This window comes from Adiantum capillus-veneris, chromosome 27, assembly GCF_014529385.1.
Source record: "Adiantum capillus-veneris isolate H3 chromosome 27, ASM1452938v2, whole genome shotgun sequence".
NCBI lineage: Eukaryota > Viridiplantae > Streptophyta > Polypodiopsida > Polypodiales > Pteridaceae > Adiantum > Adiantum capillus-veneris.
The window spans coordinates 29,797,450-29,869,538 of NC_140957.1; positions in this window are offsets into that span (position 1 = coordinate 29,797,450).

Sequence of the window (72,089 nt, forward strand, 5' to 3'; positions counted from 1 at the left end):
TCCTTTGTGGTGAGTTTGGTGAATCTCCTCCTCTTGGATTTCAACCAAAGAAGCTCTAGGAGGATCTTGGTGGTTGTTCTTTTGGGGACAAGCGCGGTACGCATGCCCTTGTTCGCCGCACTTGAAACACCGGTTATCTTTACGATAACGCTCAAGCTCTTCAGGAGAGAGTTTATTCTTTCCTTTGTAAACTCCCTTCTCTTTAGCTTTGTTGGAATTGCCCTTAGGAGATTTTTGGACATTGTCCTTCCCCTTAGGCTCATTGGAACCTTTGTTTTCCGGGGGCTTATTATTTCTTTTACCCCCTGTTTGGAAATTGATTCGCGAGGCCACCATAGTATGGTGTATTACCGCCGATATGGTACGTGGCCTTTGGGAGTTGACATACTCCGCCATTTCTTCGGTTAAGCCCGCACAAAATTGTTGCTTTTGCTCTCCAAAATCCAACTTTTTGAAGACAGTGGCTTTGAGTTGTAGGTCCCAAAACTTGTCTACATATTTGTGGATGGATTCATTGGGAGAGAGCTTTAAGCTTCGCCATTCGGTGAGTACTTTGTCTTTGGCATCGGTGGCCAAAAACTGCTTCATAATGGAAGCTCTTAAAGCCTTCCATGTTTGTGGAGCTTCACCGTTGGCTCGTAGGCTAGACCACCATTGTCTGGCGGACTTTTGAAAGTGCATAGCTACATGGCGTAGCTTAGAGGACTCCGTGAAGCCCTCATCTCCAAACGCCGCATCGAATTGCTGGATAAAGGCCAAAACTTTGTCTGTAGCACCGAAGGTGCCATCATAGGTAAGGAAAGAGATGCTCTTCCCTCCCTCTTTGAATTTCTTCAGCTTGGACGACCTCTTCCATGCGGCATAGGATTTCCTATGGCCTCTTCTTTTTGATGGTTCAAAAGTTGCACCATCACTTTCTTCAGAAGATGAAGAATTTGAAGAAGGTGGAGAAGAGGGTGACCTCTTTCTCGCCTTTTTCTTGTCTTGATCTTTGTCGTCTTCACCATAGCTTTCATAAGAGGAAGAGGATAAAGAAGATGGAGAAGAGGGTGTCCTCTTTCTCACCTTTTTCTTCTCTTGCTTTTTATCATCCCTCTTTGAATTATGGCGTGGAGAAGAGTGTGATGGTCTTCTCCGCTTTGGTGGTGATGGAGAGCGTTTAGCCCGCCGTCTTCGTGGAGCCATCTCCACCGAGGTGGCGGGAGACTCGCTTCTTTCTCGTTCCTTCGGTGGAGGCTCTTGAGTTCTCCTTTGGGAAGGAGATGCATCATCAAGAAGTAAGTTCTTGATCCCTTCATATGGATTCTCTTCTTCTTCCCGAATCGGAGAGAGACCTCTTTTGGTAGTCTCACAAGGAGGCTTCCTAGGTGTTCTCTCGTCATGCTGATGAGCTTGGAGAATCCCGTGAGCACGGAGCTGCCGTTGCACTTCACTTTGGAGAGATGGATTGCCCATGGCTTGTTGAAGCCTAGAAACAAGATAATTAACAAGCATTGAAGCATCATTAGTAGCTTGCTCATGAGCAAAATCAAAGTTATCAACATTAATTTCACTCTCTTTAATATTGTCAGCCATTCTAACAACTTTTAGGTGTAAACTTTTTAGGTGTACTTTGGCACTTCAAGCCCTAGTTGCTACTCCTCTTTACCCCTTTAGAAAAAGCACTCAAGCTACTGTACCCGCGGCTCGAATACCATTAATTGCAAGGAATAGAAGAGAGGGTCTTTCGACACCAAAACAGCACCGGCTCCTGTCAAGCTTCTAATAGCTCAATAGTGGTTAAGCCGTAGGCAAGCCCCGTAGGACTCCACTATTAAGACCATAGCTCTCGACGGTGATGCCCTGTTAACTGCACAAAGGCAGGTGCACTGCAAGGCTGAAAAATCCCTATTCTACTTACTCACAGGCAATTAATAATACCAACCATTTGTAGCTAGCTTGAGGACCTCCCTTCTTGAGCAAGAAAAGAGAAACCTTGAGCTCTGATACCAATGTAACATTTAATGGCCTAAAATCTTATGTGTAGCGGAAATTAGCATGAACATAGTGAGCATTTCATTAGAGTTGATTCCTAATGAGAATTACAAGAGTGCTTGGGTGGAGAGAGCAACAAAAAGCATAACACCTAGTTAGATAGCATCGACAATACTTTCAAAAGAGAGAGCAATTAAGCTATTGACAACAGTTGAGGACCGGATTTACATGGAGCCGGTCCCCCCTCCAAAAGGCTTTGTATTATGGTTTCTCCCATCAAGAGAGACATTGTACAATACAATTCTTTGTGTTCCTTCAAGACGAGCTAGTGCAATGAAGATGGAAGCTTCATACACCAAGCAAAACACTTAATCAAACACAACTTGAATTGTCCCCGTTCTCAGACCCAAGACCTCACACACCTTCGAAGATGGTGAGAGCTAGCAGGGTATGAGAGTAGATTGAGAGGAAAAAGAAGTATCTTACGAGAAAGAAGTACATGTCCTCACATAATCACTCATATTAGCATAGCTTAGCTTAGTAATTAGCTTGGTAGAGAAGATGAGCATGCATTGAAGCTTGGCTCTTGGTTGGATTTGCATCCACATGCCAAGAGAGTGTTGATGTAGGCTTCTATCTCACAAGCTTGGAGTAGGTGATGAGCTCTCCATTAAATCTTGGGAGGAGATAGAGTATTTTCCCTTCACCATGGTCAAGTGTGAGAGTGTGTGTGTCAATGCCAAGCAAAAATCAGCCCCCTCTCTCTCTTGGGCGAGCCCTAGCTGCTAAGTTAGTCTGGCTTTTGCCTCATTGGACCTCCCCAGGTCAAGCCAATAGGGATTAAGCAGCATAAGTGATAGCCTTCTGACATGTGTCCCCCTTTCCCCTTTTGTGAGAGCTTTAGATAATTAAATAATTAAACTAAACTCTCATTGGACCCCTTTGCCTCCTGGCCAATAGGAATCAGGCAAGCCATGGGGCTCCTGAATGCTCATTGGACCCCTTGGGAGACTGCCCAATAGTCTTCTAGGACACTTAATTCTTATTGGTTTCTTTTATTAAATGTTTTTAAATTAATTAAACTAGATTTACTCTAGCCTAATTCTCATTGGTCCACTTCAAGGGTCTTCCAATAGGAATTGGGCATACCTTGTGGACATCTGGCCTAGGGAGCTGACATGTGTCCCTCATTCCCTTTGTGTAAAGGGAGCCTGTGTGTGTGTGTGTGGCTTTCTCTCTCATCCCCTAGCTTTGGGGCTCGCCCCCTCCCATGTAGGGATGTAGAAAGACTTTTTGGGCACACACTAAGCATCCAATTTTCCCTAAGGTTGACCTTTGGACACAACCTTTGAATTTTGGAACCTTAGCATTTTGGAAGTCTTAATGGGCTGACCCGTTGTTTCACATGGTTCTTTTGCAGATGGCCCCCCCTTTGGATCCCTATTTTCCCTCCTTTGGATCCCTACTGTGGCCGGTCTGCTAACTTAACCAATATTCTAGCTTTTTCTCCCTTGGCACTTCCCCACATTAAATGATCAGTTTAATATGAGAAAATCATTTAGGAGAATTAGATATTGATTATTATGACAGTTGTGCCTTTGCAACCATCTTGGTGTAACCGGCTCATATACAACATAGCATGTAGAGTCCATTTAGAACTCACTTGAGTATGCTAAATGAGTTATCACAACTAAGATGTACCAGAAAGAGTACCTCTTTACACTTTCCACATGAAAGTAACTTGCTGACGTTGTCAGGAGTTTTTTGGAGCAAGGGATTGCGCATATGTACATACACATGCATGGTGCATCAAATAAAGAATTGCCCATTTTCCAGAGCCAGGTGGTTACGTAGGCCCCACATGTGTACAGGTAGGACAGCATGTACATAGTGCATCGATTTTCACTATCACCAGTACCAGTATGTTTTTTCTACAATAATGAGGAGTTTATAGCGTGTAAAACTTGTCGAGGAAGCTATCCGCGGGCAAATGACATGATGTAAGCAGGTGCGTCAGATGGCATCCAGTGGCGTCAGGAGGGTGAATGGGGTCAATATTTGCACGCGGATGAGGACGGACACAACGTGGGTGTTTTCTTGCGAGAGTTATGCAAAAAGTTCATCATTAGGACCACTTTTTGGGGCCACTTCACGTGGTTGCGAAATGCATTATTGAAAAGAAATGAGTGCCAGGTGTGCGGATGATGCAAAAAGGTGACAACTATGCACTGCGAGGTCAGTTTTTGGCATGCTCGGGGTCCGTTTGAGGTCATCTAAAAGTCCAAGGGTGCCCAACTAATAAAGCTAAGTGTGGGAACTGAAAAAACAGAGAGAAGACCAGAAAAAACATGGAGAAGAGAGGAGGAACAGCCGCAGGTGTGTTTTTGGGGTTTTTGGAGCCTGTTTTGGTCGTAAACTGCTCATCCGATGTCGGATTTGAGCACTTTGACATTGTAGACTGGGGTTTTGGGCCGTTCTGGACACGATGGCGCTGTCCATTTTGCCAAATTTCTCACTCTTTTTCTGCTGTTTTGGCTGTGTAAGTTTCTCCTATGAGCGAAGCTTCTGCTCCAATTTGTGATTGTATCTGGTATCTTTTACCCATGTTGTGTGAGCTATTTGCTCCATTGGTGTTGGCCCAAGCTCAATTGTATCTAAACATCAGAAATTCTCCTCTTTTGAGCTGAGTTTTTTGGGTGTGTGTGTGTGTGTCTGTGTGGAGTGGGCAAGTGGATAGTCTCTCTCCTCTCACTCCAGAGGTGTGTTCCCTGTCTCGGCCAGGTGTGTTGTGTAAGCCGAGTGGTGCCCCATAGTGTGTGTGTGTATATCCTTCCAAGAGTGTGTGTCGGGTCGTTATAGAGGCGTTGTGTGTGTTTTCATCCCGCTCACATTCTGCTGGCGCCCCCACGGAGGATCTTCTTCGAGTACCTTCTGCTTCGAGCTTCAAGCTTCGAGATTCGGGATTACAGGTTACAGGTTACAGGGAGAGGTACAGGTACAGGTGATTCACACAGGTACAAGTAGCTGGAGTACAGGGATATACTAGCAGTGATGTCACTTGCAGTTGTTGTGGGTATGCATCACTTGGCGCCTATTTGAGCGCATTGTCTACTGGATTGTACGTTACTTGTGGAAACTGCCATTGTACGCATTTGTGGAGCCATACTTGGTTGTATTTGGCAGTCCCTGCCATTTCTGAGACTTGGTCTGGAAGATAGTCATTTCTGAGACTTGACTATACGCGATTTGCATTAGCCTTCGTGTGAGGGTCGATAGCGTGAGGTTTTTATTGAGCTGGGGGATTCTCAAGTGTGGAGATCCTTTCGGTGATACAGGTAGCTGGAGCACCCTTTTTGTGACCTCGCCATAGGCTATGTACTAGTGAGTCCTACTTGATGCTCGGGTTCTATTGTTGACAGTTTATGCATACATATACAATCTATATTTTGGGTTCCTACTGGTCTATTTCTGGGGAAACTCTGCCAAAATTTTTCCAAGTTATGATGGCTGGTTTTTTGGTCTTTTGAGTCATTTATGCTGTTATGCTGCTGAAATTTTGGCAAAATCAGAGGTTAAGTCAGGTGTGCCTTCTTGGGAGCTTCATGGTTGGCTTTAATGGATGATCAAAATGGCCCTCAATTCACTCCATTTCATTTAACTCAAAGAATCCAGATAAATGTTCATGTGTCCAGGAAGATTTTTTTCCAACAGCGCATAGTCTTTATGTTCGGGCCAAGAAGATTAAGAGAGATCCTGGAATGTCCTTTGCCTGTTGTAATTCCGATGATCAACTATGAAAACTCATTTGATGTGCATGTGTTTGTCCTTATCTAAAGTTGAGCTCCATTGAATTTTCTGGAAATTGAGTCAGTAAAAGTTTTGGGTTCTTGCACGTGTGTTCAAAGGGGTTCTCAAAGCATTGTGACTTGGGTAGCCATGGCTTTCTCTTATCCGGAGTTTCATGGAAGAAGTGATGAAGATGTGGAAGATTTTTTGGAAAATATGGAGGTTGCCTGCATTAGCAACCAGATTCATGACTCTGCGCAGATGTTACGCCTTCTCCAAATTTGTTTGAAGAGTGATGCACGAGTTTGGTCTAAATCATCTGAAGAGGAGTTGCGTGTGGCTGATCCACCTGTAAGGTTGAGTTGGGACAATCTACGACATGGGTTGGAAGTGGAGTTTGTGAAGATAGAAGATCCTGACAAAGTGTGGCAAGAAGTACAGGCTTTGGTGCAAAAGGAAGGTGAGCCAGTAGATGCGTACATACGTAAGTTCTCATTGGCATGGGAGCGGATGTGCAAGGCCTTAGCACCACAGGTACCCCCGCCTGACATGATGAAGAAGGACAGGTTCTTGGCTGGTCTTTGGGAGAATATACGTTGGAGAGTGGAGCTAAAGAAGCCTAGGACATATGAAGATGCACTAGAGGTAGCAAGGAGCAAAGAGTGGAAGCTGAGGAAAATGAGCCAGTTAGGGGTGGAGTCTTTTCCAATGAGGTCTGAATTTCAGACTATAGAGTCATACAAGGTCGCATGTCAGGGGTTCATCATGAACCAGTGGTTCCTGTTACTACTCAGGTTATGCCAGCAGTGGTCACTACAGCAGTGCAAGATGATGGGCTAAGGCAAGACATGAGACAAATGGTAGATTTGATGAAGAATCTCAGCCTAAACATGCTAGGTCAAGTGGGAAATAATCGAGGTCGAGGGAGGTTTGCAAATCATCCAGGAGGTGAAGAAAGGCCTAGGAATGGTGTTGGACAAAGCAATGGTAGGTTTTGGAGGCAGACACCCATATGTTATAATTGTGGAGAGTTGGGTCACATCAACCCGCAATGTGATAAGCCACCAAGGATGGGGGGAGACATGTATCCATTGCCAAGACAAGTGCTAACTAGGTCAAATGATTATGGCATCGAAATTAAGGGAGACGAAGGAACCAGTGGACTGACCCAGGAGGAAAAGGGAAAGACAAAAGTGCTAAGTGTAGTCACCTTGGAGAAGGCATCAAAGCTAGAGGATACATTAGTGATGCCTATTGGGAAGAGGACCACAGAGGATAAGGAAGGAAGAAGTGCCCCAGGTCCTAGTAAGAAGAAAGGAAAGAGCCATGAAGGTGAGGATGTCAAGGCCAAGAGGAAAAGGAAAGCTCGTCGAAAGTTTCATGTTTCAGATTTTCCACTAGGGGATGGGCAAATAAGCTATGACTTGAAGGAGGATCTGACGAGTAGGAAGGCAGATGTTACTTTTGGGCAGCTTATAGAGATGGTGCCTAAGCTAAAGCGACAGTGGAAGAGGATGGTTAACCCAATGGAGAAAGAGCCAGAGAGAGATTCAGTAAAGGTGTTGGCAATGGATGAGCTACCAGACATTTGTCCAATAGTAGATGTGTGGCATAAAAGGAAAAATTTGGGACAAGGTTATGTGGATGGCGGAGCCCAAATATGCGTCATAACACACTCATGCGTTGAGAAGATGGGTTTCACAGTGGCTAGGGTGTCAGGTTTCCGGATTAGATTGGCAAACCATCGAAAAGTAAAATGCTTGGGTGTTGTAAAGAGCTTAGAAGTGGAGGCATATGATGCAAAGGCAGTGGTTGATTTTCATGTGATGCCAGCAGGGTTGGGAGCATATCCTATTATACTGGGCAGACCATGGTTACATGCAGTGGGAGCTGTTCAAGATTGGCAACATGGTACGATTAGCCTCTATGGAAAGACAGGTACCAAGAAGCTTTATAATATGGACACAAGGAAACGATTAGAGGAGCTTTATGAAGATGAGGATGAGTCTAGTGATGAAGACTCTTCCACGGTGACAGATGAGGACAGTGATAGCACTACCAGCAGTGATGAGGATGCTGATGTTGCATTTCTTTTGATGGACAAAGAAATCCAGGAGTTTGGTTTAGTTGCATTTGCGAATGAGGTTGAAGATGAAAGTGAAGGGCCTTATGAAGTGATTGAAGTGCTGATGCAAACCAAAGTTGAGTTGTCAAAGAAGGAGGAATTGTTGACACAAATGATCAGTGGAGACCTCTCAGCTATGGAGAAGGATATATATTTGCACATGCTGGCTAGTTTTCTTGATTTGTTCATTACTTCATATGAAGAGATCAGAGGGTTCAAGGGCGAAGAGATGCATATAGAGCTGAAAGAAGGTGCTAAGCCAGTGCGGCAAAGGCTAAGAAGGATGGGTCAAGAGCAAATGGAAGCCTTGCGGGTAGAGGTGGACAAGTTATTGAAGGCAGGGTTCATAGTTACAGTAGAGACCACAGAATGGGTGAGTCCAGTTGTAGTCAGTCCAAAGAAGGATGGAAAGTCGAGAATTTGTGTAGATTTTAAAACCTTAAACGCAGCCACTAAGAAGAACCCATATCCTCTTCCATTCATCGATCAAATCTTGGATTCAGTGGCAGGTTATGAGAGGTACAGTGTGTGTGATGGTTTTTCAGGCTATTTTCAATTGAAGATTGCTCTTAAAGACCGCACAAAGACCACTTTTATTACGCCATGGGGCTGCTATTGCTACACAGTATTGCCATTTGGGTTGTCAAATGGACCTTCCTTCTATCAAGAGAGAGCAAATTGGGTGTTGGAACCATTCATTGGTAGTTTTGTTAAAGCTTTTATGGATGACTTCTGTGTTTATAGCATTAGGGTTGAACACCATGAGAAGCTGCAGATGGTATTGGCTCGATATGATGAATGTGGAGGACAACTAAATCCAAAGAAATGTCATCTAGCATAGCCAAGGGTGAAGTTATTGGGCCATATGGTGTCAGAAAATGGCATTGAGGCTGATCCAGATAAGGTTAAGTCTATTATTCTTCTTCCATCACCTACGAGTACGAAGCAATTGATAACTTTTATACACAAAGTGAAGTACATGGCACGGTTTATTCCATTGTCTTCGCAGCTTCTTTATCCATTACAACAAGCGGCAAAGCATGATCCATTGCAATGGGATGACAAGTGTGAAGAAGTGTTTCAAGAGGTGAAAGAGGTGTTAGGGGGGTTGTCAGCCATGCAGGCTCCTGATTGGGAGAAAGTGTTTTATGTAAATTTATCAGTGGGGGATGATGCCACTGGAGCCATGCTATTGCAAAAGGGGAAGGGCAGCCATTATATGAGGCCAGTGTATTGTGCAAGCCGAGTGAAGTTGGTAGCGGAGAGAAAGTTATCGAAAGTAGAGCTAGTGATGGCCAGTGTAATATTTGCTTGTCGACGATTTCCTCATTACTTGCTACCACGGCCTTTTGTTTTCTTGACGAGTTATGCATTTTTGCCACAGTTAATTGATGGTACTAACATGTCAAATGTGGTGAAGAAATGGGTAATTGAGCTGCAAGAGTTTGAGTTCTCTTTTCTAGTGGAAGATAGTACAAGGGCTACCCTAGCTGATTTGTTGACCTACAAGGAGAATCCCCTTATTGTTAAGGAAGAGGTGGTGAGAAAGGTAGTTGAAGAAGTTCCACAGATCAACAATGCACATGTGTTGTTCTTTGATGGTTCATACAGAAAGAGCCATGATGCAGCTTCAGGGGGTATGGCACTTTATGATCTAGAGGGGAAGCTAGTATGCAAGAGAGGGTTCAAATTGGATGCTCATAGTAACAATGAGGCTGAATATGCTACTCTGGAAGTCGGATTACACATTTGTTTGAAGCATGGGGTTCGAAGGTTGATCATAAAAGGTGATGCCTTGTTAGTGGTGAAGCAAGTGCTGGGTGTGTGGAAGAGCAAGAACACCTCATTGAAGGAAATGTGCTTCAGAATTAAAGGCCTGTTAAAAAAGTTCGAAGCATGGATCATCAGACACATTGAACGTGCTCTAAATGGAGAGGCACATGAAGCAGCTCAAGGTATGATTGGGGAGCTATTTGTGTTGAGGACCACCTTACCTCTTTATCATGGCCAGGAAAGTTTGGCTCAAGAAGAGGAGTTTTTGCTAACAGGAATCATTCCAAAGGAGATTCAGAAGTCTAAGAAGTATGGCTTTGTGCGTAGAGCATACAGGTACAAATTGATTGGTGATGTCTTATACATGAAAGGGGCTGATCTCGTGTTGAGACGTGTACCTTGGCGAGAGGAGCTTTATAGAGTGTTGGAAGAGAATCATGAAGGCGTATGTGATGGCCATTTTGCTCTAAAGATCACCTTGCATAAGATTTTGCAAGAGGGGTATGTATGGCCTAGTTTGCAAAAGGATGTTCACCATTGGTGTAGATCTTGCAATAGGTGTCAAGCATTTGCGAAGAGAGTGTTGAAGCCAGAGCTACGAAAAACCATTATGGCGTTTGATGTGTTTGAAAAGTGGGGGATTGATGCAATAGGCCCGTTACCTATCACAAGCAGGGGAAAAAGCTATATCTTGATGGCAGTGGACTATCTCTCTAGATGGGCAGAGGCTATAGCAGTAAAACAGATCACTGCAAAGGATGTGGCAAAATTAGTGTATGATGAAATATGTTGCAAGTTTGGGGTGCCATTAGAGCTACTTTCAGATAAGGGGCCAGGATTTAGAGCTAAACTGCTAGACTTCTTATGCACAAAGATGAAGATTAGGCACCAGCATACCACTCCTTATTACCCGCAGTGTAATGGCTTAAATGAAAGATTCAATGGTGAGTTGGTACAAATTCTTTCTAAAGTGACAGATCACCAAGGAAAGAATTGGGATTTGGAATTGCCTAGTGCATTATGGGCTTACCGTACTTTGGTGAAGACAGGTACAGGGTTTACTCCATTTCATTTGGTGTATGGAAAGGAAGCACTATTGCCTGTGGAGGTAGATTTGTTTGCGGTCAAGATGTTAGAGAAGTTTCTTGGGCCGCCTAGTGATGCATTCAAAGAGAGGCTCTTGCAGTTACAAGAGGTCTTGCTGGATAGGATGAGCGCATTGGAGCATTATGGGCAGATGCAGGATAAGGCTTTGGCAAAGATAAATGAAAAGGTCAAAAGTAAGGGTATCAAGAAACATGACTTGGTTTTGCGCTACAACAGTAAGCTAGACAACACCTTCCAAAAGAAGTTTCAAATTAAGTGGGAAGGCCCTTTCAAGGTAGTGGAGTGTTTTCCAAATGGCACATATCAGCTGGCTAACCTAGATGGTGTTCTACATAAGTCAAGGGTAAATGGATTGCGTCTTAAATTGTATCATGCTAGATTGATGATGGTGGAGAAAGATGAGCTGTCTGTGGATAAAGCAGTGTTGGTGAGGGATGAGGAGACCTGTGATGCGGCGAGTCTCATATCTCTCTTTGCTGCTGCTGATCATGAATGATCTAGCAGGCTAGGGGAGGGGCAAATTATTTCAGGAGTTTTTTGGAGCAAGGGATTGCGCACATGTACATACACATGCATGGTGCATCAAATAAAGAATTGCCCATTTTCCAGAGCCAGGTGGTTACGTGGGCCCCACATGTGTACAGGTAGGACAGCATGTACATAGTGCATCGATTTTCACTATCACTAGTACCAGTATGTTTTTTCTACAATAATGAGGAGTTTATAGCGCGTAAAAATTCTCGAGGAAGCTATCTACGGGCCGACGACATGAGGTAAGCAGGTGCGTCAGATGGCATCTAGTGGCGTCAGGAGGGCGAACGGCGTCAATATTTGCACGCGGATGAGGACGGACACAACGTGGGTGTTTTCTTGTGAGAGTTATGCAAAAAGTTCATCATTAGGACCACTTTTTGGGTCCACTTCACGTGGTTGCGAGATGCATTATTGAAAAGAAATGAGTGCCAGGTGTGCGGATGATGCAAAAAGGTGACAACTATGCACTGCGAGGTCAGTTTTTGGCATGTTCGGGGTCCGTTTGAGGTCATCTAATAGGCCAAGGGTGCCCAACTAATAAAAATAAGTGTGGGAACTGAAAAAAACAGAGAGAAGACCAGAAAAAACGTGGAGAAGAGAGGAGGAACAGCCGCAGGTGTGTTTTTGGGGTTTTTGGAGCCTGTTTTGGCCGTAAACTGCTCATCCGATGTCGGATTTGAGCACTTTGACATTGTAGAGTGGGGTTTTGGGCCGTTCCGGACGCGATGGCGCTGTTCATTTTGCCAAATTCCTCACTCTTTTTCTGGTTTTTTGGCTGTGTAAGTTTCTCCTATGAGCGTAGCTTCTGCTCCAATTTGTGATTGTATCTGGTATCTTTTACCCATATTGTGTGAGCTATTTGCCCCATTGGTGTTGGCCCAAGCTCAATTGTATCTAAACATCAGAAATTCTTCTCTTTTGAGCTGTGTTTTTTGGGTGTGTGTGTGTGTGTGTGTGTGTGTGTGGAGTGGGCAAGTGGATAGTCTCTCTCCTCTCACTCCAGAGGTGTGTTCCCTGTCTCGGCGAGGTGTGGTGTAAGCCGAGTGGTGCCCCATAGTGTGTGTGTGTGTGTGTGTGTGTATATCCTTCCAAGAGTGTGTGTTGGGTCATTATAGAGGCGCTGTGTGTGTTTTCATCCCGCTCACAACGTAACTCATCAGCCAAGTTTAAGTCCTTCACTTGTTAACTTCTCGTATCAGAAAACAACCCCACCAAAACTAGTGTTCTAGGTTGAGAACCTGAATTATACATGATGAGACTAAACCTAGTTGCAAACTTGCTTTAAATTACGATAAGAAAACTCCAACTAGAACAATAAAGGCTGACTAATTAGATTGTTTGGTGGTAACGTACGCACTTATCATATTCATTAGCACCAACTAAGTACTCATGGAGTAATGGTGCTCATAGTAGACAGATAATCTTACCAATTTACAATTTCATAACAAAGAAAGTTGACCTTGTCGAGCATGTTAGGAAATAGGATGTAGCTAAATAGATATTTGAGTAGCTTAATTAATGGAGAAAGACAAATTTTTACACACGAGAGATTATAGAGTGTAGAGAGAGAGAGAGAGAGAGAGAGAGTACACACAATATACGCGGTTCACCCAATGTGGGCTACATCCACGGGAAAGCAGCCACTCATTGGATTTAGCACTTGAAACAAAAAGTAGGTTACAAAGGAATTATACCCTTAATAGATCTCCCACCTTGCTTCACTCTCACTACCTCACACCCACCTTGTTGCATCAACTTCACACTCTAAAATCCATGTAGCAAAGGCCTCTTTTAATAGTCCAAAAGGGCTGCTCTCTCTCATAAGAGGCAGCCATGTGTAGCCACCCTTGTGTAGACAAGTTCGAGTTGAATTTTCCCATGCACCCATGTGTGTTTGCCCTTGATAAGACAAGTCCGATTTGAATTTGGCCACCGGCCATTGACTTCTGGACACCGGCTATGGGCCATTTACTACCGGCCATCGGCCAATCGGTCGGCCGTTTTTCGACCACTTTCATGTTATGGTTGTCCGTCCATAACAATCTGGCAAAAAGGAATATTCCAGTGAAGCCCTTTGCTCAAGACTAGCCATGAAAATTTTGGTTTCCGGCGAGTGATTTTTTTCTCCACGCACAATGGCTTCTTCTCATAATGGGGGCCTTACAAATGTGCATTTTAACACAAAAAATTACAAGGGATAAGTCAGGCTCCATACTTAACAATCTCCCACTTGGAGACTGATCTCCAAACCAAACCTGTGACTGCTTTCCATCTTGGCTTCTTATCCTTGAATGCCAATTGAAGATGAGAAAAAGCTCAACTTTTCCTTGTTGACCACCTTTCTAAACATGTTTGCAGGATTTTGACTTGTATGCACATTTCCTAGATTTAGCTGTCCCTCTTCCAAAAGTGTGCATATGAAGTGATATCTTATCTCAATGTGCTTTGTCCTTGAATGAAAGGCTTAGTTCTTGCAAGATGGATAGCACTTTGGCTATCACTGTACAAGACACAATTGTCTTATTTGAATCCAAGCTCTTCTAAGAATCTGTGAAGCCACATAATTTCTTTGCTTGTATCTATCATTGCTACATACTCTACTTCCATGGTAGAAAGTGAGACCACTTTTTGCAACTTTGAATCCCAGCTTACTCCTATGCCTCCAACCATGAAGACATAGCAAGTAGTGCTCCTTTGAGTATCTTTGTCACCTGCCATATCTGCATCAGCATACCCTTGAAGAAAAATATCAGTTCCTCCAAGATACAAAGCATTTGTTGTTGTCCCTTTTAGATACCTAACTATCCACTTCATAGCTTGCCAGTGCTCTTTACCCGGGTTGTCCATGAACCTACTTACAACTCCCACTACATGTGCAATATCTGGCCTTGTCCAAACCATAGCATACATAAGAGAACCTATTGCTGTAGCATATGGAACTTTAGACATATAGGCTATCTCCTCTTGTGTCTCTGGGCACATATCTTTGGTTAGTTTAAAGTGACCAGCCTAAGGTGTAGAAACCATTTTAGCATTTTGCAGTGCAAACCTTTCTAGTGCCTTCTTGATGTAATCCTCTTGAGATAGCTTTATTGTCTTCTTCGTTCTATCCCTTGATATCTTCATACCAAGTATCCTCTTTGCAGCACCTAAATATTTCATTGAAAAAGATTTAGACAGCTACTCTGTTAGGTCTTTGATGTCTTGCATGTTAGCACTTTCAATCAATATGTATTCAACATACAACATTAGGATGATGAACTTACCCTCTCCCAAATTATTTGTGTAAACATACTGATATGAGTTGCATCTTCTGAATCTGTGATCCAACATCCATCAATCGAACTTCAAGTACCATTGTCTTGATGCTTGCTTTAAACCAAACAAACTCTTCTTTAATCTGCAAATCATTTCCTCCTTACCCCTTTGGTTGAAGCATGTAAAATTCCTCCTCTAGTCACCGTGAGGGAATGCCATATTTACATCCATTTTCTCGAGATTTAAATCATGAGCAACCACAAGGCTTAAGACAAGCCTAATTGAGTTCAGTTTTACAATAGGAGAAAATATTTCATTGAAGTCAATACCTTTCTTTTGAGAAACCCCTTTTAACACCACAAGCCTTAGAGACTTGTACCTTTTCTTCCTGCTTTCTTCTTCCTTTAGCTAACACACCCATTTTTTATGAAGTTCCAGCTTACCTTTGGGCAGCTCAACCAACTCCCATGTCTGGTTGCAATGTAATGAGTCCATATCCACTTGCATGCTCTTTATCCATTCTTCTTTGGATTTGTGTTGCATAGCTTCCTCATATGATTCTGGCTCTCCAGAATCTGAAATCAAGAGATGGTTGAAGGAAGGGTGTTGTCACCATTTGCACTCCTTGATTCTTCACCATCCTCAAGCTCCATGTACTCATCACCTGTTTCTTTTGTTTGTTTTCTTTCCAAGTAATCTTTGTACATATTTTGTTCATTGAAAATTACATCCCTACTTCTAAATATTTTACCATCTTCATGATTTCATAGGCGATACCCAAAGTCACCTTCTGCATAGCCAATGAAGAAACACTTTTTGGACTTTGCATCTAGATTTGACCTTGGCTTCTATCTATGTGCATGGAATCCTCACACACAAACACTTTGAGGAATGAATAATTCACCAGTTTACCTGTCCATTCCTCCTCTGGAACTCCCTCATCCAATTCCATTGAGGGTGACCGGTTGATTAAGTACACAGACGTACTTACTGCTTCCGCCCAAAGCTCAAGTGGTAAGCCTGCATGTAGCCGGATGCTTCATGATTGCTCCATGATTGTTCTATTCATCCTTTTGGAAATTCCATTTTGTTGAGGTGTCCTTGGGGTTTTCCTTTGCCTCCGAACTCCATTGCTAGCACAAAAGCTTTCAAAAGCTTGGCTACAATACTCGCGTCCATTGTCGGATTTGAGGTATTTAACTTTGGTACCTACTTCATTCTCCACAAAGGCTTTCCACCTTGGAAATATGGAAAATACAAAGGCTTTCCACCTCCAAATGCCATTGCTAGCACAAAAGCTTGGCTACAATACTCGCCTCCATTGTCGAATATGAGGCATTTAATTTTGGTACCTGCTTCATTATCCACAAAGGATTTCCACCTTTGAAATATGGAAAACACATTGTATTTATTCTTGATCACATAAACCCATGTTTTTCTAGTTGCATCATCTATGAATGCTACATAGTACAATGAGCCACCAAGGGATGGTATACTTGCAGGACCCCAAACATCAGAATGAACCAACTTAAGTTTTTTAATTTTTCTTTCATTTCTTGATTTTTGAAATTTACGCTCTTTTGTTTACCATAAACACAATCTTCACAGAACTCTAAGTCCACTTCTTTCAAACCTGATAGAAGCTTCTTTGATTGAAGGATTTGCATTCCTTTGGAACTCATATGCCCAAGCTGATAGTGCCACACCGCACTATCAACTTCCATAGCCGTTGCATAAGTTGAAGGTTGCGTGCTAACTGTACACAAGTAAAGTGTAGCAACATTTTCTCCTTTTTCGCAACCACAAAAGATCCCTTTGAGATCTTCCAACACTTGTTTTTGAATGCAATGATGTGACCTTCATCGTCCAAATGTCTTGTAGAGATCAAATTTTTGCAAAGAGAAGGAACATGCCTAACATCTTTAAGCTTCCATTCATTTTCGTTAGTAGTTTTGACACAAACTGTACCTTTGCTGACAATTTCACAATCTTCATCATCTCCCAAGTATACATACCCAAAATTACCTTTGGTGTAATCTGAGAAATTTTGCTTGTGCGGTGTCGAATGGAATGAAGCCCCGAAATCTACTATCCAGAAATTAGACACATTATCTAATGAGAGAATTAGAGCATCTTGCTCTACTTTACCTGCCACATTGGCCTCCAATGTTGGCTTGTTTTCTTGAGACTCCGACTCCTTCTTGATGTGGCCCTTCTTGTTGCAGTTCCAACATTCAAGAACTGACTTTGTGCGTGACTTGCTCCAGCTTGAGCGATCACGACCTTTTGGTTTTTGAATCTCTCCTTAGGCCTTCCTCTTGTTTCCATTGACAATGTAGCACTTGATGATTCTCCTGTGGTTCTCCTTTGCATTTTCTTGCTTAGGAGAACACCCACAACATCATGAAACTTAAGAGTATTTGTGCCAGAGATAGAATTACTTACAACCATCACAATTTTGTCCCAACTATCCGATAGAGATGATAGTATAAGGAGAGCTCGTACTTTGTCATCAAAATTGGTTTTCACCGATCGAATTTGACTTATGTTGGTTTTAAAGTCATTTAGGTGTTCTTCAACTAAACCATTCTCTGCCATCTTTAGATTGAACAAGCGCTTCCTGAGAAATACCTTATTGGATGCCGATGGTTTCTTGTAGAGGCCATCAAGTGACTTCATTAAGTCCTCCATGGTTTTCATCTCTGAAACATTGAAGGCCATTAGGAAGAGGATGTGGTCTAGGAGGGCCTCTTTATTTGCCATGAGATTATGAGGTGATTATCTTTTTGACAAATAGATGTATGCCATGTGTGCAAGAATGGTGTGTGTGTAAGAGAGGTGTAAGAGTGGTCAAAGGACGCACTTTTTCCCCACAAAAAGGGGGGAGACAACTTTATGATTTCGGCCTTCCATAACTCCTACATACGATCTTCGATGAGCAGAGATTATAGATCTAGAATCTACACGCCAAGCTCTTTCCATAGATATGCTACATGATATACTTTTATCCCTAGATTTTAAATTTCACTTTGGGGGGGAAATTTGAATTCAAATAAACTAGCCATTTTGTCTGTTTGAATTCAAAATCTATCCTTTGATTGCTTTCTTAATGCTAAAGGTTTGAATTGCTTAAACTGCCAAATAAAGAGGCCCTCCTAGACTCCATTCTCTTCATAATGCCACCATTGATGCCAAGCTTAGACGGATTGTTCCTAATACCTTTCGGTCAAGGACAATCCATGCTTCATCTACCATTGTTGTGGGCTTCTTTGCAAGACCACTTAGTGGCAAATAAAGGTCCTTCTGGTAGAGATAGTCTTCGATCTGCATCTTCCAGTGTTTGTAGTTCTTGCTGTTGAACTTCTCCATCTTGAACTTCCTTTCCTCCGCCATTACTCCCACACAATTCAAGGAATCCTTTCCTTGAGATACTTTAGCTATGAGAAAACCTTGCTCTTATATGAGTTGTTAGGAATAGACGTAGCTAAATAGATATTTGAGTAGCTTACTTAATGGAGAAAGACAAATTTTCACACACGAGAGATTATAGAGTAGAGAGAGAGAGAGAGTACACACAACATACATGGTCCACCCAATGTGGGCCACATGCACGGGAAAGCAGCCACTCAATGGCTTTAACACTTCAAACAAAAAATAGGTTACAAAGGGATTATACCCTTAATAGAGCTCCCACCTTGCTTCACTCTCACCGCCTCACACCCACCTTGTTGCATCAACTTCACACTATAAAATGTGTGTAGAAAAGGCCTCCTTTTATAGGCCAAAAGGGCTAGCCTCTCTCATGAGAGGCAGCTGTGTGTAGCCGCCCTTGTGAAGACAAGTCCGAGTTGAATTTTTCCATGCGCCCATGTGTGGTTGCCCTTGAGAAGACAAGTTCGATTTGAATTCGGTCACCGGCCATTGAATTTGAACACCGGCCATTGACTTTTGGACAGCGGCCCACCGGTCATTGACTACTGACCATTGGCCAACCGGCCAACTAATTGGCCATTTTCCAACCACTTTTCGGCTACCATCATTCGGCCATAACATTTTGGCAAAAAGGAATATTCCAGTGAAGCCCTTTGCTCGAGATTGGCCGTGAAAATTTTAGTTCTCAGCAAGTGATTTTTTTCTCCATGCACGATGGCGTCTCCTCATAACGGGGGCTTTACATGTGTGTTTTTTTAACACAAAAAATTACAAGGGGTAAATGAGGCTCCATACTTAACAGAGAATTCACAAAGAATCAACTTGTCAAATTGTAGATAATGGCCGGCTTTGCCTAGGTCCTTGAGCCTCCTTCATCAAGGGTATTAACATGCCATGCCGATCTCCATGATATTCTCAAGCACTATCGTGCCTTGACCTTTACCAGGCATCATGTATGCAACAGGCCTTACCTGAACACTGTGACATTTTTCCTTGAAAAACATCCCTTGGAACAAGCTTCCCCTCCACCATAAGTCATGGCCTCAAAGCTTACTTTTACTAATGAAAAGAATTCTACAAAATATACTCAAAAACAAGTTATCTTTAAATAAATCTACATACCAGTGACCTTGTCCACCCACTAAGGTGGTTAAAAGCTTGCATGAATATGTCACGCTTGCTCGTGAATTATTTATGGTTGCTCGTAGCTACACCAGACCTGAGAATACCTTTGTGTTTACCTTGCTTTCTTTCAATGCTTGAGGACTACCGCTATGGATAGACTCACCCGTCAATAAAAATATCATGCTTCTCTTACTCTACATCTTGTGAAATTGATAAGACATAGGCCGTCAAAATCTCCCATTCCTATTGCTTGAAGTCGTGCCGATTTGGCCACTAAAGCTCAAGCCTTGCTCAACTTTCTTGCCCCTATCACTATGATCTGCAAAAAACTTGGCACTATTCGTGTGTCGATCATCCATATCATTGTTGCAACACGAATGCAGTTTGCCAATACCGAGGCTTGATTCCCCTTCATGGATTTTGTGTTGCCTTGTCCTCAACATATGTTAACAACGACCCCGCCTTGCAGACATATGCATGCCATACTATTGTGATCTCTGCAATCATTGTTGCCACCATCCACGGACTGCTTTTGCTTGCATGGCATGTCCACCCTGGGCCTTATCCCTTATCGAGAGTGGGTGCCCAAAAATAGGGCACCCTAAATGAAACTTGATCTTCAAAAGTGTGAACTTCAAGACCTTGGCCATGGCGGCTTCTGTAGACAGCGCACTCAGGGAGAAAAATTCTCTCCTCATCTTCTACCGACTCCGAGTGTCCTCGGTAAGGAAACAAAAATTGTAGAGTACCACAAGGCACACTTCTTTGGTTCTGCTTACTGTCCCAATTGTGCAGGTGACCTGCGTCTTCTCTCGCATGCAAGGGGGGTTTCCCTAGTAGCCTTTTTTTCCCTGTCAAACCCGCCAAGGAACCGCTCCCGCATCCCTTATTCTCTGTCCATCTTGCCACAGGACTCCTGATGAATGGGAGAGAGAGAGAGAGAGAGGGAGAGATAGATAGATATGAAAAACTCCATGGACGATGCCGTCCACACCGCTTCTCCCCTCCTCCATGACTCCTCCTCCATGCTCCTCTCCCCTAAGCTTTGATACCAATATAAGACCTAGGAGAATAAGATGCTGGATCCACCACCCTAACACCCTATGTATAGGTCGACGCCTAGTCCTAGCCATAATTTGGATCCCCAGTCTTCACTGGTCCTAGCCATAATTTGGATCCCCAATCTTCACTGGTCTAGTCCAAGCCTTTGGCTCAGGTTCTGACCCTCTAGGTCAATCCCTGCTCCTTAGGATCCTTGTCCTGACATTCTGGGCGACATCGTTGATATCTAGTAGCTCTAAGACCAACTGGGAGATAGTTTGCATGTCTAAAGAAGTTTAGATGAAGCCACTGTGATTGCCAAAATGCAATGAGCTGGACGTGTTCAGACAACTACAGGTCCTGACCCTCTAGGTCAATCCTTGATCCTTAGGATCCTTGTCCTGACATTCTGGGCGACATCGCTGATATCTAGTAGCTCTAAGACCAAATGGGAGATAGTTTGCATGTCTAAAGAAGTTTAGCTGAAGCCACTGTGATTGCCAAAATGGAATGAGCTGGACGTGTTCAGACAACTATTCCATGTTGGTGGCTAGAGTTAGCTCCTATCAGACTTCGAACTTCAAACTAGACTTCAGAGTACCAAAAAGACAGAATTGGAACTAGAAATGAAAAGACACTGGAAAAGATAATTAGAACTAGAATTGTATTAGTCAAAATCAAAATAATGTACAACTAGAGTTAGCAATAAAAAGAGCTTCCAGCTTAATGACATTACAAAGTAAAACAACAATTGGATCAAGATACAAACATAAGGTTTAGGGTTAGGGACTCAGGAATCAGATCTAGACTATATGCCCCAAATATATGTGACTCCTCAAGTGAATTAATGGGTCCTATTCATAGTCTTTGGATTGGTGTTTGATTGAATATGTGTTGTGTCAATTATTGTAGTATCTGTCTGTGAATTACAGGTTCTAGAAGCCTCTAGTATAGTCATCCTCCAGCCACCTACTAAGGGTTGTTCGTTCCTTCTACACATAAGGTTTTGGAATATGAAACCCACTCAAATCTATGTACGTATGGACTAAAGTAACCTAGGAATAAGTAGAATCTAGAAGCTCTTGGCCCTCACTACCAGCTTTACATTCTTGAAATCATAATCAAAATTACATTTTTGGTCATGATGAGATTTTTATATCAAAAATGAAGGACATTACAAAGGTGGGCTAAAAAATGTTCAAACTTTTGTTGCCAAGCTAACATGTTGATAACATTACCCCCTCCTAGCCTGGGTTGTCCCACGACACAACTTAAGATGGCTAAGTAGTGCTTTGGCTTATGAGCTGCATGTTGTTTCTTAAGCTCTTTAGGGCTTTGTAGTACTTTATCATGAGCTTTTTATCACCTTTAGCAAGGAAATGAAGGTCCATAGGCATGTTGTTAGCGGATTGACCAAATGATCCCCCACTTGGTCGGATATGTAGCCGGACACCACATCTGTACTCTATTATTTTTTGAGCCAGTGTAGTGATACTCTATGTAAATCCGGATTCTAGAGTAGCAGGTTGATTCTTTGATTTGCAATTTTGTCATGATATTTGTAAATCTCCATGTGAGCCGACCACTAGACATTTAGAAAACCCTAGGTATAGAGGTCAATAATTTTAATGTGAAAGGGAGGCTTATCTTTGGAAGGAGAAGTAGCTCTACAAAATGTAGTACGCTCAAGCTACTAAGCTACTCAAACTTGTAATCAAGTTTTCTAATGATTGGGTAATCCGTTTTCAATTTTGAACCATGCATTGTATTCCTCTTTCCATGCTCTTTATTTTAAGTGTAAGCATTGTTAGTTTTGTGCAGGATCGTAACTACGCGTTAGTGAGCCTAATCTTCATATTTGAGTGCTTAAATCACTATATTTTGATATTTTGACCATAAGAGAGTGTTCCTAAACCATAGGCGACCATTTTGGTACGTTTTGTTGGAGTTTTTAGGACCTTTTTCATGATGGATTGTGATTTTGGTACCTTGTCAGATTGTGACCAGTAGACTTGGCAGAATAGTGTCCCTAGGTGTCCTAGACCTCCTCCTAAAGTTCTCTTCATAGTAGGATTGAGGAACGAGACTCTCAAAAAGTACCTATATTTGAAAGGATGCATGACATTTGATCAATTCACTAGAGAACCTCTATATCTAGTTGACAATTGCAAGGCCTACAGAGAGGTGACGTATGGCATAGAAAATGCGAGTAGTAGTGACTCATCTCCAAAGAGTGAATCCACAACAAAGTGAAATTTTCAAACTCCTACAAAACTGAGCATTGATCAAGTGGTAAATGAGGTGATTATAATAATAAACAAAGTCTACATACAGAATGAAAATGTACAACAACCACAATTGAGGAAATGTGATATTTGTGGTGGGGATCATCCCACTCCATGGTTTAGCACTCAATCAAAACTGCAACACATGCTAGGGTAGCAACCGCCTCAATAGGGGTCCAAATGATTTTCTCATATTAAACTGATCATTTAATATGGGAAGATAAAAGGGGAACAAGAGTTAGGATATAGATATGTGCTTCTAGGTCATATCTCAGCAGGGGGTCAAAAGAAGAGATGGTTGCATCTCAATAGCAGTCCAAAAGGAGATGGTCTATGTGCAATAAATTCTTCTAGAATTATCTCAACAGTGGGCCAAGAGGAGGGATGGTTACATCTCAATAGGGGTCCAAAAGGAGATAGTCTATCAAAGAGCAACATGTAGCTAATGGAGCTTAAAAGACCTTAGGGTTAGCTTCATTAAAAGACGTCAAAGGTTAGTGTTAAAAGTCCTTAGACCTAGGACCTTAGGCAAGCTAGGGCTGAGCTTGAGGTTGAAACCCGACCCAAGCTTGAGGTGCTTGTCGTGCTTGCTGACTAAGGTGCTTGAGGTGCTTGTTGTGCTTGCTAACTAAGGTGCTTGAGGTGCTTGTCGTGCTTGTCGTGCTTGATGACTAAGGTGCTTGAGGTGCTTTTTGTGCTTGCTAACTAAGGTGCTTGAGGTGCTTGTCATGCTTGATGAGTAAGGTGCTTGAGAAGCTTCCCATGCATGGGGGGGTAAGGTGATTGAGGGGCTTGAGTCAAAAAGAGACCCTACAAAGGAGGGGCAAAGACCCAAAGTTAGGGGAATCTTTGACTTAGCCTCCCACTCACCCAAAGGGCACCCCTTTCTCAAGGGGCACATGGACACATGCCAGGCTCTCCCTATCCTTAACCACATGTCGTGCTTGAATCCTATTGGTTGGGCTAAAGAGGGATCCAATAATCTTTTAGTTTAATTCAACAAATATCTAGATATTATCAAGCCCTCTCTCTCAAAGGGGTAAGGAGGATACTTGTCCAAAGCCTACCCTTGTTGCTTGATATGCTTTATGCATGTGATTGACTAGGCTTAGAGAAGTCTAATCATAATTAAGCTTGAGCTACAAGGGGGGGTCAACCAAGGCAAGTTGGGGGTGTGCTTGGGGGTATACACCCTCTCACAAACTCATTTTTCACACATTCTTACTTGGTGAAAGTGCAAGAACTCCATCTCCTTCTCCAAGCTTGTTGAGAAGTTGAGAGCCTACACTACCACTCTTCGCTATGGAATGCAAATCCAACCAAGAGCCATGCTTCAATGCTTAAGCTTGTCATCTTATCCATCTTCATTACTATACTAGTATGCTATGCTAAGCAAGAAGAGTGATGATAAGTGTGGGACGGGTGTCTAACCTCACTCGTATCTTATTGCAGACATAGCAAGAACCATGAACATAATTGTCAATTCATGGGACAAAGCTGACTCGACTAGTGCATAGAGGCTCCAAGAGATTGTCAATGTCTTGGAAAACAACTGACAACTGGCTTCTAACTCAAGCTACACTCAAATGATCGAAATCACCAAAAGCTAATCGCTAATCGGCAAAAAAATCATAACCATTACAACGTCAAATGACATCCAAATGTTACGAAACTTCTAGGAAATTTTTATAAGAACTAAGCAACATGCTTATGGTCCCAAAATTCACTTTAGGTCAAGTGCAAAAATCACGATTATTAACAGTAGTGAGTTTTTGACCTAGTCTTTTTCGACCCAGAATGCATGTAAATGCTTAGCAATGATGCCCCAATACCCTGCCTATTCTTATTTTATGATTTCTAGCTTAAATTCCTATCTATGATGAAATTAGGCCTTGCATCAGTGACGCCAAAGCTACGAATTACCATGAAATGCTTACGTCAACGCGTAGAGCTCTTACTTGCGGTTGCAACGCAACAGACGGCACTACAGTGTGACAATCGGGAAGGGAGTAGGAAGCACGAGAAGGAGAGAAGTGAGCTCCATTAGCTCACGCAGTGTGACAATCGGGAAGGGAGTAGGAAGCGCGAGAAGGAGAGAAGTGAGCTCCATTAGCTCACGCTGTGTTTATTTTATCCAAAAATCTAAAAATAACTTACAAAAATTGGCCTTTATACCTTAGCAAGGTTTCTGTGGTAAAAAACTAACAACCTGGGAGCTCTAGCTAAAGATAAGTTGATACAGTCTAGAAGCTTATAGCCCCGGCTCATTGATTACACTATCCACCTGGAAAATAGGAGTTACAACGTTCCCGCTTTATCAAAGAATAAGTGTTTTTGAAATAAAAGATCTCAAAAAATGTTATTTGAGTTAGCTTACGGCTAACATTCCCCCCCTCTCCGACTGTGTCGTCCCTTGACACAGCTTCATGGACTGAAGAAGTCTTTGGGTTGACGGCTGGCGAGGTGTTCTTTAAGCGCATGTAGGGATTTTTCATATCTGATTCGTCTTTCTTTGTCTAGGACTTGCAAAAGCTACACGGTGACTTTGTTTTTAAGTTTGATGGTTGAATAGCCAACAAACCTTGATGTGAGGTTCCTGATCACTGGCTCAAATATCTTCGTCTGCCATGTGAAGAATCCTGTATAGGATGCCTCTTCAAATGCCAACATATTGCTTGATGGCATGAAACATGCATCTAGTGTAGAAGCCATAGGGGACTTCTTCTGAGGGTTGTCCACTTAAATCATAGCATAGACCTTGTTGCCTTCTAGGAAAGATATCCATGGTGCTCGTGCTTGCTCAGGCTCATGAAAATTTTGAATGCATGTAAGCAGCATTCTACAGAATTTGATAAAGCATTATACATGAGAGGTCAGGGAGGCTCTTGAAGAAGTTCATGGCACCCGTTAGGGTTTTCACCATGTATTCTTCCGTTGCGGTTCCCTGCTCTGGAATTGGTAGTCTTGGGTAATCTAGCCATGTTGGCCTCTTCTTCTTCAATTCATCGTGTGCATGTCATGTCATTACCCTTGGTACAAGACAGAATGTAGGGTCCTTCTGTATGGTTGCAGGTGCTCTTGTGAATAGAATGAGGTATCTAGAGTTCTTATTTCTCCATTTGGGGTGGATATCATCTGAGCCTTTCTCCTGCATATCCTTGTAAAGTCTTTCTTTAACTTGGAGTAGCTCCACCTTTATCAATGGGTAGGGCAACGACCACTAAACAAGTTAATTGCTCCATTTGGAGATACATCGTCAATGATAAATGATTCGTTTCCCTTTTTCTTGAACTTGGAAATGTGTTGCTTAAGGGAATAGACTAAAACTAGGTACCCTTTTTTGAAGATTTTTGTGACAAGATGTGAATCAAAAAAAAAAAAAAATCCCATTTTTGTGCATAGATGTGAGCTACAGTTGTTAGCCTTTGCTCATCAAGCTTTTATAAATCTTCAAGCCTTTCTGACAGTTCATGTCCGGTCCACTCAAGATCCTTAACTACCCTTAGTGTCGGCAATAGAAATTCTATCGACAGTATGGCATCAAGACCTTAAACAAGGTTGAAGGGTGTAGCATTTAAAGTTGTCTTGAATGAAACTCTATAAGCCCATAGGGCGGAATGTAGATTCATTTCCCAATTAGTTCGTCCTGAACTAACCACTTTAGTGGCAATTCTGAGCTAATAATTTTATTAATATACTCAGCATGTCCATTTGCTTGTGGATGATAGGGAGCCGATTTGTTATGGATGACCATTAATTCATTCAGCAGATACTTAATTACCTCATTGAGTAAATGAGTTCCCTTATCACTGAAAATTTCTATTGGCAACCCATATCTTGTGAATACATTTTCGTACAAGAATGCGGTTGTGGTTCTAGCATCATTCTTTTGGGTTGCCTTAGCCTTTGCCCACTTGGTCAAATAGTTTGTAGCCACAATGATATATTGAGATTGAGTTCTATAATCAGGGGGTTGTATTGGCCCAAAAAAATCTATGCCCCACTTTGCAAAAGCTCTAGCCCCCATTATCGATCTTAAAGGCATGCTATCTACACGGGTTGACATTTTTGCTCATTGACATGCATCACACCTTCAAACATAATCTTTGGCATCTGCAAAAAGTGTTGGCCACCATATGCCTACCATTAAGATTTCTCTAGCGGTGAATCCGCTTGACAAGTGACCTCCAACTAATCCAGCATGTGCTTGTTCTAGAATGAGTATATATTCATCTTCATTTGCACAAAGACGCAAATGTTGATCCTTTCCTCTTTGATGCAACTGGTTTCCAATAAGAGCATAGTCTCTTGCTTCAGTTTCAATTGCTCTTTGCCAGTGTTTACTCATATCCTCCGAAAATGTTATGCTTGATAAGTAAGCTCGGGGGGTTCACTATGTGTAAAACTACCATATCACGTGCGTTCAAGATATGTTTGTAAAACCCCTTATCTGTGAATTTTGTTAAGAACATAATGTACCCTTTTCTTTTAAATCTGTACGTTTTTTTCAAATTTGAAAAAATAATTCCCTTCTGTATGTAAGTTTCAAGAACTTTAAATACCCTTCTGCTGAACTCACATGATAGGTTACATTTTTATTAGGTGACCTCCCCGGGTAAGTAAGTGACTAGATAGTTACTCCATTTAGGAATAAGTGAAACTTGAAATAATGTCACATGAGGTATGGGTGCTTGTTTTTGGCATTGAAGACAACTTTTTGCAAATGAGTAAACATCATTTCTCATGATTGGCCAGAATACTCCAATTCTCAAGATCCGTTGCATAGTTTGGCCTTCCGCAAAGTGATGTCCGACTATGGGAATATGCGCTTGACTTAGGTATTGGGTTTTCTCCTCAGGATTAATGCACAAAAGAAATATTCCATCCCGATTTCTTTTGTATAACCTTCCAGCTAGTAATTGGTACATAGCCAATTGCCCAGCTAATCCGGTTGTAATAGGAAGTGGTATTTGAGAATCCACTTGAGCTATGGCCATCAATGAAACCATACCAACGGGGTTTCATTTCCATGGAGAGCAGATATGCATCTAGTAGATCATCATCTACCCCTTTTGGTGGTTCTCCTAAAATAATTCTCAAAAATGATTTGCTCTTTGGTGTGTGGTGCCCTTTTTTACAACTACAGTGAAATCAAATTCCAAAAGAATGATGAACCATCTCACTATTCTTCTTGTATTGCATGGCTTGTTGACCAAGTACAACAAATCTTGGTGGTCCACAAAGAACACAAATTTGTTGGCTAATAGGTAATGTCTATACTTTTTTTCGGCATAGATCATCCCTAATCCTTCCCTTTTAGTGGTTGTATAATTTTTTGCCACATTCAATTGTCTAGCATATGGAGTAGGAGAATCAATCTGGTGCTTTTAATATTGGGGCTGAAGTGAGAGCTTGCTTAAGCTTCATGAAGGATTCTTCACATTCATCTCAATCCATACAAAGAGTGTAATCAAGCTATACATGGGTTTTGCGATTATAGCATACATGTAAATGAATTGTATGTATATTCACAATGTCCCATGAAAGCTTGAACTCCTTTGACTGTTGTTGGTATAGGCAATTCAGCAATAACATGAATTTTATCCATATCTGTTGCTATGCCATTTTTAAACACTATATGTCCAAGAATTTTTCCTTGTCTATCCATAAATGTGCACTTTTCAAGATTTAAGCAAATCTTATAGAATCTACATTTTTCAAATACCTTTTTGAGGTGTTCAAAATGATTAGCCCGCCGGATTGATGAATATACACATAAATCATCCATATATACTTCCAAGAAATCTTGAAGATATTCTTTAAAATCATGGCTCATCAATCTTTGGAAGGTGGCAGGAGCATTACTTAACCCAAAAGGCATAACCCTATAGGCAAAAATACCCCATTCAGTTGCAAAAGCAGTTTTATGTTGATCTTTAGATCAACCAAAAGTAGATTGTACCCCAAAAGTCCATCTAAAAATTGGTAAGCTTATTTTTCTATAGCTCGTTTTAAAACATGCTTGGTGATTGGAAGAGGATAGTTGTCTCTAATGGTGGCTGCATTCACTTTTTTGAGATTGACACACACTCTTAATTTTCTATTTTTCTTGGGTACCACCACAATTAGAGACAACCAATCTGTGTGTTCAATTTCATAACTGAATTTAGCTTCTTTGAGCTTTTCTATCTCTTCTTTGATCTTTCTGGCAACTGTTTTGTTATAAGTATATGGACGTTGTCTACTTGGTTTCGCATCATCTCTCACAGGTATGGTATGTTGATAGATTTTTGGATCAACCCCGATCTTTATAAGACCAAGCAAAGATATCTCGGTAGTCTTTCAATAAGCTTAGCAAAATCTCTTCTTATTCTTCAGTCAAGTCGTTTTCACTGTAAGCAGGTCTAGGCTCTTCTCCTGTTTCGGCTACATCTATCTTCTTTGCATTTTTAGGTCCGTCTAGGACTCACCCTGTTTTCTTAGTTCCCTTATAGGTTGTTCGATTATGATCTTTTGGTCTTGGAGAGTATATTAGGCTTGTAATGAGATGGAACATACATCTTTATTTTCTTCTTCTTTCGTTTCCATTTTAGTGGTATACATCTCCTTTAGAGCTTTCTTTAACTCTTGATATTTCTTCTTTCGCTCAACTTGGGTCATGGATGAATCATCACCCTGGTTTTTAGGTTTTGATTGAGTTTCCTTTCTCGTTTTCCTTGATTTTTTTTATGTTCCTTGTTTGTTTTCTGAAAGATATCTACCCATGATTTTGTCTTTGACACAATCATGTGCATCTATCTCCATCAAAAACTGTGTTTTGCTAGAAACTGATGGCATAGGTCTAGATTTCAAGTTTTTGGTGTCTCTTTTTCTTCTATACCATTTCTGTCTTCTCGGTTTTTGGTTTTAAAAGTCAAAAAACTTTTCCTTACCTCCTTTCATGACTAATTTAGCTCTCACATGTCCTTTTTCCAACCCCGAATCATCAGATGTAGCTGAATGTTCTTCTAACTCGTCTGTTGCATCATAGATAGAGGTCTAAAAAGACATGTTGAGCTTTCATTAAGTCCTTGGGTTCTTGAGTTTCATCTTCAATGTGAATGGTTGAATCATTTCTATGGAAATTATGTCATAGCCATCCTCATTACAAAATTGAGTAGGCATAGACGTATTCACACATACATCCATTGTTGCCAAAATTTGAGTCCACTCAAATGGCTCAAACAAATGCTCCTAAAAGGGTTCAGGTATATAGGCTTCATCAGTGCAATCCCTTTCTAAGATACATTCTTCTCGTTTTAAGCTCCCATTTTTTGAGGCTCCACACATCCAAATAGGTGTATCTTTGTTTAACCAAGATGGAAGCTTTGATTCAGCCAAAGAAACTGAGTCAAATTCTTGTATGGGCATTTTCATGACATCTCTATAAGTGTGATCTTTTAGATTAACCCTTTTGATTGATCCCACTTGCTTCAAGTACATGTAATTGTTTCCCCAATCCTGGATGAGTTGTACTTGTCGCATGAACGGTCTTCCCAAGATGATTTCATAATTGAATTTCTTTCCAAAAGTCCACTATTGCAAAAGTGTGTTGATAATCAATTCCATTGGAACTAACTATCACTTTTTCAAGCAGTCCTAAGGGTCTTTTGATGTGTCCATCAGCTAATTGCAATTTCATTTGTGTTTGTCTAATGGCCGGATTTTCCCATGATTCCCATACTGCTTTCGTGGCTATGGCAATACCTGCCCCACTATCCAGTATTGCCATGGTTTTTACATCATTGTATCTCACTAGAAGGGTTGTGTTTCCTTCTTCCCCTTCATACTATTCTTTGACTTTGTTCATTGGGACGGATCTAATCTCTTTGTTATCCAATTTGTGTTTCAATTTTCCCAAAGTTTTTGCGATTAGCCCTATTATCCCCACCTTGTCTAGAGTTTTTTGTAAGTCATTCCATAAATATGGTCTGATTTTTAACAATTCTCCCAAGGTAAGAGTACATTGGATGGGTGTAGACATGATTGAAAGGATGTTGTCTACCTCTAGGGTTTGTTCCACTCTCTTTATCTAAGTGGTTTTACACACTATGGATTCGTCTTCGTTGTCTCCTAAGTAAGAGGGTAGTGTTTTCAAAGTCATTGGTTTAGACATTCCTGAAGCTTCAAAGCCGCAATCCCCATACAAGGATTGTACATCCATGTTCATATCAGGAGGTAGATTGTCTAACCAAACTTCCTCTAAAGGAGTCGACTTCAAAGTTATGCTCCCATCATTAATTTCTGTCACTTTTTTCCATAAATGTCTCGGCGAGTCTTCTTCCGCAAATGGAATTCCATCTAAAGCATCTTCACTGTCAGGCACTATGAGTTTTGGCTCTTTAGTTTCAAGGTGGGCTTCTACCACCACTTTGGATCTCTCTTTATTGGTTCCTTCCACAAGCTCCTCAAGTTTAGCTATACTCTCAAGCTTTGGTTTTTGTTTTCCCAACATCTCTTGAGAAATTCTTACCCAATTTTGGTAAGCTTCAAGCTTAGCTGCTTCTATATCTGTGGAAAAGGGTAGTTTTTCCATGTGTTTTCCATGTTTTTGCCTGCTTTAAGTCCCGCTTGGTAAGCTTCCAAGGTTGCATTGATTGGCTCAAAAATTTTGCCTACCAAAATTGATCCTCTAGATTTCATTGTGGTTTCTTTGATTTCACTCGCAGTTTCTTTCAACTCTTTTCTGGAATAGTTTCTTGGCTTTTTCTCAATTTCATTATTTTGTTTCTATTTTCTCATCTCATACCTTTGACTTCTTCTTTTTCTAATGATTCGAGGAGCAACAATTTGGGGAATAATGCTAAAGACAAACTTTCAAGTAGCTATGATATAAAGTCTCCCTTATTTACGATAAAGGTGTTGAAGAAATCTAATGAGGTTTGTGAGTATGAAAATAGGAAAGGTGAGACACATAGCTACGCCATCAAAAATGGTGCCAAAGTGCAAAAACAAAGGAAGCAAAGAAACCACGAAAATATGTCATCATTGATAATGACAAAAGATCAATTGTCTCCTACGAAGATCAAATTTAGCATATGCAAAGAAACAGGACTTAAAACCACATGTTAAGCTGTGATAGATCCAAAAGAAACAAAGAATCTAATGTCTTATGACACATGGATAATGATGGGAAAGCCGCCAATCATCGAGCTAGAGGAGATAGTGTACACAAGTTCAAAAATGCGGATTCCTAACTTTGGCATGGCAGACATCGTACTCAAGTTGAGTACTGAGGAGTATAAGGATACTTTCCAAATAATTGACTCCCATCACATCAAAGAATTTGTGGTCCTTGCAAAAATCTAGGAGGAATACCTTCTTTCGACCCTAAGTAAAAGCTTCAACAACAACATCAAAAGCCTCAAAACAACCTCAAGCACATGTAAACAAGAAGCAACCAACACTTGTGAAGAAAGGTAAAGCTAAGGTAAATACTAAAATATATCAACCTTGCAAGACGATTTTACCTTCAATGAGCCTCTACCCAACTTCCAATGATGCCTATATATCAAGAGCCACACCATTGACAATGCAATGGAGACCAAAGAAAAAAGTTTCCCTACAAGAGGTTCTTCACACTTGTGATAACTTTAGCAACAAAAATATACAGGCATATTTTTTCCCCGACGTCACTAAACGTGTCACAAACAGAACGTCTCTATCTGTGTCGCTACATGCATCTCTATATGCATTGCTCTATAGAGACACATATAGAAACATACATAGAAACTCTGTAGTTCCTTATTTAGAAATGCATATAGAGACGTTGCACGTCCAAAATAATGACATATATAGCGACGCCAGAGAGTAAAAGTTTCTGGTGGCAGGGCATACATTGCTCTACCAACCCATCAACCATATTGAACATAAAGTTTCCAAAAGTAAGATGCAAAATTGACAAAAAGTATATCAACAAAAGTGAATTGACAAAAGTAATACACTGACAGAATCATATACATCATAGACAAAATGACTTGATTGTTAAGCTTCGACCAAAATGTACTAGTTACAACACAATTGTCATTATTGGAAAAACACATCATTGGCCAATAGTTACAAAATTGACGTACACACGTCATCTACTAATAAATGCTATGAAAAGAAAAAACTAGTGCTATCTAGCTACAACTAGTTTGACTTTGACTAATCTGACATCTCATCGTGTCCTAGCAGCATATCTGTCGGATTCCTTTAAAAAAAACAATAAGATTTTCTCTAAGTATAAACATATACCTACAAAACAATCTAATTTTTAGCTTATTATTAAAATACAACAAATGTAAGAGAGTAAAGTTAAATACTCCAAGCCGGAGCAAGAACTCAGAATCTCCATAAGGGAGCTTAAGCCCTTTCTGCCTGCATACTCGTGCTCGTATGGTGTGGGATCACATCCAGTCATCGACCACTATTCAAAGCATGCAAAGAAAAGATTATGTTAGAATTTAAAATTACAAATATCCATAACTACCAAACCTAAAGGGCAATGCAAAAACACTAACAAAGTTGGCCTCAAATGACGCCCATCCACCTCGCTCCCCAAGTGGTGCGAGCTGCCTACTTCTACTCATGCTCTGGATGCCTCCTTTTGTTGCTTCCACTTGTCGAGATTCTCGTGCATTGCTTGCTTTGCATTCTTCTAATCTTCTTTGGCCAGCCAATCTGGCCTTCTCCACCCATGCTTTATTGCTTTCTGCACTTCATAGCGCTTGTGCTTGCAATAATCGCGTATCCTCACCTCATCAAGTCTTCATTGAAGCGCTCATCCCGATTTAACATGGAAAACTCGTCATGTAACATGTTGATGACTCTATCTCTTAATTCATTTGACACTTCACTCTAGGTGTTTAGTATGTAGTGTTGAAACAACTGAGAGCAAAGGCCATGCATGTGCAAGATCACCTTTTTACCGTTTTCATTCAAGATGATGCTACCATTGATGTCGATCGAGTACGGCAAGCCCTCTTGCCTATGACGTGTGAACCTAGGTGTCACTGCAGGCGTCTCAGCACGGGTCTCAAGTGGCATCTTGGTTGGGGTTATGGGCTGCATGTGTCTCCACTGAAGTTTGGGCCCCGAAACGAGGAGTGTCGTGTGGGTTGAGTCCCCAAGGAGTAGCTAGTGGTATGTAGCCAAGGACAACCGATAGCCACGGAAAATAGAGAGTAGAGGACAATGCCGTGGTTGGTGTGGGGTCAGGCAAAGAAGGGGGAGGTAGAGCCTTGATAACTACAAGGAGAAGCATCAATGGAGCCTCCTCCACAGAAACCGTTGCCACCACTAGAGCATCGGTGCTTAGAAAAGTGTGTAGATTGTCTAGTCGACACAAAACTCTCGGAGTACACTGATTGCTCCAAAGCAGACGGAGACTTTGAAGGAGTGTAAGGACGCAACTGTGGTCTAGAGTGATGGTGGTTCTTGTACTACCTCCTCTGCTCGGGGTCCAAGTAAGAAAGAAATTGATCATTATCCATACCTGCATTAAATGCAAGAACAAATCTTAATGGTGAATGGAGGAGAAAATCCAAAAAAATTATAATTTGATTCACAATTTAACTTGCACAAGTTTAGCATAGAGACAAGAATGGGCAAAACTATATGTGAATACAACATATATGACAAAAGGGAACAAAATTGCTCAGATACAATGTCTATGGATTTAAGAGTTCTCTCTCTCATCCTCGTATAATTCAGCATAACTCCCTATGTCTATATAGAGCTCTCCGTCTAGGCAAATGTCCTTTGTTTCATTTTGTAAGTCCTCCGTATGCATTCCATAGAGAGTAGCAGTGCCAGGCTCGTTTGGCACCACATCAAAGGCTTCTATATCAACATCCTCTCCGATCTCCTCCAAAAATGCCAAGGTGATTGGAAAATTGTGGCTCTCATACATCTGTGCACTCCGAGGGGCTACCTCTATGACATACCACCAGTTTGGTGCAGAATTTGTAGAATGGAATACCGCCTGTAAGAGCCACATAACTTAATTACTTGAGTACTTCCATAACACTAGTTCTCTTAAGTTAGATGTTAAATATTTACAGACTTACTTGTTCACAATGCTCGGGTAGTACGAAAGTGTCTCGAAGGCCGGTCCACTTTTTGGTTGAGTCCACCTCAATGAAACCTGACTCTCCTCTGCAGACAATAGCGTTGCGACCCTCCATGTTTATGAACCATTGCATGTCAAACAAGTCCACAAAAAAATCCTCTATAGTCTATCCTTAAAATTTCTTGTAGTGTACCGAAGTAAGTGAGTTTCACCACTATAGGATTTGCATCAGAGGACTGTTGTCAACTAGATTGTTCGAATTTTGCCATGATTCCACAATCTTGTGTAAAATGCTTTTTGTCAATCCATTCCACCCTAAAATATTGACCTTTACACCATGTTTCCGTGTATGACTTATACTAGAACCAACAACAATTATGAGTGGCCATCCTAACATCTAGAAAAGCACGAGTCAAACATTGCAAACATACCTTGGGGTTGCAACCCCATGAGTACTCCCACTCCTCCTTTGTCACATGTTCCTTGTGCTGTTTTGGGCTTTTCAACTGGTTGTGCAACCATCTTAATCTCATGAATGTTGGTAGACTCTCAAGGCCCGCTAGATAATGCATCGATGGTCATCTTCCCCGTCTCTACTCGATTTGTGTCGTTCGTTGCTCTTGCTTTGCATCCTCGTACTATGAATCCACTTTTGAATCCCTACTAGACTGTGAAGCATGCAAAATTGATTGATCTTAGTCTCTAGATCGTCCGTCATTTTCTTTTCAACACCAAGATTGCACATCACAATCCCAGATATGCGCTCATCATCTATGGTGCACCAAAGCGTATCTCGGGCATGATCAACTCTAGAGAGCCACTCTCCAATGTAGACAAGGGACTCTAAAACCAGCCAACTCTCTGCCATGCTACCCTCTGGGCGTGCCTTTTAAGGCACATATCCCTTGAGTGTTTTCATGAAACGTTATAAAAAGAACATCCATCTAGAATGCACTGTGCTTGCTATTTCCACCTCATCAACTATGTGAACAAGAAGATGCACTTGAATGGTTAGCATGGTAGTAGAAAAGTGTTTCTCAACATGTAAACAACCTCCACAGCATTTAGTTTTGCAGATGGTATGGAACCTACATCAATCTCCTTCTGGAAGATCCATTGCACCAACTTTGTAAGTTTGTAGATTGTGGTCCTGACGCTAGGGGACAAACAACCCTCAATGGCCATCGGTAAAATAAACTGCAAATTAAGTCTAGCACAATGGTATTAAAGTCCACACACGAATATGCCATACAATATGCACTAAGATCTATTTCACTTTAAACATACCTGACACATTTTATGCCAATCGTGTGACTTCAAACCAATAAGCTTCCCTTCTTTAGTGAAACATGTTCAGAGCTAGTGTATTACACCAGTGGGCGTGGCTAAAAGCATGGTTTGGTGGTACAAAAAGGACTGTCCTTGACATGACATAGGCTTGGTGGTTCATGTGTGTAAAAAGAGAGGACCTTTTAATTGGAATTGGGGAGGGGCCACATATTTCTTTTTCTTTGTTTTTTTGAAGATGTTTTTATCTTTTGAAACTGGCTGTGAGATCCCCAACCCACCAATACCAAGATTGAGATGGGGTCCTTGATAGGTCTCTAAGCCTAATAAAAATCAAAGTCTCTAAATAAGATAAATCCAGGGAATAGACCTTTACCATTGACAATGGCTTGGGTCTATAGCCCTAGAAGAAGACCTAGTCCTATCTCAACATCTTAAAAGTCCAAAACTCTTTCGATCCTATAACTTCCACAAATTGGGCTAAGGTGTCCTCAACCAACGCTTTTTTCCCTCTAGCAGATGTGAGGGCACAACTGCTGGTGAACTGCTCTTCCAATTGGAGAAGTATTCTAGAAGTTTTTAGTTCACAAGAATGGATAGTTACCTGACTAATCAGTTCCACCTATCCATGAGTGACAACCTTTGTCAATCCCCACTTACCACCCCACGCTCACACATGATTCTTTTGTTTTCTAATTACTATCACATTGTTTTAACATTTAAAATATTAAAGACAGCATTGAAAAGAATTCTTTTTGAAAATATACATCTTTAAACTTAAAACAAGGTACTGTCAATCAAAAACATTATCCATAATAACCATGACTAATACTCTTCTTGTCTCAAGACCATCTAAAGGTGAAAAATGGCCCCCATTCCTTGTTCACAATCCGGGGTGGATAAACCCCCACCCAAGGTTTTGGGTGCCCATACACCAAACTAGTTGCCCATACAACCGGGCAGCTCCCCTAGGATACAAAATGTTATCCTAACTTATGTAGAAACATGAAGACATAACACGGAGTAGAAAATCATCAATCATGGTGGTAACCGACTTATCCGTGGCTGGAAAGCCATCATTATTCATCAAAATATACCAAGGAGTCGAAAGTTTCTTGAGACAAGCTGTCTTAAGGATAATCAATCATATCTTTCCTAATCCAACCAGCCTTAATCCCAACAATTCTTTCCTACTTTACAAACAAGTGTATGCTAGTTACTTGGAAGATGCCTTTCCCTTTTCAATCAATTTCATCTTTTCTAAATCCTTACCCACTCTGTTACTTTTGCAATGTTATTACTTAAAGAAGAACTTGAACTATTCAAAACTTAAATTATAATGAAGAACCACCTGGGACTGGTCGGGCATTTGTTACAGTGTTGGGGCCTGAATGCTCTCATCAGTAGGCCTATTACTAGGCCCGGCTTCGTCGTCGTGCGACGCTCTAGCTCTTTTAGGAACACTATCCTCATCATCAGATTGAGGATTGGCTCGGGTCCTTTTTGGTGCCATGACTTATTATCCTTATAAAAAGGACATGTATTTATTAGGCAAATCATCCAAACCTTGACTTAACCTTTTTATTCAATCTAATTACTCTTCTTATCCCAATCAAGGTTAAATTTGTATTCCTAAATGGTAATTTCTTGGCCTAGTAATTTCTTATCTGCTTACATGGGTAAGATAACTATATCATAGATTCCTTAAGGGTTTTCTAAGCTCTCTTAATTTCCTTATAAATTTCTTTCTCTTTTTCCTAATTTCCCCATCTTTATTAAGCTTGAAATTTTCTTATTTTAAGCTTAATATTAATTATATTCATTTTCTCTTAAATATTGAATTTTCTCAACTTTATATCAATGGTTTATACTTCCAGTAATTTTCCTAGAGACTTTTAACAGTAGCTTCTATTTATCCTAATTAATCTTTAGATAAAAATAGGATTTACGATCAATTGTAATTACTTAAACTAATTAATTATTTATTTTACTCACATGCACATACATACACGAGCACGCATATGCGCACGCACACATGATCAATTGTAATTACTTAAACTAATTAACTATTTATTTTACTCACATGCACATACATACACAAGTACGCATATGTGCACGCACACATTAAAACACTCACGAGCACATGAACATAAACACACAATACACGCGCGCATATATGCACCCACAAAACAGGCAACGAGCACATGAGCATAAACACACAGTACATGCACGCATATACGCAACCACAAAGGAATTCAACGTTGACACCCAACACAAAAGAAGAAGGACGGCCAAATCACGCGATAGTGACGCAAAATCAAGAAGTAATGCCAAAGGCATGTCCCGGCCGGCCACAAAACTGGCAAACGCGCTACATCAACGCATTAGCAAGGCCCGCCATTCGTTGGTATCTTGTCCACGACGCATCTTCGTAGTAACATCCGTAGGATATCATTATTTTCCGATTTCAAGCCAAAAATCTTGTATAAAAACCCGTTGTAAATTGCCACCTCTCTCTAGGTGATGGTCACAAAGGCCCACCTAGGAGATATCATTTTAAAATTCTCCTAAGACAAAGCAAGGGTCAACCATCTGGGACCTAACTCCTTGCTTTGTCTCTCCTGATTTAGGGCCCTAACCTAATCAGATTATCCCAAACTAATTCAGCTTGCACCTATAAAAGAGCACTGAGAGGTCACTATTAGGCAGAGGCACTCGCAACACTTGCATCAAAAGAGAGTGGATTTTAGGGTAGCATTTTGGGAAGTTAGCACTATGAGAAGGAAGCCATGTCCACACCTTGACTCCAAAGGTTTCCACACATATGCAAGAGTAGAATCTCCGTGCTTATGAAATCACCTCTAGAGAATGCACAAATAGGCTCATTATCTCTCTATCACCATAGTCACCATCTTGCCGAAGCAAAGGTTCCTATAAATATTGCATTGATTCAAGTTTCCCTCACATCCCGAGGGGTTTTCATCACCACCGTCTCTCTCTCTCTCTCTCTCTCTCTCTCTCTCTCTCTCTCTCTCTCTCTCTCTCTCTCTCTCTCTCTCTCTGTGTGTGTGTGTGTGTGTGTGTGCAGAGTTTGTGCTATTTTAAATCACCGTTGTCTGTGTCCTAGCCGCTCAAAGCTAGGTGGTGCCTCTTGTTCATTTCCCATGGCCAGCTTGGCGTGCACGGTCCTAGCGTTGAGGCCGTCGGGGTCCATGTTGTGCTTTGCGCTCGTCACCGGCATCGAAGTTGATGAGTGCGCTACTCCAACGCACCAGTAAAACTTGCAATTTTTTGGCATCTCGTCCATGACACACTTCTTCAGTAAACATCCGTATGGTAATCCTTTTTCCAGTTTTCAAGCCAAACCTTGTTAAAAAAAATCATTTGTATATTCCGCCTCTCTCTAGGTGATGGTCACAAAGGCACACCTCGGAGAGTATCATTCCTAATTCCTCCCAAAACAAAGCACCAGTCAACCATCCGGGACCCGGTTGCCTGCTTTGTCTCTCCAACTTAGGGTCCTAAACCTAATCAGTTTATGTTAAAATAATGCATCTTGCACTTATAAAAGAGTACTAAGAGGTCACTATCGAGGGGGACACTTGAGAGGGAAGCCATGCAGACACACTAACTCCAAGGGTCTCTACACACAAGAGTAGGATCTCTGCACATGTGAATTTTACCTAGAGAACGTACTATAGGCTCTCTCTCTCTCTCTCTCTCTCTCTCTCTCTCTCTCTCTCTCTCTCTCTCTCTCTCTCTCTCTCTCTCTCTCTCTCTCTCTCTCTCTCTCTCTCTCTCTCTCTATCTATCTATCTATCTATCACCATGGTCTCCATCTCGCCAAAACAACGGTTTCTGTAAATACCACATTGAATAAAGTTTTCACTCACATCCAAGGGGTTTTCATCATCTACCTCTCTCTCTCTCTCTCTCTCTCTCTCTCTCTCTCTCTCTCTCTCTCTCTCTCTCTCTCTCTCTCTCTCTCTCTCTCTGTGTGTGTGTGTGTGTGTGTGTGTGTGTGTGTGTGTGTGTGTGTGTGTGTGTGTGTGTGTGTGTGTGTGTGTGTGCGCATGCGTGTGTGTGTGTGTGTGTGCGATGTGATGTGTTAATGTTATTTGAATTGTTGTTTTCTGTGTCCTAGCCGCTCAAAGCTAGGTGACGCCCCCTGTTCACTCCCCGTGATGAGTTCAGCGTGCACAATCCTAGTGTAGAGGCCGATGGGGTCCGTTTTGCACTTGCTCTGGATATTTTGGAATCCACTTTTGATGCACTTTATTCTTGTAGCAGTGGCATTGGTTCATGGGTCTTTGATCTGGACAATCATAAAAATGTGTGTTTGTTTATGTGTGTCTGTGTCACCTGCTGGGTTGTTTGGATTTTCATTGTCGGCATCTTCTTGAAGCTCCAAGTGTTCTACACAGTCATAGAACTTATTCGTGTCACCTGTTGGGTTGTCTTGATTTCCATTGTCAACATCTTCTTGAAGCTCCAAGTGTTCTACTTAGAACTTATCTTCTTCTTTGTCTTTGTTTCCCTGGATTACACTCACTACAAAGTAAGGAACAACATCATAGCCATCTTTCTCACAAAACTTTGTTGTTGGACCATCTTGAATAGCGCACACATCCAAAGTAGCCAAGATGTGTTCCCATTCAAGTGGATCTAAAGCTTCATGATAAAAGGGTTTTGGGATATAATCCTTACATTCAATTTCCTTTTCTAAAATACACTCCTCTCGCTTTAAACTTCTGCAATGCAAATCTCCACACATCCACAATTCTTTAGGTTTACCCAACCGTGCTAGAAGTTATGATGCTACTATAGTAGCAGAATCAAACTCTTCTACAGGGGTTCTTCTCACATCCTTGTAACTATGGTCCTTCATATTTATTCTTGTTGTGGTTTCCATATGTCTCAGGTAAATATGGTCATAACCCCAGTCTTGGACCATTTTCAGTTGTCACATGAATGGTCTTCCTAAAATGATGCCATAGTTGTTCTTCTTGCCAAAGTCAACAATAGCAAACGTGTCCTCATACTCATTGCCACAAGAAGTAGCAAATACTTTTTTTAGCAGTCCTATGGGCCTTTTTGTGTGCTTCTCACATCCTTGTAACTATGGTCCTTTAGATTTTTTCTTGTTCTGGTTTACATATGTTTCAGGTAGATATGGTCATAGCCTCAGTCTTGGACCATTTTCAATATTGTCACAAAAATGGTCTTCCTAAAATGATGTCATAGTTGTTCTTCTTGCCAAATTCAACAATAGAAAAGATGTCCTTATAGTCAATGCCACAAGAAGTAACAAATAATTTTTCTAGCAGTCCTATGGTCCTTTCTATGTGTCCGTCTACAAGTTGCAATTTCAGCATGGTAACCCTTACGGTTGATTTTTCCATTTTTTCCAGATCTCTTTTGTTGCGATGGAAACATCGGCTCCACTGCCACGAATTGGCATGGTTTATACACCTTGGAACTCCATAGGAATAGTGGTGCTCCCATATACTCCCCTACCTTGTTTAATGGCATTGGCCTAGTGTTTAGCTGAGGCATTTCTAGCTCTTTGATCCCTTCCTTGATTTGAGTCATTGGTTTTTTTACACCAAATTTCTATAGAAATTTTCCCACAGTAGTCCACATGTTTGGTCTTATTTTGAGCAACTCGGCTAACGATTGGTGTCAACAAAATGTCTATATATCCTTTTGATTCAATGACCTTGTTGGAAGACAGTCTCTATGCTGGGACTGCAATAACATTTGACTTGGCCTCCTGCTCTCCCATATAGGATGGTAGTGTTCTTAGAAAATGGGGTTGATTGTCTATAGATTGTACAGACCCTTTGTCTCTCCAATACAATTGCACTTCTAGATTCATTTGAGATCCAGTCTCAAATTCCTCAATTGGTGGAAGACACACTCCTTTTCCATCATCAGTCTGGTTTACTCGTCTACTTAGCTCACTGGCTTCATTGGCCTCTTTGACTTGTTTCCACAATCCATCAAGACCATTTATTTCTTTACAACCCTCAAGTATAGCTAGGTGAAATCCCTCAGAATAGTTGTCCATGGTATTCAACATTATCCTTGGTTCTAATGTTGGGTCCTTGAGATTGGGTCCATGATCGTAACTAGGATCTGGCTCTTTTTGTTCCTAGTTTGGTGGGATTATTGGTGTAGGTGGGACAAGGATCACATCCTCAGGTTTTCAACTGGTGGTTCTAGTAAATCTTGGATTGTTTGAATCATTTTCTTGCACATTTTAAGCATTTACTTTTCTAGTTCCGCATATGGATATGTCATCCACCTCTATTCTTGTGTTTGGTTGTTTTGAGCCGTGTTTATAAGCTTTCAGGAGGGCATCTAATGGCTCATTAACCTTCTCAACAAATATTGATCCTCTCAAACTAGCACTTCTTCATTTCTTCTCTGTGGATGGTTCTTCTAGAGGTTGAGGCATCTGCGCAAGAGAATGTGCAACCCTTTCCTCATGCTGTCTTATCTTCTCTTTAGCTTGGGTGAGATCCTCATCTAGGGATTTTAGCTCTTTTTCCCTACATGCTTTAATCCTAGCCCTATTCACAATGAGCCGCAATGTCCTTTTGTTTATCTCATACCTTCTTTCTTCAACTCCAAAATTAGGAGGTGGAGGCTGTATCGTCCTCATCACTCCATGTGTTTCTCTCATCTTCTGTTGCTTCAAAGGGCAGTACCCACTTTGGTTGTCATAATACATTGTAGTTGGTACTTGTACTTGTTTATTGTATGCTTCCATCATTGGTGTGTATCTCATGTCTATAGGAATTTTAACACCTGGCAGTGGAGGTTGTTGTCCTAAGATAGGTTGTGGCCTTGAAACTCCTACTGAACCTGGCGCATTCCTCGTAACTTTATCTAGGTGGAATAGGTGCTACTGGGCTAGGTTGTACATACCTCTCCCTAGAATATTACATGCTTTAGTAGCACTCTTCCTCATATGGTTTGTCCATTTTCTCTCAATTTTGCACCACTTAAGCTCCTCCAAATGACACCTTATAAGAGGATTTAACCTCTTGACCATGTCCTCGATAAAATTTTCTTGATTGATAGGTACCATTGGTTTTGCAATGGACTCGGTCATTTGTGAATCACTGTGATGAAAGGATATGTCATCCTCTTGACTCTTACAATCCTTTTCTTTATATTCCTCATAGTTATCCACTAGATAAAGAGCTTCTTTGATCAATTCCTTAAGCGTCGGGCTCCTTATCATATGCAGATCGTTCTAAAGACCCGCATGTCCCATTCCCTAGATAAAGATCATCATCAATTGTGCCTACATAGGTAATTTTGCTCTCAGACAGAACTTGACATATCTCTTAAGCGGGAATTCCGCCTTGCGTACTAATTTACCCTCTTTATGTTTGAATATGTGATCTTGCAAGACCGTATTGTGAGCTGTGCCAGTTTGCAAGAATTCTTTGATGAATTTCCAAACAGATCATCTAGAGTCTCAAAATTTGTGTTTTTCCACTGAGTCAAAACATGTATCCATGTCATACTCTAGAGTCAGTCCAAATCTTGCAAACTGCGTTGCAAAATCCTGAGAGGGTACCACTCTACCCTCAGATTTTGTTTTGTGTTCTTGTATGAAAGCTGGCAAAGTCTAATTTAATGTTTCACGTTTATTCTCCATAGATGCTTGTGACCCTGCATCATCGTACAGAGATTGTATATCTTCAAGGTAAAACTCGTGATCCATATTGATCTCAACGATAGCTGCAGACTTAAAGGTTGCACTACCATCTTTTGTACTCCTAATCGCTTCCCATAGTGCTAGTGGCCATGGATTGTCCACTTTTTTGGAACTGAAATTATCATTTGTGACTTGGAGTCATCCGTGATATTAGCCACTATCCTTGCGTCCAATGATGTTTCTGTCTTTGGCCTCATATGATCATTCATTTAGTATTTTTTTGGTGATCACTTTCCGCGTCCCTTTTGTTGATAAACACTTCTTGTTTGGGAAAGTTTTATTTCTCTGGCTGCATTAGAGCATGAGCAATCTCTATGAGTGATTTGCACATTTCTAGTCACTCTTTCTAGACTTTAGAAGGTGGATATGTTAGCCATCTCTATTCCACTATTTGATTTGGTTTCAATCTAGCCTCTTAAGCTTTCAATAGAGCCTCTAGAGATTCAAAACCTTTATCTACCAAGATTGAACCTCCCAATGATATCTTATATGTTTTCTCTTTCTCTGCTTGTTCCTTATTTTCCCTTTCTTATTTTTGTTGCTCTTTGGTTTGTTACAGCTAAGTTTCTAATTTGTTTTTCTTTTTCAACCTTTTTGTTTTCATTTTGTCTCATTTGGCTTTCCACAATTTTCTTCCAATCCTCATTGATATGCTCTCAATTTTTAGTTGAACTGGTGAGATAGGTTTATGTTTCAAGTTTATGTTTGGCAACTTCTTGAGCTTGAGATTGAGTCACCACATTCATAGGAATCATGGCTATTTTGAAGAAGGTAACACTCCTACAACATTCATTGTTTCCTTTCCCTTATTGTTTCGGTGTTTTGGAAATTCAAGAATGACATGTGTATCACCACATTCTAGACAATATCCAAATACTGTGTGCTTTGCTTGATAGGAACAAAATCTTGCCCAATGATTACCTCTACACTCGTAGCATGGTCCTACTTGTTGTGTAGGTGGTGGTGTAGCCAATGGTTTCTTGTTTGGTCAAAATGGTCTTTGAACCATACTCTTGATTGACTATGAGTATTAACGTGTTCTCGTCCATGGAATAATTATTTCTCATGGGTTGAGGCACATACTTAGTTGAATAAGTGTAGTTGAATACTTTTCTATTATCATTCAGAAGAGGTAGTTGTTGCCCTAGCATACATTGGGGTCTTGACTGTTGAGTGTTACATCATGAGGTGGAATGATCCCTTCCACAAGTTTCACATCTCCTAAATTGAGGTTTTTGTACATCTGGGTTCTATCTATAGCCTAGGTTTATTCTCCTCACCACTTCTTCAACTACTTGATCAATTATTGGCACAGTAGGAGTTTGAACATCCCACTTTGTTGTGGATTCACTCGTCATAGAAGAAGCACTACTAGTCACATTGTTGGCATCATCCATCACCTCTCCGAAGGCCTTACAATGGTCAACTAGATATAAAGATTCTCTAGTGACTTGCTCAAAAGTCATGCATGCTTTCAAATGTAGGTCCTTTTGAGAGTCTTGTTCCTCAAGTCCACAATGAAGAGAATTGATAGTCTCATCTTGCAATAACTCTCATAAATGACACCTCTCTATGTACTATTTGAAGCAAAGCAAAGCTTCCTTCACTTTCTCATTCTATCTTTGCTTGAAGGCATAGATATGTGACACCATGTTGTTCTTGATTCCCCTTTTAGAGAACTCCTCTACAAATTTTTGCAAGATTTGTGCTATGTTTGGATAATCATCTTTGTTCAATTGTTGGAACCACATCAAGGTCGTTCCTTCCAATGACAACCCAAATCCTTCGCATTGGGTGTGAAAATATGCAACCTGTTTGGCTCTCAGAACTTGTTTAAAGAGTGAAACATGGTCATATGGATCCCTTGACCCATTGTAATTTTTCTTGACACATTTGTGTTAAGTATGGAGCCTGATTTACCCTTGTAATTTTCTGTGGTAAAAGCGCACATTTGTAAGGCCCCCATTATGAGGAGAAGCCATCGTGCGTGAAGGAAAATCACTCACCGGAAACCAAAATTTTCACGGACAAGAATCAGGGGCAACTTTAAAGGCCTCGGGGGCGGAGGCCCCCGAGACTTTTTTTTCGCCGGAATATTATGACCAGACGGCGTTCAGAAAGTGGTCGAAAAACAACCGGTCGGTTGGTCGGTGGCCGGTAGTCAATGGCCGGTGGCCGGTGGTTGGAAGTCAATGGCTGGTGGCCGAATTCAATGGTCGGTGGCCGAATTCAAAAGCGAACTTGTCTTCTCAAGGGCGGCCACACATGGGCGGATTGGAGGGTCCGATTTGGACTTATTCGCACAAGGGCGGCTACACATGGCTGTCTCTCATAAGAGAGGGCAGCCCTTTTAGCCTATAAAAGGAGGCCATTTCTACACACATTTCATAGTGTAAAGTTGATGCAACAAGGTGAGTGTGAGGTGGTGAGAGTGAAGCAAGGCAGGAGCTCCATTAAGGGTATAATCCCTTTGTAAACTACTTCTTGTTTTGAAGTACTAAAGCCATTGAGTGGCTGCTTTCCCGTGGACGTAGCCCACATTGGGTGAACCATGTATATCGTGTGTACTCTCTCTCTCTCTCTCTCTCTCTCTCTCTCTCTCTCTCTCTCTCTCTCTCTCTCTCTCTCTCTCTCTCTCTCTCTCTCTACTCTATAATCTCGTGTATATAAATCTGTCTCTCTCCATTAAGTAATCTACTCAATTATCTATTTAGCTACGTCTTATTTCCTAACAACTGGTATCAGAGCAAGGTTTGCTTGTAGCTAAATTATCTCAAGGAAAGGATTCCTTGAATTGAGTGGGAGTTATGGCGGAGGAAGTGAAACTCAAGATTGAGAAGTTCAACGGCAAAAACTTCCAACATTGGAAGATGCAGATTGAAGAATATCTCTACCAGAAGGACCTCTATTTTCCACTAGGCGGTCTTGTGAAGAAGCCCGCAACAATGGCAGATGAAGCATGGATTGTCCTTGATCGAAAGGCACTGGGAACAATCCGGTTAAGCTTGGCGTCAACGGTGGCCTTCAATGTTTCGGAGATGAAGACCACAGAGGACTTGATGAGGTCACTTGACGACTTCTACGAGAAACCATCGGCATCCAATAAGGTATTTCTTATGAAGCGCTTGTTCAATCTAAAGATGGCAGAGAATGGTTCAGTTGCAGAACACCTAAATGACTTTAACACAAACATAAGTCAACTTCGATCAGTGAAAATCAATTTCGATGACGAAGTGCGAGCTCTCCTTATACTATCATCTCTACCGGATAGTTGGGACAGCCTTGTGATGGCTGTAAGTAATTCTATCTCTGGCACAAATACTCTTAAGTTTGATGATGTTGTGGGTGTTCTCCTAAGCGAGGAAATGCGAAGGAGAAGCACAGGAGAATCATCAAGTGCTGCACTATCAGTGGAAACAAGAGGAAGGCTTAAGGAGAGGTTCAAAAACCAAAAGGGTCGTGATCGCTCAAGGCGGAGCAAGTCACGCACAAAGTTAGTTCTTGAATGTTGGAACTGCGGCAAGAAGGGCCACGTCAAGAAGGATTGATGGTCCAAGAAGAAGAATGAGACAGAGTCTCAAGACAACAAGCCAACATCGGAGGCCAATGTGGCAAGTAAAGTAGAGCAAGATGCTTTAATTCTCTCATTAGACAATGTGTCTAATTCCTGGATAGTAGATTCCGGGGCTTCATTCCATGCGACACCACACAAGCAACATTTCCAAGACTACACCAAAGGTAATTTTGGGTATGTATACTTGGGAGATGATGAAGCTTGTGAGATTGTCGGCAAAGGTACTGTTTCTGTCAAAACTGCTAATGGAAATGAATGGAAGCTTAAAGATGTTAGGCATGTTCCTTCTCTTCGCAAAAATTTGATCTCTACAGGACAATTGGACGATGAAGGTCACAACATTGCATTCGGAAACAAACGGTGGAAGATCTCAAAGGGATCTTTGGTGGTTGCCAAGGGTGAAAAAGTCGGTACACTTTACTTGTGTACTATTAGCACACAACCTTCAGCTTGTGCAGCAACTACAGAAGTTGACAGTGCGGTGTGGCACTACCAACTTGGGCATATGAGTGCCAAAGGAATGCAAATCCTTCAAACAAAGAATCTTCTACCAGGTTTGAAAGAAGTGGACTTAGAGTTCTATGAAGATTGTGTTTATGGTAAACAAAAGAGGGTAAAATTTCAAAAATCAGGAAATAAAAGAAAAAATAAAAAACTTGAGTTGGTTCATTCTGATGTTTCGGGTCCTGCAAGTACACCATCACTTGGTGGCTCATTGTACTATGTAACATTCATAGACGATGCGACTAGAAAAACATGGGTTTATGTCATGAAGAATAAATCCGATGTATTTTCCATATTTCAAAGGTGGAAAGCCTTTGTGGAGAATGAAACTAGTACCAAGGTTAAATGCCTCAGATCCGACAATGGAGGCGAATATTGCAGCCAAGCTTTTGAAAGCTTTTGTGCTAGCAATGGCATTCGGAGGCAAAGGACAACCCCAAGTACACCTCAACAAAATGGGATTTCAGAAAGGATGAACAGGACAATCATGGAACGAGCACGAAGCATGCAGCTACATGCAGGCCTACCACTTGAGCTTTGGGCAGAAGCTGTAAGTACGTATGTGTACTTAATCAATCGGTCACCCTCAACGGCATTGGATGGGGGAGTTCCAGAAGAGGCATGGACAGGTAAACCGGTAAATTATGCATTTCTCAAAGTTTTTGGGTGTGAGGCTTTCATGCACATAGATAGAAGCCTAAGATCAAAGTTAGATGCAAAGTCCAAAAAGTGTTTCTTCGATGGCTATGGAGAAGGAGACTTTGGGTATCGCCTATGGAATCCTGAAGATGGTAAAATCTTAAGGAGTAGGGATGTAATTTTTAACGAACAAAATATGTACAAAGATTACTTGGAAAGAAAACAAACAAAAGAAACAGGTGATGAGTACATGGATCTTGAGGACGGTGAAGACTCAAGGACGGCAAATGGTGACAATGTGCAACAACGTCAACCAAATGAGGAGCCTCAACCTATTCCCCAAAGATCTACAAGAGCAAGTACACCTCCAGAAAGGTTTGTTCCTTCCTTCAACCATCTCTTGATCTCAGATTCTGGAGAGCCGGAATCATATGAAGAAGCTATGCAACATTAATCCAAAGAAGAATGGACGAAGAGCATGCAAGTGGAGATGGACTCACTACATCGCAACCAAACATGGGAGTTGGTTGAGTTGCCTAAAGGTAAGCGGGCACTTCAAAACAAATGGGTGTACAAGCTAAAGGAAGAAGAAGGTGGGAAGAAAAGGTACAAGTCTAGGCTTGTGGTAAAAGGTTTTTCTCAAAAGAAAGGTATTGACTTCAATGAAATATTTTCTCCTGTTGTAAAAATGAACTCAATTAGGCTCGTCTTAAGCCTTGTGGCTGCTCATGATCTAAATCTCGAGCAAATGGATGTAGATACGGCATTCCCTCACGGTGACTTAGAGGAGGAAATCTACATGCTTCAACCAAAGGGGTATGAAGTAAAAGGTAAGGAGAAAATGGTTTGCAGATTAAAGAAGAGCTTGTATGGTTTAAAGCAAGCATCAAGACAATGGTACTTGAAGTTTGATCGATGGATGTTGGATCATGGATTCACAAGATGCAACTCGGATCACTGCGTCTACACGGAGAATTTGGGAGATGGGAAATTCATCATCCTAATGTTGTATGTTGATGACATGTTGATTGCAAGTGCTAACATGCAGGACATCAAAGACCTAAAAGAGGAGCTGTCCAAATCTTTTTCAATGAAAGATTTAGGTGCTGCAAAGAGGATACTTGGTATGAAAATATCAAGGGACAGGACGAAGAAGACAATAAAGCTATCTCAAGAAGATTACATCAAGAAGGTACTAGAAAGGTTTGCAATGCAAAATGCAAAACCAGTTTCTACACCTTTGGCTGGTCATTTTAAACTAACGAAGGATATGTGTCCAAAGACACAAGAGGAGATAGCCTATATGTCTAAAGTTCCATATGCTGCAGCGGTAGGTTCTCTAATGTATGCTATGGTCTGACAAGGCCAGACATTGTACATGCAGTGGGAGTTGTGAGTAGGTTCATGGAAAACCCAGGTAAAGAGCATTGGCAAGCTGTGACGTGGATACTTAGGTATCTAAAAGGGACAACAACAAATGCTTTGTATTTTGGAGGAGCTGATATTTTTCTAGAAGGGTATGTTGATGCAGATATGGCAGGTGACAAAGATACTCGAAGGAGCACTACTGGCTATGTGTTCACGGTTGGAGGCACAGTAGTAAGCTGGGCTTCAAAGCTGCAGAAAGTGGTTTCACTTTCTACCACGGAAGCAGAGTATGTAGCAATGACGGAGGCAAGCAAAGAAATTCTGTGGCTTCACAGATTCTTAGAAGAGCTTGGATTCAAACAAGACAATTGTGTCTTGTACAGTGATAGCCAAAGCGCTATCCATCTTGCGAAGAACTCAGCCTTTCATTCAAGGACAAAGCACATTGAGGTGAGATATCACTTCATACGCACTCTTTTGGAAGAGGGACAACTAAAGCTAGGAAAGGTGCATACAAGTGAAAATCCTACAGACATGTTTACAAAGGTGGTCAACAAGGAGAAGTTGAGCTTTTGCTCATCTTCAATCGGCATTCAAGGATAAGAAGCCAGAATGGAAAGCAGTCACAGGTTTGGTTTGGAGATCAGTCTCCAAGTGGGAGATTGTTAAGTATGGAGCCTGATTTACCCTTGTAATTTTCTGTGGTAAAAGCGCACATTTGTAAGGCCCCCATTATGAGGAGAAGCCATCGTGCGTGAAGGAAAATCACTCACTGGAATATTATGACCGGACGGCGGTCGGAAAGTGGTCGGAAAACAACCGGTCAGTTGGCCGGTGGCCGGTAGTCAATGGCCGGTGGTCGGTGGTCGGAAGTCAATGGCCGGTGGCCGAATTCAATGGTTGGTGGCCGAATTCAAAAGCGAACTTGTCTTCTCAAGGGCGGCCACACATGGGCGGATTGGAGGGTCCGATTTGGACTTATTCGCACAAGGGTGGCTACACATGGTTGTCTCTCATAAGAGAGGGCAGCCCTTTTGGCCTATAAAAGGAGGCCATTTCTACACACTTTTCATAGTGTGAAGTTGATGCAACAAGGTGAGTGTGAGGTGGTGAGAGTGAAGCAAGGCGGGAGCTCCATTAAGGGTATAATCCCTTTGTAAACTACTTCTTGTTTTGAAGTACTAAAGCCATTGAGTGGCTGCTTTCCCGTGGACGTAGCCCACATTGGGTGAACCACGTATATCGTGTGTACTCTCTCTCTCTCTCTCTCTCTCTCTCTCTCTCTCTCTCTCTCTCTCTCTCTCTCTCTCTCTCTCTCTCTCTCTCTCTCTACTCTATAATCTCGTGTATATAAATCTGTCTCTCTCCATTAAGTAATCTACTCAATTATCTATTTAGCTACGTCTTATTTCCTAACAATTTGGCCACTTGAGATGGTCTCAATTGTCGTGGTTCAGTCATTAATCTGACCAATTTGGGGTCTCTTACAAAGACGTCTCTTGTTGTCTCTTCTTGCCTTGGAGAAAAACCTAGTGGATTCCTCTCTGATATATGCTCTGGCATCATTTTTGGAAATCAATGTCCAAAACTTGGCTGAAAGTATGAAGAGATTTGATTACCCTTGTATATATATCTTTCCAGGTCGATTGGATCAACAAGTTCGTACTCTTACTATCGTCACAACCTGCACTCATTTGGCATCTGTATACGTGAATGCATAAAGGTTCTAATGAATGTCAACTCTCCAACATTGGGTTCTACAGACTTAAGGAAGGTATGTGGATCCCCATTTGTGGATATATATACAAGCCCTCCTAAGCCTCATCCATTGGAACTCTCATGGCATTCAGGCGTTCCGGGGCAGGCAACATGAGAGGCGACCTCTAAACACCCCTCAAGGCTCCCGTGCTGCTCAATTGGGGCTGGGGCAACCACAAGTAAGGAACAACAACAACAAACCTAAGTTGCATTGTACGTTATAGATTGTATGTAGTATAATACGCTTTAAACGGATGTATTATACAACACCTATCTTTATTCGGCCGTATTATTCACTATCACCTCAGAAAAACCACCGTATCGTATAATTTCTTAAAATGTTGATCGAAATATTATTTTGATCAAAATACTATTTCTATCAAAATACTATTTTGATCTAAATAAAGCTCTTTATATACCGTGAAAACGGATTGCTTGGCTCATTTTATTGATCTCTCTTCCCTTATCTCATCTATAGGTGAGCTTTACGACATCAAGAAAAATATAAAAAGTTAGTTTAAATTTGATGATTTTTAGTAAAAATTTAGAGCTTTGGATTTTTTTAAAAAACTAGGCTTTGGAGTTTTGATTTATCTGCTCTATGTGAAGTATATCTTACACTAGAAGGTAAATTAAGTAATATAGTTAATGATTACTTACCTTCTGTAGAGGAAAATCAAACTTGGAGGTGATTTAAGATAGTTAAAGTTAGCAAGTATTTGCTTTGTGTTGAACTATGTTCACACTTAGAAGTAACTTTAGTTAGATAGTTAAAGTTAAGAGTTACTTGTTGTGTGTTGAACTATGTTCACACCTGGAAGTAACTTAGGTTAGATTTATCTAATGATTGTCTGTCATGTATAGAGTAATACTCACACTATAGACAATTTAGGTAGATTAAATAATAATCTCTCTCTTTGTGTAGAGGTATTCTCACACCTAGAAGAGATTTAGAGAAGTAGTGAATTTTGATTGCTTGCCATGTGTAGAGTTATTCTCACACTTGGAGGTAATTTAGATAGGTTTCTTAAGGATATCTTGCTTTGTGTAGAGTTTACTCACACTGGGAAGTTATTGAGATAGATTAAGCGATTTATTTATCTTATTCAGGCGTAAAGTGAAAGCTCACACTTGAAAAAAAAATTGGTATTTATAATTTAAAGAGGTTGAAAACGTTGATGAATAAAGTAATGTAAATGATATTAGACTTCAATTTTAGATGTGTAGTTCGTAATTATTTCTGCTTGAGTTTGCAGATCTTAAGAAGATGGTGAAAGGATATGAGTGGAACTACGTAGATAAATTGGTCAGTGGAAAGACTATATCAAAGTTGAGGTGTAAGAGCTGCGGCCATAATTTTAGCAAAAATGCTCACAGGATAAAAGAACATGTGTTCAAAATTCCTAGAAACGTTTTAGCTTGCAAATACCCCCCAAGAGGTATTGAAGAAAAATTTCCCTGGTGGACGTTGATGGCAAAGAGAGCACATCTTGAGGGCGAAAAAAAGGGAGGTCCCAAAATGATGGCTAAATCTATGGCTAGGGACATCAAGATAACCCTCACTCAACCCCTGCTTCAGGTCAAGGAGGGTGTCATTCATCCTTTGCTCGGGATTGTAGCTCTAAACCTACCGGAAGCTCTGCTAACATAAGCCAAAGTGAAGCATGGACTGGAGGAGAACCTACACCAAGTGATCCTACTTTGCAATAGGCATTTGGAAAACAATGGCTACTTGAACTCCATCTTAAGTGGATGCAAGCACTTGTTGCATGTGGAATTCCTTTTAATGTCATTCAAAAACCTATTTTCAAAGATGCTCTAATGAGCACAACAAAGAAGGGTTTTGTGGTTCCTGATTATAATACAATGCGTATAAAATATTTAGATAAAGTGAAAACTACATCAGAGATTATTTATCCAGAGATTACATGGGTTCCATGTGCTGCTCACACTTTGAATTTGCTCTTAAAGGACTTTGGGAAAGTTCCTTCTACTATAAGCAAACTCTTCTAGATGCAAACCACTTGGTGAAGCTTATAATAGAGCATTCATTTTCTTATGCTTTGTTTAGAACAAAGTTTCGAGCCAAAAATTTACAAATTTTTTGTATGATCTGTTTTGCAACAACATATTACGTTCTCTCTACACTGAAGTAGGTAAAAGTAGCCCTTGTTGAAACAGTGGCAGATAGAAGATGGGACATTTGGCTTGATAAATATTCCAAGTATAAACCTGCTGCTTTCAAATGCTATCAGCTTGTAAACTCTCCTGTTGTTTGGACAAATATAGACAAAATTGTTGCTTTCACAGAGCCCTTCACTCATCTGATACGATTAGTGGACAAAGAAGTCTCTATCTTTGAACGGGTTTACTGGTACATGCATAAATCCACTCGCAAGTTAAAAGACTGTACATCTTATGCAGAAAAAGAGAAAGCCATGATGATGTCATTTGTCAAAAGACAATGGGAACAGCTGCATACTCCTTTACATGAAGCAGGTATTGTCTTGGATCCCAAGTTTTAGATGCACGAGCAATCTTCAAACAATGAAGTGATTAGTGGTTTCAAGAAAGTGTGTGCTCAACTATTAGGCAATGTGGATGGACATAGCTGTGCCACAAGCTACATTTGCTCTTTAATTCCAGGTTTGGTTTTGATTTTTGGATGAACCATACTCTCAAAGCTTCTTGTGACCTGGCCTAATAATTACTTTACTGTGTTATGCGTCACTCCATTAGTGTGTAGAGCTGGGTCAAATGAAACAGGAAATGCACTGCACAGCTTCAACCAGCACTATTCCACAAATTCAATCACAAAATCATCGAACTTCACCTATAGTGGATCAAATTCCCATCACAAATGATCATCTGAAGCTCCATATAGAGACAAAACTAGAGCATCACAAATGATTTTGCGATGCTGACGCGTTAACTTTGTCTCTACCATGACTGAAGCCTGAAAATACATGAAGCAAATATATGTAAGGCAAATCTACAATAGATATAAATTTGACATATATGATTGTAATTAGTTCTAAACAAAAACATATCATGGACAATAATAACCAGTAACAAAAGATCTAAATAGTTGTTAGGGATGAAGGATTAATACTATCTAACCTCTCTCTACAGTGCGACATGGTGGTCAGCAACAACTAGAGACGAGAAATTTATTAAATCCAATTAGCATGTAGTGCGATGTGATGGTCAAAGCATTCAAGATTGAAGGATGTAAAATATACATTCCCTCCCTGCAGTGCGACACGGTGGTCAGCAACAACTAGAGACAAAGAATCCATTAAATCCAATATCCCTGCAATGCGACACGATGGTTAGCAACAACCAAGAACGATGGATTTACAGTGCGACACGGTGGTCAGCAACAACCAAAGATGAGGAATCTATTAAATCCAATCTTCTTGCGGTGCGACACGATGGTTAGCAACATGCAAGAACAAAGGATTTGACAACCCTAAACCCCTCCCTGCAATGCGACACATTGGTCAACAACAATCAAAGACGAGGAATCTATTAAATCTAATCTTCTTGCGGTGCAACACGATGGTCAGCAACATGCAAGAACGAAGGATTTGACAACCCTAAACCCCTCCCTGCAGTGCGACATGGTGGTCAGCAACAATAAGAGACGAGGAATTTATTAAATCCAATCTTCTTGCGGTGCAATATGATGGTCAGCCACGTGCAAGAACGAAGGACCTGACAACCTTAAGTCCCTCCCTGCAATGCAACACGGTGGTCAGCAACAAACAGAGACGAAGAATCTATTAAATCCAATCTTCGTATAGTGTGACGTGATAGTTAGCAACAATCAAGAACAAAGGATTAGGCAACCCTAAACTCCTCTCTACAGTGCGACACGATGGTCAGCAAACAGACAAGGACAAAGAATCTATTTTTTTTAAAACCCGATATTCGAGCAGTGTGATGCAATGGTCAGCAATAACCAGGAAGAAAAGAGGTAAGATAGCTAACTCCTCCCTACAGTGCGACTTGGTGATCAGCAACAACCAGGGACGGAAATTCTAATTGTACAACCTAAGCTACTCCCTGCAGTGCGTCATGGTGGCCAGGAGCAGCCAAGGACAAAGCGCCTAAAGTCTAACCCCCCTTGCAGTGTGTCACAAGGATCAACATAGTCAAGAACAAGTGTCTAAACATACAGACTAACACTGAGGTGTGAGCAAAGCTCCACAACAATAGCGTTAACAAAAAACAAGATGTAAACTAACACTGAGGTGCGAGAGAAAAACTCCACAACAGTAGCATTAGCAAATAAAATTCACAAAAAAAAACATAAAAATTTACAAAAAACAATTACCTACTCGGCTCAACTGGTCTCGGCTCGGCTCGGCTCAGCTCAGCTCTGCTCTACTCTACTCTCTCTCTCTCTCTCTCTCTCTCTCTCTCTCTCTCTCTCTCTCTCTCTCTCTCTCTCTCTCTCTCTCTCTCTCTAGCGCGATAGTTCGAACGAACTGTCGCGATGCCTTTTTTTATAAGGCAAACAGTATTTCGACCAAAATAAGGTTTGTTTGAAAATACGCGTATAATACGGGTATACAGCATATATAACCAAAATATACATACAATTTTTGGTATAAATGCAACTTAGCAACAAACCCGCAGCCAAACAAGTGAAGAGGCACCACCTAGTTATGATATGCAAACTAGGACACAAGAGATGACTACAATGACACCAATAGCCTTCTCCACCAAACCATTTGATTGTGGGTAGTAGGGTGTGTTAGAGGCTCACAATCCTAATAGGTAATCATTACAAGAATGATGCAGTGTAGAGATAAATGAGGCAGGAGACTGCACATTACACCACAAAAACTGTAGACTGTATGAACACAAGAGACCATGGCTAAGCAAGAGAAAGTACTACTCTACCTGTATTCATCATCAACGTCCAACTACAGGCCCAAAATAGCAGTACGTATGTAGAAAAACTACAAATTGCCAACCGCCAGTGGGTAGTTACATTTAAAAATTACTACTCACCATGTGACCATTCGGATATTTTCAACTACCTAGGCATAAAGTCCTTGTGTAAACATGCTCCTAAGATTTAAATCTAAGACCTTGATTAAAAGTCCAAAAAGATATGCGCCCTAACACATCAGGCACTAACACCTGGCACACCCGGTGGGAAATGTTTCTCAAACATTGTGAGGATCCACAATTCCTTGATTAAAATCAATATGATCTTTAGGTTGCTTTGAACTTTCCCCTTCTGTTGCAGTATCCTTACCATCTTTACCAAGTCCTGCATCCACTTCATCTTTAGGTGCTTTCGTTGGAATCTCAACATCTTTTCCACTGAGTATTTGATCCACAACAGACAATACTAGATCTTTAAACTATTGTTGTCCATCTACAACACGTGCTTCTTCATTTGCAACTGTAATTGGAATTGTTACTGCACCTACTGTTAACTGCTCCTGAACTTCAGTTTCAATTTGCTCCACCATTATAGTATCACTTTTGGTAACCACTTGTTCAGGTTGATAATGTGTCTGTTGCTCCAACTGCTTCTCCAGTAGCTCATACTGCTCCTTTAGTTCATCATATTGATTTTGCAATAACAAATTCTCCTCCTTTACTTCTTCCATTGCACCAATACTTACTTCTATGTCAGATGCCAACCTCATCCATTTTATGTTCTTCAATGTTCTTAGCTAAGACTTCCTTGATAGTGTTCAATAATGCCTCCCCAACATGCAAATGCTCTACCTCATTCTCCTGTCCTGCGAGACTGGAACTTTATCTTCAATTATCTGCTCTTGAACTTCCTAATCTGCATTATCCATCAGCATCAATTCACAATCGGCACCCTCTAGTTTAGGTTGGTCATGAACATGTTGTTCCCCCTTATACTTCAATTGTATAAAATGATCTTTCACTTTAGTGAACTTCTTTTGCAACAACAGATTTTCTTCAACCTCTTCTTCAACAAAGGCCTGGTATGGCTTACTAAACATATTAGCAAGTTCAGGTTCAGGTTCAAGTTCAGGGTCAGGTTCAGGTTTCTCTTCAAAACGATAGAAGGTAGGATGAAAACTTTGCAACCATTAGACATTGCTTTTTGAAAATTTCCAATGTCTCTGCATGTAGATGAAACACTAAGAGACCTGATTTAGACTTTTTATGCCAAAACAATTGATTATTCTAAAAATCTTGATTCAGGAAACACCAAAATTGATCTGCTTCGTCATCAAACTGATATGATTCAAGGCTTAAAAATAACAAGTTGAAATCTTCTTCACACATAAAAAAAACACCATCAATATGCCTTGCTCACATTCCTCAAACTGTATTCTGCAAACTGAAAGACTAAAACTGTATTCTGTAAGCTAAAAAACTGAAACTGCATTCTGCAAACTAGAATGCTATAATTTTCAATATGTAAACAATTGAACTGCAGACTGCACAGAAATTGTACAAAAACTACAAACACCTACAACTTGTCAGCTATTATAATTTTGATTTCCCTTGGTAGATTCGGGAAGAAATCCTCTAAGAACTTTGTTGCATACTTCTCAGATACTTCCTGCGGGGTTACCCAATTCAAAAAAATTTGCAGGTGATCGAGGTCGACTAACATGTCAAGAACCTCTTGAATTCTTGAGTGCCATATGCTTTAGCCTAAATTTGAACCAATTGCAAGAACCGCTTTAGAGAGAAGGTGGTGGTTAGAGCACGAGAAAGAAACTTGGCATCATAACCAACTCATTGTTTGCTTTGATATTACTGTAATTTGCTCCCATGTCCATTAGGACACGCACAACAAGATCACCAAAGTGTTAGGGGCTCACAGTCCTAACAGGTAATCAATACAAGAATGATGCAGTGTATAGATAAACGAGGCAGGAGACTGCACATTACACCACAAAAACTGCAGACTGTATGAACACAAGAGACCATGGCTAAGCAAGACAAAGTACTGTTCTACCTACATGCATCATCAACGTCCAACTACAGGCCCAAAACACAGTACGTCTGCAGGAAGACTACCAACTACCAACCACCAAGTAGTTACATCCAAAAATTAATACTTGCCATGTGACCATTCGGGTATTTTCAACTACCTAGGCATAAAATCCTTGTGTAAACATGCCCCTAAGGTTTAAAGCTAAGACCTTAGTTAAAGGTCCAAAAAGATATGTGCCCTGACACATCAGACACTAACAGGGAGTGCTATGACGATGTAAAATGTGAAGCTCTTCACAAACTTCTGTGAGTAAACCCTTCTTGAACTCTGGACCATTATCAAAAAAAATCTCCAGAGGTGTGTCAAATCTACAACAAATATTAGTGCAGAAAAACCTGCTCACTATTTTTCCATTTACCCTTGCCACATTTTGAGGCTCTATCCAGCATCAATGCCCCACTTTTCAAAGGGTCTATTTGTGAGTACAGCTTTCCTTAGACCATGTATCAATCTTCTATTTCTATTTACCTGACCGTTGTGACAGCTTTTACACCAATGTTGGACGTCCAATGCAAGCTTGGCCAAACATACCCTGCAAGCAAAATCTTCTTCACATTTAATTCTTGGGCAAAATGACCACCACGTGCCTCTTCATGCAAACCTTTTAGAATGGTTGGAATTTCCTCAATAGTTGGTACTCTTTTGCACACTTGATCCTTCCCTCTTTAGGAAGAGATAGACACTTGCCTTCTTCATCAGTCTCCTCTTTTGAGATTTTGTGAAATCTTGTGGAAACTCGCCCTCCAAAATGTAGCCAATAATGGGAGCCAATGACTCCAATCCCTGGTATCTTGGTTGCTTGACAACTGTTGTCACCATGATGACCTGCACTTATTTCTCAATACATGTAACTTCTTGTTGTGCAAGTAAATTGGCATCTTCATTCTGTTTCCTAGGAATGATATAGTTGCACTTCTTCAAACTGATTAAACAACCTACGAATGGCATAAACTTTTGTTCTTAGGCTTTCATTCTTGCATGTCCAAATGCCTAAAATCTGCTTCACAATGAGAACTGCATTCCCTTTTACCATGATACGTTGTATACCTTGGCTAATGCACATCTTCAAACCATGAAGTAGTATGACGTACTCTGCTTCATTTGTCAGATTGACCTTCTCTTTCATGACCACCTCTCCACTTGGGTTGAGCAACACTAGCCCTCCCCCTGCTTTTCCTATGGATCGTCGAAAAGCTCCATCAAAGAACAAGGTAAAAGCATTAGGAATACTTTTTGGTGGTGGCAATGGTATGGTTTTTACTTCAGGAACCTTAATCTCCTTCTCATATACCCTATAAGTGAGAATCCCTGCCAATTTGTGCATGCACACTCTCTTCTACCTTGAAAGAGTATTGAAACTCTTGCAATTCCATAATCCACTTTGAGATCCTAGTACTAAGATTCACTTGAGATGACACCCAAGGGAACAATGTTTTTGCAGTGAGAATTACAAAAGGTTTTGGTAGCAAGTAGGATCAAAACTTTCTCACCGCAAACATGAGAGAAAGCATCATGAGTTCTGCCTTTATGTAGCCTCTCTCCAAAGCATTCATGACCCTACTAGAAAAGTAGATGGGTCGCATCCTAGTACTGTGGGGATCTTGTTGTAGCAAAATAGCACCAATTGTTTCTTTCCCAACACTAAAGCTAACAAAGAATGTGTACTTCCAACAAGGAGACATAAGTGTTGGTAGTTCTAACAGAATGACTTTGATGTTACAAAAATATTCTTCAAGCTCATCAGACCAAACAAACTCGACTTGTTGTGTCAATTTCTGCAAGGGGTGAAGTAACTACAAGGCTAAGTGAATGAAGCGCGACATATGCTTCACCTTTTGAATGAATGAGATCACCTCCTTAAGACTCTTTGATGATGGTAACTCAATAAGAGCCTTTGCCTTTGAAAGATCCACCTCGATGCCTTTGTAAGAAACATTATGACCAAGCAAGATCACTTCATCCTCACCTATGTGGCACTTATCGGGGTTGAGTTGACCTCCTATATCGTAGAGTTTCTTCAAACCCTCTTCTACCTTTTGAAGATGCAATGATTTTGAGCTATAAATGCAGAAATCATCAATGAACACCCTAATTGACTTCCCAAAGAATACTTGAAACACCATGTTCATGAAGCGTTGGAAAGTTGCAGGAGCATTTGTCAGGACAAATGGCATGGCTCTAAAAGCATAACAACCCCAAGGAGTGATGAAGGTTTTTTTCAATTGATCTTCTGACGCAATACCTATTTGAAAGTAGCCTGAGTAGCCATCACAGACAGTATACTTCTCATGACCGGCTACCTCATTTAGTATCTCATCCTGAAATGGGAGGGGAAATTGATCTCTTTTTGTCGATTCATTGAGTGTACAGTAATCCACACACACCCTCCACTTGCCGTTCTTTTTGGGAGTGACAGCAACAACAAGAGAGACCCTCTCTAAATTCTCTACTAGATAACTGAAACCTACTCCTAGAAGCTTTCTTAACCTCCTTGAGTAAAGCCTGCTCCTTGATGGTTCCTAACCTTTGTAGCTCTTGAGCCTTAGGTGTGGCCTATGGCTTTAGCTTGATCTTGTGTTGAACATCATCTACTCCATGCACATCGGTGTAGTCTTTACCAAAAAGCCTAGGAAAATTTCTTAGCACACATTTGAACTCCCCTCTTTCTTCCTTTGTAAGTGTGGTTGATAGCATCCCTTCATCTTGCACACCTTGGTTCTCTTGAGGACCCACCTCCTCCAAGCCTTGACAAGAGGTCTCTTGGTTTCTTTGCTTAAACTTTACCCCATGACTTTGATGGAAGACTCCTCTTCAGTAATGCTGCCGCTACTTTCTTCTTCTGAAGTGCTATCGGTCGAGTCTTCCTTCATCTCACTTTGAGATGATTCTTCATGGAGCCCCTCTTGACGTTTCTCCTTCATGTCAAAGAGAACCTTCTTATAATTGTCATTCTTGCAAATTAATTTTCCACTCTTCAATCTTGCAAAGCTCACATTTTGATTAGCCATGGTCTTCCTAGGATAAATGGGTTTTGGTAGACATAACATAGAAGTCCATTGCCTTCTTAATGCCAAAGGCCTCCACAAAAACATTTTTACAAATACCTACACACCTAGCCTTGCTATTGTTTGCCATTTTTACTTTAATTTCAGGTGTCATGGATGTGCATGCCTAGTCTCTGCATGAGTCCCTCTGTCATGATGCAAATCTGTGCACCCCCATCCACTAGACCTTTCCTTACCAATCTTCCTTTGATGTAATAATCTAGCACAGGTGTAATATCCTCATTCATTTCAGCTTGTGTAATTTTAGTAACAAGCACACTCTCTTTTACCTTTCTCCTAGTGCTAACTGCCTTCTTCAAATCCCTCCTAACTTGTGGACATAATGCAAGAAATTGAGGCAACGAGATATCAGTACCCTTACCTCTCATGTCTTCCAACAAGTTGTATGGATCCATATTATGTCCAAGGGGGAAGTCTTGGAGGTTGATATGACGTGGAGTCCGTTTGGCTTCCTTGGTCTCCTTCGCCTTCTTTTCTTGTCCATGGTTGCTTTGTGACATGACTCCTTCTTTTTCCTTACCTTTTCGACGGCCACGCTTGATGCCATTTTCTTCCATGTCAATCTCATTTGAATTTTTCACCTCTACCACATGCACATTTGGATCTAGAAAAGGTTGGAACTCCTTCCACTCCTCGTGGAGGCGGTCTTGCTCCATTTGGCCTTTGTAGAAGCCGTGGTTGTTGACAAGTTCCTTCACTTGCATTCATCACTAGGTAATTCAAGTTAGGTCTCCCTAGCTCCCCACGGGGCCAAGGACAATTATACATCCCATGTCCAGGCATTTCGCAATTCCAACATTGCAAAAGTCACCTAGGTTGTGGCTCCCGTTCTTCTGCTTTCTTTGTTTGTCCCTTGGGACCTACAGCTTGTGCAAGGTGAATTGACAAGTTGCTCAAGGATTCATTTAACTTTCAAATACCTCAACTGTTACCTCAATAATATCTCTAGGTATTGATGCTTGCAATTTTCCCTTGGGTCTAGGACCCTCTATTGGAACCTCTCCCCTTAGGCACTTGAGTTTTCTATACTTCTCAACAACCGTAGTTTTAGTTGCATCAAAGGTAGCAGGTGCAGCCGCCTCGACTTTTATCTTGAGTGTAGGAAAGAGGCTTGCTATGAACCTCTCCTTATTTAGGAACTCTGCACCATCACCAGGGTTAGCAACATTTCTCGTCCATACAGCCCAAAGACGTAGAAACTCTTGTTTATACATGTAGTAATCATCTAAGTCTTTTTCTTGTGAGAAACGATGTCTTGCCATAGCTTTTGAGTGTTTTGGGGGTCAAAGAAGTATCACCTTAAATGATCAAAAACTTTGTTATAGTTTCCCTTAACCTAGAGAGATGGAGAGTCAAACTAAGTGCTAGCATCCTTCCTCAGAACTACCTCATACATTTTTAAGCGTTCCTCATCTCCTATCACTCTTTTTATGCGGCAAGCCATTTTGAAATTTTTTAAAAATAGCTTGGCATCCTCGCTAGGCTCTCAAAAAAAGAGACTATATCTTGACATTTGGCATTTGGCCTCCATTGAATCGATTACAAAGTGACAACACGTTTTTTTTCTTTCTTAAAAAATTTAAACAATAATGTTTTCTAAATTGCAATCTATTCTACAACAAAAGAAAAATATGCACATCAAATGATCTATGATAGTCATCAAGAGGCAGGATCACAGGGTTTGGTGACGCGAGAATTTCTTCCACTCTTTTGGCACCAAACGTGAACACCATACGTTGTTGAAAATGGAGCTTTCTATCAATTGCTACGTTTATTCTAATGTGTGGAGTGAAATGGAAGGGAAAAACCTCTATTATTGTGTCATTATCCATGGTCTATGCATGACCTAATTCTTAAAACAAAACAAAAATATAGATGTCCAAACTAAGGTCGTACCTAATGAGAGGCAAAATAAAAGGATTTATTGAAGCGTTTATCTCGGCCAACCTAAGAGGGTCCAAAATTCTATGAATTACTTGTTGAAATTGTTGTACCTTTTACCTTGTAATGGGAATGAAAGCATCATACAAATTCTTGTGATTCATGCAAACTACTTAACTATTCTAAAGGTTAAACCTACACAAAAATGTACACATGCCATGCCGTCCTCAGTAGGGGCACCAAAATTGAGGCGGTCTCGGTGGGCAACAAGAGGGACAACCTTTAAACACTCCTCAAGGCTACCGTACTACACAATTGGGGTTGGGGCAACCACAAGTAAGGAACAACAACAACAAACCCACAGCCAAACAAGTGAAGGGGCACCACCTAGTTATGCTATGCGAACTAGGATGCAAGAGAGATTTTGTCACAACCAAAAGATGCACCACAAAACACACACAAGAAATCTCACACCAAGACACACACCATATAGATTGCTTAAAATACACAAGCTATCTCACACCAACACAAACAAGCAATCTCACACCTAGACAGATAGAAACTTAAAATACACAAGTCACCTTGAATTCGCCAAACCGTATTGCACAAGTGGAAGGACAAAGATTTGAACGTCGAATCACGTCTTTGATGCACCAAACCTCAATTTATTGATGATGGAGGAACATATACAATAGTGGTTTTGAGATTTTGAACTCACTTACAATGCTACAACTAGCTCAAAGAAGCTTTCCTATACACCACAAGTGATGGTGTATAGAGAGCTCACTCTCTCTCCCTATAACTAAGATGGAGAATTGTATGCTAAAAGTAGTGAGCAATAGTGCAAAGATAATGCTATTTACAAAGGGAAAGGGGATCTATTTATAGGTGAGGAGAGCTCTTATTAGGATTATCTTTTGATAAACATTTACATAGAAAACCATGTTTATGAAATTTTTTATATGTTCTCATGAGAGTGTGTTCTCTTGTCTCTTGAGTCACATGGATGTGGACTTAAGAGGAGAGAATTATTGAGGTGAAGTAGAGAAGATTCTAGAGAGGTGAGTGATTTTTGTGTGAGGTTGCCAACTCCAAGGTAGAGTAGAGTGGGTGCAATTTACAAGAAAGGGTTAGCAATTAGTGTTAGTAGTTTGTAATTAGCAGGATGGGGTAAAATTACATGGCATATGCACTCAAGGTGCATGATATGATTTAATTCAATGATAAAAAGTAAGAGAAGGATTAGAATATACACAATTTGATGGAAACCACAAAATGGAAAGGGAATTTTCCACCTATCTCCTCCAGCAAATGAAGCGGTTGTAGAACTCTGTCGGTGTAGTTCTTGTGATCATGAAAAAGTTAAATTCTCCATGATCAAACTCCTCCTTTTGTAGAGCTTGAGCTTGGTTATTTGTTGATATTTTCTCTTCTTGTGAAAGGACGAAGTGGTTATGGTAATAAGAGTTTGATTCTAGAGAGAGAAATTGACCTATATGTGTGTAGAGATGATAATTTTTGAGCTATGGAGTAAGGGAGAGATGGGAATGGTGAAGAAGATGAAAGAACCCATTAAGGTTGCAGGTTTGAGTGAGGGATGGGGAGGAATGTGTGTGTGTGTGTGTGTGTGTGTGTGTGTGTGTGTGTGTGTGTGTGTGTGTGTGGAAGTAGGAAAGGAGGTGAGAGAAGACTATGGGTTACTTTGTGAGAAAAGTGGACAGACTGGGGTCCACACAAAAAATCTTATCTCACCGATGGTAGCTCCAAAAATTATCAAAATGTTTGAGGTGATTATTGAACTCTTGGTCCACATTTTATCTTTAAGCCACCACTTAAAATTTGGAGTGGAGATGGATTTTAAAAATCCCACCAAAAAGCCTATTTTTCTTCACAAAAAAGTCTTCAGTGGTCCCTTTTTTGTTGAATTTGCATAAGGCTCCAAAGGTAAGTCCCTCCTTGCTTGAGAGCATGACCTAAAAAATTCTTAGGGATTTGAAATTATGCATAATTATGGATTATGAATAAATATAATATATGGATATGATGGAAAAAAATAAGCTTATATATATAAGCAATTTATGGAATCTAAAATAGTTTGAGTTATATATATAAAAAATAAAGATATAAAAATATAGAGAATCAAATGAGGAGGGTACTCATTTGTTTTTATTGATGTATATTTATTTACAAGAGGTAAGAAAAAATACCTATAGAAAATAGGAATTTAGTGAAAGACAATGACCGATGGTGGAACGTATTTTTTGAGGTTTTTTCTTGGAGTGGATTCACACCAAAAATAAAAGAATCTTGCATGAAATGAATTTTTATATAATATATATCATGGTAATGGTGAGTTAATGTACATACCATACTTAGGTAAATAAATCACACCTAAACAAAAATATTTAAGTAAATACCAAAATAACTATAATAATAAATCCCTATATTTAGGCCCTACAATGAAATGCTTATACACAAAAGGGCCATGCTTTGGCTTTTATTTTTATTTATTGTTTTGGCTCAACTAGTCTAGTGAGTAGTGAAGTGAGGGTTTTTAAGGAGATATGGAGAAAGTCCCCTAACTCACACACACCTATGTACAATAAAAAGGTAGGGCTAGCCACAGTGTTTAGGGGATTTTAATAGGGTCAGGTAGGTCACTATGGTAATTAGAGAGAGCCAAAAAATGGCTATCAGCATCATTGGTTTTGATGAATCTCACATTGGATTTGTTGCTCAATGGATGTCTCTCCTCTAGGTGAGTAGAAAACCCTGGTGGTGAATGATTTGTCATGGTAAAAGCTCACTCAACACTCTCAAGATATTCTTTGACAAGACCACCTTGGCTTTGTGCAAGTTATCCCTTTTTTTCTCTAATCAGGTCGCTCACAAGTCAGGTCTTTGTCACCCTTTGGTCTATGGAACCTATTTTGGGTATCCTAAAACTTTGAGCAATTTTGGTGAACTGCACTTGAAACAGCATCCAAAATAGTCTTAGGATTACGACACGGGAACTTTTCCTTGTATCTTGGTTTCCAAAAGATATTTTTAGCTCAAACTTGAGATTTGAGATGTACTCAAGTATATCTACAAGCTCATCAAGTCCAATACCCCCACTATGAAGAGGGACATGGATCACGATCCATGTTCTTGTGTCAAATTTTGACATTAGCTAGGCAAGGTCATGCACAGGCTCTATACCAATTTTCTATCAATTTTTGGGGTTGGGATACATGGATTGTGATCCATCTTCCACCACATCTGGACTTGATCTTTGGGCAGGTTGTCACACTATATGTCCACAAGCTATATCTCAAATCTTTTTTAATTTGGAGCTGTTTTGATAGGTCTAATGGTCTATTCTATGGTTTTTGGTATGTCTTCTACTTTGATGCCTTTTGACACAAATTTGCTCGATTTTTTTTTCAAAATTGGACCTAAGGATATGTTTCCTTGTATATGCACTACAATTCTAGAAAATTTCAGATCAAGCTATTACCATGGATACATGGATTGCGATCCATGTTTGGAGACCAAATTGAGTTTTCTTTGTACCATTAGGACCAACATGATTACTAGACGCTATGGTATCATAATTTTTGGGTTTGGACCTCTGGATTGGAAACTAGATCAATTATGCACTTTCTCAGAGTTATTGGTGGATAGCTTTGGGATTTTGACTTTGTTTTAATGTCCAAATGAGATGAAATTTGGGGCTAAACTAGATATAACATGTAGATCACAATGGCTACATTTTGGCTCAAAATTTTGGAAAAGGTGCATGGATTGCGATCAATGTTTGGAGAGCTTTTGACACCAAATTTGAACCACTCGCATAGATGAAGGTATTTCTAGGCTATCCCCAAAATCTTTTTGGATTTGGACAATAAAAAGTTAGCCAAAATTGAAATCTTAGGTCTGTTGTAGCAGTTTTTCACTTTGAAGTGTTTTTGGCGATTTTGACCCACTTTTTGAACTCTTTTGACAACCTTATTTTAGGAAGTATTGTTCACAATAGTCTATGCTACATGCTAGCAAAATTTCTATCCCAAAACTTAGAGGACATACATGGATCGCGATCCATGTTGGGTCACTTTTGGACTTGAAATTTGGTGGGCTGATAGACTATGATGTTTGTATTTTGTTCCCAAAACCTTTTTGAATTTAAAGCCAATTAAAAGTGAAATGTCGAGTCTATTATGTCATTTTTTTAACTATTATCTATTTTTTACTATTTTGATGAATTTTTTCAAAAATTTTGCCAATGTGCCTTTTGGGAAAAGTGTTTATCTATATCTCAGCAACCTATTGCTCAATTTTCAGTCAAAAATCATGATGAGGTACATGGATCGCGATCCATGTTTGACCTCATCTTGACATGAAATTTGGTCGGCTGGTTGTTAGTGCCATTTTGAAGTTGTTCCCTAAACTTTTTTGGATAGGGCTCACATAACCCCAAGATATGCCCAATTTTGTGTCTGAAATCCTTATTTCTGAGGTTTTTGACTAGTTTCTGATGTTTTGCACTTTTAACCAATTTTCTTTAACTTTTTGCTAATGTTCCTTTTGGGAAAGTTATTCCAAATGATCTCAGCTACCTGCTACTCAAATCTCAATCCTATATCATGAAAAGGTATATGGATCGCGATCCATGTTTGATAGCATTGTGGAGTGAGACTTGGTTAGTTGGTTGTCTATGCCATGTAGATGCTAATGCCTGCCCTTTTTTGAATTTGGATCGCTAAAAGTTGAAAAACCCCAAATTTTGGTCAATTTTCCAAGCTTTTGTATGTTTTGTCCAAATTCTTGGTTTTGAGTGTGTTTTTGGTGTCAATTTCACTCCAAGGTTTGGTTTTTGTTGCCTGGAAGCACCCTCTTTCAATTGGTGTCATTTTTTGTCAAACAACCTCAGAGATACATGGGTTGTGATACATGTTGCTCCACACAATTGGGTAAAAAAATTTAGTTTGCTTCCTGTGAGTTTGGTGGTCTCCTTTTGCACCAAATTTTTTAGTTTTTATGAGTTTTTAGGTCTCTATCATCAATTTTTTTGAATTTTAGAGTTATGTCGTCTTGGCCAAATTACGATTTTCAGCCCTTTTGTACTGATATTTGTAGCCCAATTTGATGATATTGGTTTCTACTTACTCTACTCCTATGTGCTAGAAAGAGACTTGAAACAAAAACAAACAAGATAACAAAAACAAAAGTCGTAATGGAAAACAAAATAACACTCTGAAAGTAATAAGAAAATCAAAGAATGAAATGCTTTTGGCTACCTCACTCAACTCTCTTTACCTCTCTAGAATAGATATAGCAAGTCTTCAACTTCTAACTTCTACCAAGCACTAAACCCCAAGTCTAGTTACTTCATTGCTAATGTATAAATAGAATGGAAAAAAAAAACTTTAGAAAAGAATGCTTATACTTAATTGAAAACCACAACAAAATTTGTAATGCTTATACTTAATTGAAAGAGCAAAGAAAGAGGAACACAATGCAAGTTTTGAAATGGAAATCGGATTACCTAGTCATTTGTTATGATGATTATAAATTTGAGTTGCTTGGTTGCTTGTGAGCGTATGTACTTCCTTCTCAAAAGATAAGCCTTCCCTTTCACATTAAAATCATTATCTTTTATACCTAAAGCTTTCTAAATGGCCGATGGCCGGATCACATGGACCTTTAATCATATCATGACAGAATTACAACTCAAGGAATGGATTTGCTACTCTCGAATTAGGATTTACATAGAGAATAGCTACACTAGCCCAAAAAAATAATAGAGCATAAATACATCAAAAAGGGGGTGTTCGGCTAGGTAGGCACCTATACACTAAATCTTCCAAACAAGGTGCAATCCTTATAGTTTTATACTTACCTACTCCTACTTAAACTAAAAATTCATACAAAATGTTGTAGAAGAAATCACCATTTCTCTTAATTTTACTTTTCTAACTTGGTGTTATCCTTACCGACTAGACACAAGTCTCAAGGATCATCCATGAACCCCATCTTCACTACCTTAAAGCTACCAAGGTCCCTGGTAAGTTTATCCACTCCCAAGTACCCTACACAATTGATAAGTTACCTCCTCCCAATAGTGCAAAATAAAAAATACAAGTACTCTAGATTAGCCTAGAGGAGATAATGGATTTTTATTCTAATTGTTTAGGATTTTTCTCTAGTTAAGTTTTCTCATCTCCCCCAATGATGTCAAAATATCGGCCGACTCCTAAGCCTCACCATATCAATGGTAGTAAATCAAGAACCACATATATTAATATGTCAACACGTGTCACCCAACTAGTGCATGGAGGCTGTAAGAGGTTTCTATCCTCTTTCCAATCTGAGGTGCTAATTTCAAGTGCGTGTCATGTACTAAAAGCTAGCTACTTTATCACAATTCTCAATTGATAATTTGGGATAGTTATAGGACTGCAAATTCACTCAAACTTACTACAAGAATATAACAAGCCGTATTAAATTTCATTATGACCTCAAATATCTATTTTAACACTTTGAAAAAATCATGTTTAATAGCAGTAAACTATTTTTAGTAGGTTAACTTTGATGCCAAAAGCACTTGATAGCTTCCTCTAATCAAGCTTTAGCCACTACTATACTAAGAAACTTACTTTCAATAGAAGATCTTTCGCCTAAAACATGTAGCAAATCACAAAACTCAAATGCCACAATGTACGAGGGAGATACAAGAGAAGCAAGAAGGAAGACTCCAAAGACAGAATAGTCATATGCTCACTTCATTATCCAAAAACATAGGTCTATTTTTAAACAAATTTCTTTTATACTTTAGCCAAGGTTTAAGAAAAATGATTTTTGACTCAAACTCTAGGTGAAGTGGAGGGAAAGTGGGTTGATAAATACATTCGATCAATTCTAATTACAAGTAGGAAACCCCACGCCCCATTTACCATAACACATCCAAAACAATAATTTGATACAAAAAATATTGGACTTTAACACTAGTCCTGTAAAAAATTAGCCACTTTTGTGGCTTTTTGAGACTTTGGTAAAAAATTCTCCAACACTATGTTGGTTATCTAAATAGAAAATGGTTTCAGGGAATTATGGTCAACACTCAATATGAGTTGATAAAAAATAGTACAAAGCTAAATGAAGGTCTAAAAGTGTCTTTCCATTGCAATCTTCTACAACTAATTTGTGCGGATGGATAATTTTTTTCTATTTTCTTTTGAAAGTAAATCAAATCGTTGTTAAGCAAGTATTGTTTGAAAAATCCCTCAATAGGTATATGATAGATGTGCCAAGCTTTTTTAATCCATACACAAAGACTATCGACATTTTTTACTTCTCCAAGTTATGTAGTGAAGTGCACTTTTATGTAAAAATTGCTATTTTTAGAAAAGTAATTTTTTGATTTTTGAGATTTTCATGTAAATTGTGTATGTGAAAACATTTTTCATATCTTCAACCCATAATTAAGAAGTTTCATAAAATTCTGATGTTATATACAAAAGCTATATTTCATTTACTAGAATCCTGATGTGAGCCATTTTTGTGGCTTCAGCCAGTTTTGTGGCTCGTTACAAGTCTAGTGTTAAAGGGATTTACATTCAATGAATGAGGTACATTACAAAAGATGTGGCTCAAATGATGCAAAATGATAGCCTAGCTAGCTAAGGAGCTAGCAAATTTATAGAATGGTCTTTGTGCATTCCAAATACATCACTCGTATCCACCACTTGGTTATTTTATGAGAAGTTTTTGAAGTCAATTGTGTCCTAGAGGCACCACTTGACAAGTTTTGGAATAGTGGGTGCATTTGAGATCTACAACTTGGACCTTCTACATAAGAAGAATAAGGATGAGTGCATCCTATATCAACCACGTGGCCATTCAAAATAAGTTTTTGAAGGTGGGTGCATCTTAAATCCTCCACAGTGGCCATTCTAAGAATATGATCAAATGGTGGGTGCATCCAAGATACACCATTTGGAAATTTAAACAAGTTGCAATGTCATAAAATCTAATATCTAACTATCCCAAATGATTCTCTTATATTGAACTGATTATTTAATGTGGGAAAATGAATGGGAACAAGAGTTAGAATATCGATACGTCCTATTAGATCTATCTCAGCACGGGACCAAAAGGGAGAGAAGGCTACCTCTCATTAATGGTCCAAAAGGGAGTTGGTCTAACAAAGAGCAATGAGCAGATAATGGATCTTAAAAGACCTTAGGGTTAGCTTCATTAAAGACCTCCAAAGGTTAGTATTAAAAGTCCTTAGACCTAAGACCTTTAGGTACTTTAGACCTTAGGCAAGCTAGGCCTATGCTTGTTGAGGTGCTTGAGGTGCTTGTCGTGCTTGAGCTAACTAAGATGCTTGTCGTGCTTCATTACTAAGGTGCTTAAGGTGCTTGAGGTGCTTGATGACTAAGATGCTTAAGGAGCTTGAGGTTCTTGAAGTCAAAAAGGTGCCTACAAAGGAGGGGGTGAGCCCAAGAAGTAGGGGAGGAGAGAGAACACACATGCACCCTCTCAAGGGTCCCCCCTTCCACAAGAGGCATATAGGACACACGTCAAGCCCCTAGCAAGTTTTCCCTCATAATGTGCCTAAAACCTATTGGATGACCTTTAGAGAGGTCCAATGGGAATTTAGATTAATTGAATAATTATCCAAGCACTATTCAAGCCCTCTCTCTCAAAGGGGAAAGGAGGACACTTGTCCAAATGCTACCTCTATTGCT